The following is a 72,089-nucleotide window of genomic DNA, read 5'->3' as shown; positions in this document are numbered from 1 at the left end:
GTGCAAACCTAGCACTAATGGCATCACACCACTCCGACGATGAAGAAGGCGAGGTTAGTTATGATAATTCTCTTTTTGATAATGGTGCGCAAGGTGCAATAGAAGAATTATTAAAAGAATGCAAAATTCTCTATAAAACTATCTCATCTCAAAAGAAAATAATATCATCGTTAGAAGAGAAGGTTAAGATAATTGAAGTAGAACATAAAGATGACAAAGAAAAAATGATTAGTGTTCAAGAAGATAATGTTGTATGCAAGAATTGTGAATCACTTTCCTTCCAAATTGTCCAATTAAAACGTGTTTTAGAAAGATATGAAAAAGGGCAAATTGGATTGGAAAATGTTCTTAGCACACAAAGATACTCCAATGATAAGAGCGGACTTGGTTTCTCTAAATTTGATAAACCAACATCCAACAAGACTATCTTTGTCAAGGCTAGTAACCAACCAATTCAAGAGAAAGTGATTAAGCCTAAAGTAATGCAACATTATCCTAAAAGGAAGAACTTTGTTAAGAAGAAATCTTATCCTCCTAGATATAGAAGTAACTTTGAACCTACCTGTTTTTATTGTGGTATTATTGGTCACACACCCAATGCTTGTTATGTAAGGAACTTCAGTGTTCCTAGTGGACATTATGTATGGGTGAAGAAAGGAACTAACTATGATGGACCCAAAGCCATTTGGGTACCTAACAAAACTTAATTTGTTTTGTAGGTTTGCTTGAAGACCACTTCAAACCTATGGTATCTAGATAGTGGTTGTTCAAAGCATATGACGGGTGACCTAAACCAATTTTCAGATCTAAGGTTAAAGGCCAAGGGTTTTGTCACTTATGGAGACAACAATAAGGGAAGAATTCTTGGCAAAGGCAAAGTTGGTGCACCACCTTTCACATCCATTGAAGATGTTCTTTATGTTGAAGGACTAAAGCATAATCTTCTAAGCATTAGCCAACTTTGTGACAAAGGCTTCAAGATCAAATTCACTAAGGAAGAATGCTTGATCATCGATGAAGTCACCAATGAGGTAAAACTCAAAGGTACAAGAATTAATAACATTTTTATGATTTCTTTAAATGATTTATCTTTGAAAGTAAAATGTCTTTTGGTAAACAATAATGAATCATGGTTATGGCATAAAAGAGCTGCCCATATTCATATGGATCATTTAAATAAGTTAACCAAACATGATCTTGTCATTAGCTTACCTAAGATAAAGTTTGTCAAAGATAAACTATGTGATGCTTGTCAAAAGGGAAAGCAAACCAAATCGTCTTTCAAGCCAAAGAATGTGGTGACTACAACAAGACCACTTCAATTGTTGCATATGGATTTATTCGGTCCATCAAGGACAAGAAGCTTCGGAGGTAATGTATACGCTTTAGTTATTGTTGATGATTATTCTAGATATTCTTGGACTTTGTTTCTTGTGCAGAAAAGTGATGCTTTTAAAGCCTTTAAGAAGTATGCAAAACAAATCCAAAATGAAAAATCATTAAAGATTGTATCCATAAGAAGTGATCATGGTGGAGAGTTTCAAAATGCATCGTTTGAAGAATTTTGTGAAGAACATGGTATCTCTCATAATTTTTCAGCACCAAGAACTCCACAACAAAATGGAGTAGTTGAAAGGAAAAATAGGTTTCTAGTGGAACTTGCAAGAACAATGCTTAGTGATGCAAATCTTCCTAAATATTTTTGGGCGGATGCGGTTAGTACGGCATGTTATGTTGGAAATCGAGTAATCATTAGACCTATCTTAAAGAAAACTCCATATGAACTCTTCAAAGGAAGAAAGCCAAACATTGCTCACTTTCACATTTTTGGATGCAAGTGCTTTGTTCTTAACAATGACAAAGACAATCTTGGTAAGTTTGATGAGAAATCCGACGAAGGTATATTTCTTGGTTATTCTCTTTCTAGTAAAGCATATAGAATTTATAATAAAAGAACTTTAACTATTGAAGAATCTATGCATGTATCTTTTGATGAGACTAACACTTCCAAAGAGGAAATAGTTGTTTGTGATGATGATGATCCTTTAGATTTACCCCCGGAAGAACCTTCAAAAGATACAATTGTGAAGGCACCGGAAGAACCTTCAAATGATATAATTGTGAAGGCACCGGAAGTACAACAAGAAAGTGTTCAACAAGAAAGTGTACAACAAGAATCAAACACCAATGATCTACCAAAAGAATGGAGAACTCATAGAGATCATCCTATTGATAAAGTTATTGGTGATATTAGTCAAGGAGTTGCAACAAGATTAAATCTCAAAGATGCTTGCTTACACATGGCTTTTGTTTCTCAAATTGAACCTTCCAAAGTTGATGAAGCCTTAGGGGACGATCAATGGATAAATGCAATGCAAGAAGAATTAAATCAATTCGAGAGAAATCAAGTTTGGGAACTTGTTCCTAGACCAAATAACAAACACATCATAGGTACTCGATGGGTGTTTAAGAACAAACTTGATGAGAATGGTATAATTGTTCGAAACAAAGCAAGATTGGTGGCCCAAGGTTACAATCAAGAAGAAGGAATCGACTTTGAAGAAACATTTGCTCCGGTTGCAAGGTTAGAAGCTATTCGTCTTTTACTTGCTTATGCATGTTCATTAAATTTTCAGCTTTATCAAATGGACGTCAAGAGCGCATTCTTGAATGGCTACATCAATGAAGAAGTCTATGTCAAACAACCCCCGGGATTTGAAGACTTCAAGAATCCTTCACATGTCTTTAAGTTGAGAAAGGCTCTTTATGGATTAAAGCAAGCACCTAGAGCATGGTATGATAGACTTAGCAATTTTTTGTGTGAAAAAGGTTTCGAAAAGGGTAAGGTTGATAAAACTTTGTTCATTAAGAAAATCAAGAGTAACACTTTATTGGTTCAAGTCTATGTTGATGATATCATTTTTGGATCGACTAACAAAGAAATGTGTGAGGAATTCTCATTGATGATGCAAGGAGAATTCGAGATGTCTATGATGGGAAAGATGAATTACTTTCTTGGACTACAAATTAAGCAACTCAAAGATGGAATCTTTATCAATCAATCCAAATATTGTAAAGAACTATTAAAGAAGTTTGATATGGACAATTGTAAAGCAATGAATACTCCAATGGGCTCCGGTACATATGTTGATCAAGATAAATCCGGTACTCCAATTGATATTACCAAGTATCGAGGTATGATTGGTTCTTTATTGTATTTGACGGCAAGCCGTCCTGACATAATGTTTAGTGTTTGTCTTTGTGCTCGCTTCCAAGCAAATCCAAAGGAATCACATCTTATGGCAGTTAAAAGGATCATGAAGTATCTCAAAGGAACAACCAACGTTGGCTTATGGTATCCTAAAGGTAGTGTTTGCAATTTAATTGGTTATTCTGACACGGATTATGCAGGATGTAAAACTGATCGTAAAAGCACAAGTGGTACTTGTCACATTCTTGGAAATGCATTAGTATCATGGGCTTGTAAAAAGCAAGCATGTGTTGCTCTTAGTACGGCCGAAGCAGAATACATAGCAGCGGGTAGTTGTTGTGCACAAATTCTTTGGCTTAAGCAACAACTTCGTGACTACGGACTTGATCTCGGATGTATTCCTCTTCGATGCGACAATACAAGTGCTATAAATATTACAAAGAATCCGGTCATGCATTCAAGAACCAAACACATAGACATTCGACATCATTTTCTTCGCGATCATGTGCTTAAAGGAGATGTTGAAGTCACTTTTGTAGATACTCATAATCAACTTGCGGATATCTTCACCAAGCCTCTCCCAAAAGAATCGTTTTACAAAATTCGACGAGAGCTTGGAATTTTAGACGAAGGTGATGTTTAAAATTTATTCGTCATTCTCAAACATAAAAGGTACACGTTTATAAAATTTTTTAAGTTAAAAAGTACCTTATAAATGTTCATTCATTATGTCTTGGTAAATATGTATGATATGTATGCTTTATATTTCATAAAATAAAAGATTTTGGAAATTTTCAGTCCAGGAACCGGTTCCCATGTAGGGACGAACCGGTTCCCCATACTAATTTCCAGAGGCGTGTTTTCTTTGTGTCTCAGGAACCGGTTCCCATATAGGGACGAACCGGTTCCCACGTACATTTTCCAGATTTTTGCTTATCTTGTTTGGCTGTACATGAAGGTATGTGTGGTCATTATTGTTTTGCCTTATTTTTTCTATTTATTTATTTTAGTTCACACCACACATTTATTCTCTTTTACTCTCATTCACACACATTTACTTTCATTATTCACATACATTCATCTTCTTCAAACACCCTTCCACCTCCATAGTCAAACCCCATTCAAAGCTCTATTATCTCACCATAACTCTCCAAATTAAATTACCCACTACCTCTAAACACTATATAATCCTCCACTCTTTCACACAATTCACTCAAATCCTTCTCCACTCACCAAATCCTAAAACCTCAACTTAAACCCTAACTTTCAACTCCTTTCAACAATGGCACCCAAAATTTCAAGAAGTGCAAAGGGAAAGAACAAAATGGGAGAGACAAGTGAAGATCCTCAAGAGATCCAACCAACGGTCAAGAGTCGGAGACTCACATTCAACATCCGGAGTCGAAAACTCCTTGCGGCAAAATACGGTAAACTACCCGATTTCCCTAATCACAGCTTCAATTTTCCGGGTAGACTAGCTAATGCAGGGGTAGCTAATTTTGTGCTTGACCATGGTGATTATTATCCGGATTTGGTTAGAGAGTTTTACCACAATCTTAGGATAGTAACCGATGAATTTGATGATTTCACATTATTGTCAAAAGTTTCAAATAAGGATATATGCTTAGATGTTGAGGAATTTGGAAGAGTGTTAGGAATTCCATCTCAAGGCTTAGTGCTCCTTCAAGGTAACATACCGGAGGATTGGCAACCGTATAGTAAGATTGATGTTTTTGTGGATATGTGCCGACCAACTCAACGCGAGTCAGTTCGCCAACAGCTTGCTATCAAGTTTAACATGTTCGGTTCAAGCTTATCGGTGAGTGATAGGATGCTCCATCTTATCATTGCTTATGTTTTATTTCCAAAGAATTCTAACCATTCCAGGGTCAATGAGTTCGAGTTGATGGTTTTGCTTGCTCTAAGGCGTGGTATTGAAGTCAATTGGGCGCTTTCAATTATGCGCCACATGCAGCTTATGGCTTCCCTTAAAGGAGGCTTACCTTATGCAAGGGCCATCTATCATATTGTTCGGAATGCTGGTGTTCTCCTCCAACGGGAACCAAAGAAAAATATGGATGAACAAGAGTGTGCTATCACCACCGCTACCGCTCTTAAAAATACAGGAATAGTTACGGATCGTGAAGGTAGATTCGTTTACAAAGTTGATTTTGAGCCAGCCGTGCCACAAGATCCTCAACGTCCCGAAGGTGGATACACAATGGATATGATGTTTGCCAAGCTTTGTTCTATTCAAACATCCATTGATAACAACAAGAGGGAGAATAACTATGAGCATAACCTTATGAGAAGACAAATGCGGGAAATTCAACGGACTCAAAGGCGTATCTTAGCTCATTATGAGGGAGAGGAAGGAAGTGATGAAGAAGAAGAAGAACAAGAGGATGATGATGAAGAACACATGGATGAAAGTGACTAAATTATGTGCTTTAATTTCTATGTAATGTTTTCTTTCTATTATTCGTATTTTTATGCTTTCTAGACAATGTTCCATTTATGTTCGTGATGTTTAGGACTATTTATGTTTTATGTTGTAATCGTAAAAAACTACGTTTCGTATCGTTTGTAGTATTTCATTTTTGTGTTATCTTTGTGGTATTTTCCATTGTGTTATATTTCATATACTTTTTATCTTTTTCCCCATCCTTTTTGATAATAACAAAGGGGGAGAAGAATATGCATGTGTTTTTGTTGTTGTTTTGTTTCAAAGATAAATGCAGGCCATTGTTAAAATTATCAAATAAAACTCATCACCATAAATCAAGGAATCATGGATTTAGGGGGAGTCTCTAACAAAGGGGGAGCCTTGCATTGTTCAACATAATTTCAAAAGCAAAACAACTTTTTCAAAACATTTTCAAGACTTGGTTGTCATCATCAAAAAGGGGGAGAATGTAAATGCAAGCTTCTCAAGCATAGTGTGTTTTGATGAAGACAATATGGACATCAAGCTTCTATAAAGGATGTGCAAAAAGAATTTCAAGTATCAAGCAAAAATACATCATTTCAAAGTCTTGAAGAATTTGTGAAGATTCAAGGATCAAGCTAAAATGTCAAAGGTATAAACAATACTCACTTTGACATATAATTGTTCACAAATATATTTTCATGCATATCATAATCATACTACAAAGTGTCATCCCTCAAAAGTTCATTTAAAACCTTTTTCATAGTTAAAATTCAAAATAAAGGTTTTAGGAACCGGGTTGTCCCTATGGGGGAACCGGTTCCCAGCATTCTCAATTTTCAGCATTCTGTGGTTTACTATGGGGAACCGGGTTGTCCCTATGCAGGAACCGGTTCCCACGTTCAAAATTCAAATTTTCTGCTGTAACGTTCAGCAGGAACCGGGTTGTCCCAGGCAGGAACCGGTTCCTACTGAACCAGTGTGTTTTTTCATTGCATGATCTTATTCAAACGAATTCTTTTTCATACCACTTGATCATTGCATTGTTTCATGGAAAAATAACCATTCAAAGAGGTGTTTAACACACTATAAATTCTACATATTTCAAAATCATTATTCACCTTCTTCATTAACAATTCATAAACCATATATTCTTCATCTTTCAATATTTCCAAGTGTTCATCAAATCTTACTTTCAAGTGAAACTTTCTATACACATTTTCATTGAGAAATCCATTTAAAGTTTCATGCATACATTGTGAACACTTATATTCATTTTGAGAATTGTTTATTTGAAGAAGAAGATCAATCCAAGATTGATAGTGCTATACAAACTTCATCTAAATCTCTTGTAAAAGTTCAAAGAAAATTATCTCCTTACTATCCAGGATTGTTGGAAGTAAGTGGTGTGTTTGAAGAGGATTGTTCTTCATTCACATTAGTGTTGATTGATCTTAAAGGTGTTAAGAACCTTTGATCACCCTATAGGTTAGATAGTAGGCATAGGCTTGTACAATAATTCTAACTATAGTGAAATCTCTTTCGTGTTTGAAAGGGGACTGGAGTACTCTCGGATTGTGAGGGGAACCAGTATATATCGTTGCGTTCTTTATTTTTCCCGCACTTTATTGCATTCATCACCATTACCAAAGTAAAGAAAAGAACCTTACAAAACCTTCAAACACTTAACCAAAAATTATTAGAAGTATTCTCATAAAACCAATTAAATTTTTGAAAACCTAATTCACCCCCCCTCTTAGGCGCACTCTTATACTTACATATATGTGAAAGCTTACTTATGGTATTCTTGATGAGATTAGAAAAGGTCAGGAATCGGAATTGAATGGGTTGACAAGATGACATTTATTAGTCAAAGATAAAGATGGTGATCTTCAGATTAATAAGAACAATGTCATGGGATGTCATGATCAAGTTTGTATTCCTAATGTTCGGATTTGAAAAGAGGACTTTGGATGAGGTGCGTCGTAGTGATTTGAGTATTCATCCTGATGCTACTAAGATGTATCAAGATTTGAGAAGGTCATTTTTAGTGGCAAGGTAATGAAGAAGGATATGAAGGGATTTGTTTATTTGTGTTTGACTTGTCAGGAGTCGTCTGGTTTCATGTAACTGTTATCCATTCCTGAGTAGAAGTGGAATAGAATTTCTATGGATTTTGTTTCTGGTTTGCCGAGGACGTCGAGTAATTGTGAGGCAATTTGGGTCATTGTGGATATATTGACGAAATCTGCTCACGTTGTTTCGATAAGAATGGATTAACCGATGGAAGTACTGGCGAGTGGTATGTTGATAAAATTGTTCGTTGGTTTGTTTGTTTGCATGGTGTTTTGAAAGGTATTGTTCAGATTGAGATCCGAGGTTTATTTCTGAAATTTTGAGAAGGTTCGCAAAGTACTTTGGGTACGAAGTTGCGTTTGAGTTTGGCGTATCATCCTCAAACGGATGGTCAGACTGAGAGGGCGATTTGGTCACTTAAGGATCTATGAGGGCTTGTGTTGTGAAACAAGGATGTGTTTGGATTAGCTTTTTGCCTTTGATTGGATAATACAAAGACTTTTGTCTGGTGTGCAAGCTGACACAGCAGATTAAGAGGTTGAGTATGCTAAAAGAGAACAATGAGTTTCTGGTGAATGCTAGAAAGAGCTGGAAGATGGTTATGAAATTGGTAAATCTGTTTGTTGTGGGAAATCAGAGTGTGCATCGGAAGCGTGAAATGACGCGGTTCGTATGTGTATGAATTGTTAGAGTTCAATTGTGGACAGTGGATGTGGTAGGAATTATAAGACCACCAGATGTTTTGGTTACATGTTTGACTGCTATGTCTTGACATGGTTATTTGGATGTTGTGCGACCGGGTTGTTGTCTGTGTCTTGATTATTTCTTGTGTTTTGGTGTTAGTCGATGAGTGCATTATATGGGCATTGCATCTCGTCGTCGTTGTTGTGTTTTGGTTGTTTGGCTTTTAGCTAGAGTGATTCTTTGTTGGTGCTGATTGTGTCGTTGCTTCCGTGGCTTGATAGTTGGTTAGTCGGATGCGAGAGCGTATCCAGGTTTGTTTGTGTTTGGGATATTTCCGAGGACGGAAATGTTCTAAGTGGGGGAGAGTTGTAACGCCCGGAAAAATAAGTATATGCTTAATTTGGATGTTTGTGACGTTTATTGGAATTTTACCGTTTTTGGAGTTGTTTCAGTCGGTATTAGTTCGGGATGGCGGACTAATATTTAATTGAAGGTTTTCATATTTTTGGTACTAGAAATATTATTAAGGTAATATTCGGCGTTTTGGGGTTTTTCTGAGCAATTGAGTTTAGACCGTAAAATAGATATTTTCTTTATAAGAAAAGAGAATAGAAAGAAAGAAAAAGAAAAACAGAAGAAAGAAGAAAAGGAAAAGGAAGAGAGAAAGAGAAGAAGAAGAGGAAAAGAGATTTTGTGGAGATCAAAACAAACCTTGATCCAAGAACAAATCCAAGGTAAGGGGGTGAATCTAATTTATCTTGAATGTATGATTCTTATAGTCTTGTTCTTGTTCTTGTTCTTGTTCATTTTCCATGCTTTGGCCAACAATGGTAGATTATGAGTTTTGTGAGCTTTGAAGTTATGAACATGATTTTGTGGTGTGTATGTGTAGTATGATGATAGATATCTTCATTGATGATGTTTGTTTTCCATTTCCATGGCTTGTTTGAGTTTGGAGATAAAGTTAGGGTTTGAGAAATATTGATGAATCAACCATGAAAAGTTTGATGTTAGGTTGTTTCTATGGTATGTATGTGTTGTATTGTTGTTATAATGATGTTTTGGAGTGGTTTTGGTGGGTATAAGGGGCTTGAGATAGTTCTGTTCGTGCTGGGTTTTTTCTGGTTTTTCTCAGGTCCGCTAAGCGGCCTCAGGCCCGCTGAGCGGAGTTTTCGTTGGTCTGTTTCTGGAATTTCCGCTTAGCGGCCCGCTGAGCGGCCAACAGCATTTTCTGTTTTTCCAAAACTTTGAAACTTCGTAACTCTTGAACCGTAACTCCGATTTTGTCGCCGTTCGAAGTGTTGGAAAGCTAATGCAATGAACTATACTATTATCTAATTAAATGATTCATAGGATGTAGTCTCCTATTATTTTTATTAGGATCAAGTGATGAATTGTGTAGTATGTTCCATTATCCAAACTTTGAAACCTTGTAACTTTTGATCCGTAGCTCCGTTTCGTACGCCGTTCGAAGTGTTAGGAAGCTAGTTGGATGTTCTATATGATAGTATAGGCTTGGTTAGTTTGTGATTAATTGGTTATGAGGTGTTGTTGATGAAAACACATAATTGTTTATATGCGCAATATGATTGATGAATAATCATAGTGCTTGGTTGCAATTGTTGTTAGGGTGTGGATTAACATGAAATCATGTTCATATGTGTTATGTATTAATGAATGTTCATTCTTAATATGTGACAATGTTTGGTTGTTTGTTATTAACATGATGTGTGGCCTTATGGCAAGTAATTGTTGTGATGAGAATGATGTATTATCATTGTTGAATTGTTGTTATTACAACTTGTTGATGTGATGCAATTATGCGATCGTTTATGCCGATGTGGCTAGTATGTTTTGACGGTGAATGTGTGTTGTGTGCTTATTAATGCCCGTGCGGTAATTATGGTGTGATGTAATTGATAACGATGTTATTAATTGGTGATGTATCCTTTTGGATAGAATATAAACGGTGTAACGTGGGTATGTGACCGTGTTATATTGTTGATGATGTTGTTGTCGTGTAATAGAGTCATATATTTGCACAGCATAACATTTCATTACGTTAATGGCGGAATGCTATTAACAGGTGGCCTGAATTGGCAATTATTACCAGTGGGGGCTTAATGCTCGGTAAAAAGGTGTATTTGCCCGAGTGGCAAGAGGTCATCAGTGGGGGCTAAATGCTCGATGACATTTAGTCGTAGCTTATTGCTCGACAAAGGTGTATTTTCCTGAGGGAAAGAAGTCCCAGCATAATGCTCGGCAAAGGTGTATTTGTCATAATGACAAGGAGGAGTTTTACTCCGGATTTGGTACCACATGCATATGCATAGTTGAGTCTCATTCATCATTGTCTGTCTTTATATTTATGTTATCATTCATGTGTCACATTACTTATATATTGATTGTGGTTGAATGAGTGGATTACTTTGTTGTATGATTATTGATGATACTTGTTGGCATTACTATAATTGTCATGCTTTCATTATGAATTATATTCTCACCCTTCTGCTGATTTGATGCTTGAGTGGCATCCTGCAGATTAGCCGCTTTGGGAGTCTTTTGGAAGAGGTAGTTCTCCAGTTGGTCTTGTCGGTCGCTCTGATACGTAACACCGGGTAGTCGGGAGTCTGTTGTTATTTATTTGTATATGACTCCTTTGAACATGTATATGTGTTAACGTGCCATTGTGTATTGTAAACACTTTATTTTGGAAAACTCCTCTTTGAGAGTGAGAGCTATATGTATATATATATATATATATATATATATATATATATATATATATATATATGTTCACATCTTCCGTGTGTTATGTATCGTTTTATTGGCAGGTGTGTATGCTTTTGGCATCGCTGATGTCTGTTTGTTTTCTAGGTGTTTGTTTGGTTACTTAGTGTAACATCCTTAATGTGTTGTATGAAATTTTAATACTCTGATATTTTCTTGCATGAATGCTTTGGGTAGAATTGGGGTGTTATAATCAGCACATCTGATTTTTGTCCTCCTTTTAGAGTCAAAATCTATCAGCCATTGTTTGTTTTCAGTCAAGTGATTTGAACACCCAGTGTCCATATACCACCACTCTGACAAACATTTTTCGTCAGACTCTGAAGCCATCAATAGCACAGGTTCATCATCTGAACCTCCTCTCGCTATATTTGCTTCTTCTGATCTCCTTCCTTTGTTTGCCAAACAGTCTTTAGCAAAATGGTCAAACTGTTTGCAACAGTAACATTGAACTTTCTTCTTATCCTTTCCCTTCTGATATCTCTTCTCATCAGAAGTTGAGGCTTCCTTCTGGAATCTATCACCACGTCTATGCTTCTGGTCCTTCTTGACAAAAGAAGCTTTCAGAGCTTGCTCAACTTCTCTCTCAGAAGTTCTCTCAGTCAGACGCAACTCTTGTGCTTCTAAACTGCTTTGCAACTCTTCTATTCTCATGGTTTCCAGGTCTTTAGAATGTTCAATAGATACAACAACAACAACAATATAATCAAATTGAGGAGTAAGTGACCTCAATATCTTCTCTATGATTACTTGTTCATAAAGAGTTTCTCCACAAGCTTTCATCTCATTAGTGATCAAAATCACTCTACAGATATACTCAGAGATTTTCTCATTGTTCTTCATGTTGAGATTCTCATATTGCTTTCTCAGGGATTGAAGCTTCACTTTCTTCACTGATACGTCACCACCGTAACACCTGACCAGTATATCCCACGCCTCCTTTGACGTCATAGAATCAGCAATCTTCTAAAACACATTCACATCCACACACTGATGGATGAAGAACAACGCCTTTTGATCTCTCTTCTTCGTCTCTCTCTGCGCTTCTCTTTGTTCTTCTGTTGCATCCGCTGCAACCGGAACATATCCTCCAGTGACAAGATCTAGAACATCTTGAGCACCAAATAATACACGCAATTGAATCATCCATCTATTCCAGTTTTTACCATCAAGAACTGGAAGTTTGGTATTCAAATTGCTTCCACTCATCTTTAAACTTGTGCAGACAAAAACAAATTTCACTCACACTCACACAGTGTTTCCCAACCCACAAACAACCAAGAAAAATGTGATTCAACACAACTTTATTTCCCTTAAACAAAATCAATCACACAGTCACACAAACTCACGTTCACTCGTGTTTCCCTGTGTTTGGAACCGGAGCTCTAGATACCAATTGTTGGTGCACAATGAATAAAGATGATGACAAAGAGAATGAACAAAAGGAATAACAGCGCAAAGATTAATGAGAGAATAAAGTTGTATATTCTACTTGCGTTGTTAATAAATGATAGCTACTACAAGGCTATTTATACAAAAGAAAAATTGCCACATAAGCTCTAACAGACTAAACTTAGTGAACAAGTTTAGGGTACGAACCGTACAGTACTACAAAATACTAAAGTACCCTTACTACTAAACAGCTAAGCTAATGGGACCCATAAGGTAACATCTTCTGGTCAACACTATCTTCTGAGTAACCATCAGAAGATCAGCCCACATCAGAACTTCTGATACTCATCTTCTGAATATTGAATTACTCTTCAATACATAAGTTGATAGTCACTATTCAAATAAATCAGTTATAACATATCTCCTGAAAATCAACTCATAAGCTAAGAAATACCTCAATTTTTATAAATATGTTGAGGCCATATATCTCCTCAAAGAAGTGAGCAACTATCAACATTTTTGGACTTTAGATTTTATAGATACTTGTGTCAAATATATGTTGGGTACGTAAAAATTGCAATTCTCATTAACTTTTGCATAGAAAGAAGAGCATGCACACACATAGCAGCAGCATCCACTAAGTGCTCCTCTCCCATCTATCTATCTAGATGTTCACAAAAAAGAAATCAGAATATTTTCAAACACAGATACCTCCCTTTCACTCCTCAATCACTTTTACTTGTTTTGTGCAATGACCCATGACGTATCATTAATATATGAATCAATCCATGCATATATATCATGAGTTTAATGAAAACATGTTGAGTAACATCATTAAAAAAAAAAGAAAGCACAAATAATGATATAACAATCATAGATAGTTGATGATATAATGGATGGCACTAGTTGATGTAAGCACTTAATGATAGTAAATAGTGAAAACACACTTAAGCAACATGTTGTGAAATATCTATGTTTAGATATGTCTTCAATTCACTTCAATGTAGCTCAAACAATGAAACACTATAATTGTAATTTTAAACCATTAATTTGTACTTTGCAATAGGATTAAGATTGTACATTTTAACATTGTGAAATGAAATTCCATAATAAGTTATGTCAAGAAATAAGAATATGTGAATGTTTGGATCCACTTTTGTAAAAGACAATTTTATTTTTTAAATGTAGAGTTGTTTTAAAATGTTTAGAATTTTTTTATAATTAATTTTTATTATGGATCACTTATTTCATTTTTTTAAAATAATTTTTATATTGTTACGAATTTAAAAATATATATAATGAATTATTTTTAAAAGGTTTAAACTAAAAACCGATTTAAATTTTATTTTAAGTATTTCATCATTTGACTATAAACTTTTTAATAACAAAATTTCAAGAAAAAATTATTTAAATGTAAAACTATTTTGAATAACTTTTCATAAAAATATTTTTGAAATATACCTTATAGGCAAAGGAAACGGTTTTTAATGATTTTGCAACGGTTTTCCTGTGTTGCTGTATAGTCAAAATGTTGTAGTGTGTATATATATATATATATATATATATATATATATATATATATATATATATATATATATATATATATATATATATATATATATATATATATATATATATATATATATATATATATATATATATATATATATATATAAGGTTGCTTGATGTTATTAAAATTAGTCTTTTAATTTATAATAATAAATTTTTAAAAAGTGTTTTTATAAACGTTATTTGTAAAAATTTAAAAATATTTTTTTTAAGATAAAACAAATAGACCTTAATTTTGTCTTCTTAAATGCTTTGTTAAGTTCTTTTAAGCATGACTATTGCTTTGCAATTCACCTTACTAAAGCAGCTACAAAAGATAATTAAGCATATGCTTGAGAATTACAACCAAAAATGAATCCATTAACAAGTAATCCAAATCTTGAAACTATTTATAAAGTATCATATGCTTTTGGTTAGGATGTGAAGCATTTACTGTGGCTAACTGACTATATAACTAGCAATAGAGCATTTTTCAAGTCAAAAAGTGTCTTCTATCTTTGTTAGCCTAAAAAGACATGCAAAGATGCACCAAATAATTTGAACACATAGCACTCTTTTATGCTAGCTAGAAAAGAAGTGTTTGAACAAAAAGATACAAGAATATATACTCTTCCAATACTTCTCTCTTTACCCCACAAATACTAACGGTTTAACTTTTTTTTTTAATTAATTTTTTAAATAAAGGGTTGTTGTTATAATATGAAAAAAAGTTATCCTAAGTGTTGATCTAAATTATTTGGACACCAAAAGATTTGAGGAAAAGTGTATGATAGGTCAGGATGGCAAACAGATATATTAGTTCCGTTTGGTTTTGTCTGGCAAAAATTCATAAAATAAATTGGACGGAATGGGTCGACAATAGTTGAAAATGTAAATTTAAAATTTTGATTTGCCCTAAAAAAATGAAGGTGATGCGGACTCGCTGATACTGCACCTCCTATGTCTAACATTATAAAAAAAATATGTTAATATACGCACAGAAAAATCCTGGAAAAAAAAACGTGCATGTTAGAGAATGACGACCTAAAATATTGATTTACCATACAAAAATATATGAAAAAAAAAAGAGTATATTCGGCTGGTCATCCCCATTTTGCCATCCCTAAAACAATGTAGTATAGTAAGTTTTAAATTTTTAAGAAACATGTATAAATTTCTCACAATTTAAATGTGAAAAAAATAAGTATGACTATAGTTTCTCCCTGACAAATATTTTATAAAATTTTACTTAAATTATGATTTAACGTATCAAATTAGAAGACATATATCTAATAGTTCACTTTGCACACCCTCAATTTTGTTAACCTCTGGTAAAAGGTGCATGATTATCTTTTCTTTTCTTATTCAAAACACTAGTATTGATTTCAATCCAAACACATTTTATTAGAGATGAAATATTAATATGCATTCATCTTTTGGTTAAAGTAAAGTAGTCTCTCATAAAGCAATATTAAAAGTAAAATATGGCATTATCTACTCAAAAGGGACGCTCATTTTTATGCTTTTTGAACTTCAAATGAGCATCTTCGACCTCTACGTGGCCATGTGGCAGAAAGCAAATATGTAAGCATCTCCAACGAGGTTTCAAAGTAGGTTTTTCATAGTCTTGTGGAAATGGAATGCTTCTTTAACTCTTTTTAATTCATTTAAGCAATCTCCTACTCAAGTTGGGTCTATAATATTTTTGACACAAAAGTTTTAGTTTGTTTAAAATGTTTCTCATCATAATCAATCTTATAGATAAAGAGAATTTCTTTAGCCACCTCCTAACCTTCTTGCTCACCCCTAGTGAATTTACCAGACTACCCCTTGTTTCGGAAGTTCATTTCCGAAACGGTATTTTTTTTGTAAAAAAGGTGTTTTCGGAAATGAACTTCCGAAAAAGTGTTTTTTTTAATATAAAATATTGATTTCGGAGATGCATCTCCGAAATAAAGTTAAATTTTCAGAAAATGTGGTGTTTCGGAAGTTCATCTCCGAGCGCACCCCCCATGATGGAATTCGGAAATGCACTTCCGAAGTTATGTCTGGACAGAAGCAAAATGAAAAATAACAACGATTCGCTTTATTTAATCGGGTGAAGATTACAACGATAATATTACTGAAAATCAAAGTTACATATTGTTGAACACGGGTAGGTGGGGATGAGTCAACATTTTGATAACGTCGTCCGCCGATCTTTGAAGTTTGGCGTCCAACTCGATCGGGCCTTTCGAAGAAAATCGGTCGAACGTTGTCCACATAACCGCTAAGTCTTCGTCGTTCTTGATCTCAAAAGGTGTGAACTTAATGTCTCCCTCGTCGTTAAGCGATGGAGAGCGGTACTCGAGCTTGACAACCTTTCGATTCTCGGGATAGCGCAAAAGCGTGTTGAGCGACGGTATCAATTCCGCAAACGGCGTGTCGCGCGAGAAGCGAAATTGGAACGGCATCGGGTAGCCGGTTTCAAAGTAGACGAATGCTAGGTGAGGGTAGGTTTGTGTCATTTGTGTTTTGTGGTGTGAAGAGGATGAAGAAGAGTGTGTGGTATTTATAGACTTATTGGAGCATTGATGGCCCAACAAACCTTATCCTGCCTCAGGGGACATTTCGGAAATGAACTTCCGAAAATAGGCTCCAGACATGTATATTTCGGAAGTTCATTTCCGAATTATGCAGAAAACAGACTTAAATTTTGCATTTTGTTGATTGCTTAGTGTTTTGTGTAAACAATACCAAAGGAATTCAAAATAGACATAAATTAGACATTGATGACATAAAACATACTTATAATATATATGTATTGAATCGGTCCGATTTTACATGATAAACAACAATACATACAAAAAATGATCGTTACAAATACAAAAACGATCCGGAACAAACTAAAATTCACCGAACCAATCGGTGGATCCTAAGTCCAAAATAGGCTCATTCTTCGACCGCTCTCTATTTTGCTCGCGCTCTTGGCTCATCATTTCTTCAAACTCCGCCATTCTTGAAACAAAAGGATCCGGCCAAGTCTCCGCCTCATTTGAACGATGTGCGGTCCATTGACAACAAGTAGCCGGTATAGGACACCCCGGTTTCAAAAACACTTGGACGAAGTGCCGCGATCGTAGATACCCGATGCATATGATTCGGCCCGACGCGTCCAACGGCGGTCGACTATGAAGTGGAAAGAAAGTCTCACTTAGTCCAAACCTCGTCAAATCGACGCATACAATATCATATGCACTTGCTATGAGATGACCCATATCGGGGAATGACATCCACTTCGAGACCGGAGCGATACCGGTAAGTGGTGGAACAAGTGCATCATGAATTTTTGCAAACTTTTCTTGATTTTCATATAGTCGGCCGTAGATGTCCCGATACGAAGTCAACTCCGCAAGAAGTTCCCGTCGGACTAAAGTGTGATTATTTTCCCCTTTACCGAGCAAACCCGCAACGGCCCGATATCCACAATTGTCGTCTCCGCCAACATCAACGATGTTATCGATATATTTGTGCATAAAAAGTGGCATCTCATCAATGTAGACAATGGGTGATTTTTTTATCGGCGGTGTGCGAGGTGGCTTCGAAATACGGGCACCTTTGTTACCAGTACTCTTGGACTTAGGTGTCTCATGAATTTCCGGTAACGATGCATCAACATGTTCAAAGTAGGAAGGAGATCGTTTTGTTGATGTGTCATCTTGTGTAATTTTGGACTTTTTCGGTGCACCTTTAGTCTTAACCGGTTGAGATGGCGGTTTCAAATCGGTGGTCTCCGGAAATGCGATCTTTCGCAATTGTTCTTTTATATGCATTTTTGTTGTGTCGTCCGCTTTAGCAAACTTCTCCAATATCACTTCCAACTCGTCGGAGATGGTGATTTTGGAGTCATTTTCTTTCGGCGGGTCAAAATCATCAAAACGAAGTTTCTTCCAATGGTCGGCTACCTCATCCATGCGTATTGGTGAATTCAACTCCTTCTTTTTTGAAATTATACAAGCACACGGAAGGCCGTATGTAGTTCTAATGGTGCACCCACATAAAGAACTATCCGCCCCCGTGGTCTCCGACCGCTTAGCTTCATGAAACAAAAAATTCAAACCCGTTCGAGATATGTTGTAAATCAATTGGGAGAATAGAATTTGGCCCTTATACCGGTGTTCCATGACCGTCTTGCTCCGACCGAACGATGTTTGAATTTCATTGTGTTGATTATCAAGCATTTGATTCACGGTGTCCCACCCGCGACACAAATCTCCCTTACTATCACCCAACCACCTCTTGAAGACCGCATGTGCGGATTCAACTCGGTTAGTCGTGGTGCAACCAAGATGTCTAACCCGATTTGTCCAAGCGCACACGACTTTTTCTCTAACTTTGTCAAGAATGGTGGATTCGACGTAATGACAAAATGTCCGAATGGAACCACACAAAGACCTAAAGTGTACCAATTTCTCGGTATAATCCTCTTCGGAGTATGCATCCAAAATTCCCCTCCATGCCGCCATTATCCTATCAACCACAACACCGGCTTTGACAAATTTACCATTTTCATCCAACCTATCTTTTGTCCCAACCGCGGGTTTCAACTTGCTTCTCACGTTGCAAGTTATGTGATACCGGCAAAGTAAAGCGGTAGATGTCGGGAAGACGGTATCGACCGCATTCATCAAAGCATTATCCCGGTCGGTGACAATGACGTTTGGCATAACCGCTTGATCAACTAACAAAGACTTGCAAATTCCCAAGGCCCACGTAAAGTTGTCTTCTTTTTCACACTCCAAAAAAGCAAACCCCACCGAATAAGTCTTGTCCGTCGAGGTAACACCGACTATCTCTAGAAGCGGAAGCCTATACTTGTTGGTCTTGTACGTCGAATCCATCACAAGAACGGTTGGAAATGTGTTGAATAATTTGATACTTTCGGGATGAGTCCAAAAAATATCACGCACGGTAACTTTGTCCTCGGAGGTTCGGAAGCTTGAAACATAATTGTTATCGCCTAAAAGTTTCAAAAGTTGTTGCATTTCCGACCGAGGGCCCATATTTAAAACCTTGAGATTGTGTCGTTCATTGTAAACTTGCTTGATATTTGAAACGCTATCCGGTTTCTTACGCTTCAAATCGGCAAGTATGTTGCGAGGCGCCACTTTGACTATCGTTAGGTCCGATATCACATTCCTCTCTTCGCGGGACAAACGACACGCCATTGGATGCCCGTGTAACTTGACATCCAAGGCATGATTATGCATTCCACAAATTACGGTTAACCGCCACAAATCATCAACCCTCCGAGTGGCACGCAACTTAAACGGACACCCGCACTTTCTCGATCCCGTGTCCTCGTGTTTTAGCACACGGTTTGATTGCACATAACTACCACCACGTTCGCAATTCAAAACAACGAAAGCTTTCCGCCTACTATTTCCGTTGTCCGACCTTAAAATGACAATTCCAAATCCAAGTTTACTAGCTTCGTTTCGAACCCAATCAATCAATTGTTCTCGACTAACGAAGCTCTGATCATTTGTAAAATGTTGCCTAACATCGACCGCATTGATCATAGGAGTAGCGTCAATAACCGGATCGTTATTAACGTTGACAATTTCCGGATTTAATACTCCATCGTCTTGCACAATGTTGTCCGGATGCACCATACCTAGCAAATGCAAAAATTAGCAAAATTGGCCAAAACTGTTTTTTTTAAACTGCCAAGGAATATTTCGGAAGTTCATTTCCGAAATTTGTTAGGTAATATATTTCGGAAATGAACTTCCGAACCATATCAGTTTTCAGCATAAATTTGTTGAATCAATGTAGTGAAATAGGGGATGAAATGAGAGATGTTTACCTGAAATTGTAGCTTTCTATGCCCCCTTTAACGTGATCAACGGTTTGAAACTTGCTTTTAGGGCGAAAAATTGATGGAGATTGATAGGGTTTAGAGAGGGTTTTGATAAGTTTTTGGAGAAAAATGATGAAAAAGTGAAGGAGGGAAATTTGTATATGCAGCAACGGTTTCGGAAATGAACTTCCGAAAATATTCACGGTTTTGAATTTTTTTGACTTCGGAAATGTATCTCCGAAAACACCACTTTTTTGGTGTTTTCGGAGATTCATTTCCGAACTAAAAAAAAAACAAAAAAAAAATAACTTCGGAGATGCATCTCCGAAGCAGGGGCAGTTTTGGGATTTCGCTGGGGGTTTCCCCCATAGGGAGGTGGGTAAAGAAAAATTCTAGATAAATGATATTTTAATATAAGGTTAATGATATATTTCTATCAATAATATAATCATTATTAAACTATCTAAATTTGAATATGAGATATTTTATTTTATGGGTGAGTTTATAATAATTATTATGGATCGATCACTAGCTCAAAAGGAGAAGGTTCAATCATCTCTACTAAAATATCTAGGGAACATTTCAACTCTATTCTAAAGCTCCACACTAAATCCACACCAGCAGGTAAATTTGTCTTTGAAGACGTGCAAAACGTATTACCGTACAAAATCTAAAATTTTACATGTTCAAAATGTAGTTAAAAAGGGTCTCACATAAAATATTTTTCACATATAAACTATGAAAAATATGGTTTTTTATGACTCACCACACTTTAATTATGGTTAACTTACGTAGTATCTCAAAAAATATAAGACAATCATGAAACTAAAAATTAATAAAGAAATAGTAAAAATTGTTCATAGTTGTCGTCCATAAATAAGACATCTCACATGAAATTTAAGGTATTTTTTCTCTAATTCATAATTCACGTTACTCTTTATTATTTTACTGACTTAAATATTAGAATATTAATCTTGCTTATTCAATTTCGTGCTGTCATATTGAAAATCAACTCCGCAACATCAAAACTTTACTCCATCATTTCGCCAAATATTTCTGATTCTCTAACTAAATTCCCACACAAAAGTATATGTGTATGATTACAAGACTTTGCTCAAGATATTAGTTGGGAAGAGACTGAAGAAAAGATTAGTTAATAGTATTGGGCAGGATGGGCAGCTTTAAAGGCTAGAATGGGGAGGAAAAAGTTGTTCCAATTTTGACATGACAGCTTTGTTAATGTAAAGGTGATGGAATTACGTACCACACACACTTTTGTGTCCAAAAGTTTCTCATATTATTTTAAGCCTTAATATCTGATACGCACTTGTGATATTTTTTTTATTAGGAATACAAATGATTACTCTACCTCGTGTTATCTGTGCAGAACAAGAATCGAATCTAGGCACTTCATGTTGTATGCACAAAATGGTGTTTGTGGTGGTTTGTAATAAAGGAAATTCTAAATACGAATCTTGAAAAGTTAACATTCATTTCTTACATTTGTCACCATTTATTGCTATTAAAAGGAAATAATGTGGATGCTAGTGGACTTAGGTTGGAGACATGTAAAGTTTTTTCAAATTATGATGCATAGGTGAATTCATATTAGGGGAAGAGAAATTGTGTAGGAATTATATATATTGGATTTGGAGTCTCTACCACAACTAATCTAGACACATGCATGTGAGAACTTATTGATATAATATAATTCTAGTGAACAAAGTTCATGCCACCAAAATATACAGGACCTTTTAATTGAAGTAGGATTATTGTGCGATTTTTTTACTTACATGCCACAAAAACAAACAAAAATACCAATATGTCACCATTTAAAAAAAATTCTCAATGTGCCACATTTTGTAGTCGGGGATCAGCTATCTATTAGTTGAATTCATGAAGGAAATTTTTTGTAGTTGGGGTTCGGTCATCCATTGGCCGACTCTGTGAAGGACTTTTTTTTCATTTTTTATTTATTTTGAATTAATATATAATAATTTTAATGTATTAATAATATTGATTGAATATTTAAATTATTAATTAAATTTAATATAATATTTAATTATTATTTTAACAATATAATAAAAATTTAATTAATTTTTTTTAAATGGCGCATTGGAAAAAAAATTCAAATGGTGGCATATTTAAATAAGATGACAGAAATTTCTTCCATTTTAATCATTTTAATCAGAGATAATAGATTCGCATAAGAATAAAACAATGTTAAGTTTTTTTTTTAAAATTGTTGTCCCCTATTAAAATTGTCATAATCATCTGTGCGTAAGGACGATAGACCTATAATTAAAATTGTGTTTATGTGAAGTGTGTTATTATAAAATAAAATTCAACATTAACATTATTTATTGTAATGATGGCCACATAGCACATGTCTTACTTGTTCACTCAAACCAATCCATCATGTGTCTAATTTAGAGTTGCCATAGATATTTGGTCAATTGTTCCTTGTCTTGAAGATCAAAAATCCTACAGGAATCATTGACAAAAATAGACATAAAAGTGAGTTTAAAACTCATCTAAGTCAAAAATCCACAAAACGTGGAAGATATTGTTATAAGTGGCATGGTATAGGGTTGACTATCTTCATCAAGATTGAAGAGGACTTGAATGATTTGGTATAGTTTTGAATGAGTCTTTGGGACGATGTGGATTTTAATGTTGGATTTATTGAGTTTGACGACCTTAACACAACTTAGATATTCCTTTAAGAGAAGGTGGTGACTAAATTGCATTTCTTGTTACATAAGAGTTCATCATACATAATCTCCTTCCGCTCCAAGTTGACCTCACAACAACACTAAAAAATGTGATGTCTCATAAAGGACATGGGTCTTTTCTCCCTTCTTGTTGTTCGTAAGAACAAAATCCCAATTCACTAAGCCCAAATTAGATCAAGTTTTTGTTTTGTTCTTCAAATCAAAATTTAAACGGTGGAAATTTGTCAATTTAGTTCATATTTGTGAGATATTGGATCGAATTCTAGTATGGTCGATAGGAGTGCGCATGGTTGGTTATTTTCAAAAATCAAACCATAACCATTTTAAAATCATTTAAATGGTTTGAATTTATAACCATAACCACATTTTAATCAAAACTGGTTATATAACCGGTTATAAATTTGGTTATAATTATATAACCGGTTTTTAAAAAATATCCAGTTTCTAAAATTATTTTTTTCGAAATTTTTTTTTTCAAAAAAAATAATTTATTTTGACAATTAAAATATTTGGATTTGGATTATAACCGAATCCAAAATAATTTAACTGGTTAATAACCATTTAGTTATATCCAGATTATATGAATGGATAACCAAATCATTAATAACTAAACCGGTTAATAACCATTCAATTATATCCGGATATTTAAAAGTGGTTTAAATTTAGTTATGGATTTGGGCATCACAACTGGATATTTTGCACCCCTAATGGTCGAAGGGTAGCTTTTTGGTTCGACGGTTCGATAGGGTTAAGCATGAAGTCGAAGGTTGTTCACATGCTGGTGTCCAAGTGTGCATGATGTAGTCGAAGATGGGTCGAGCATGCAGGTGTCGAAGATGCTAGGGTTGTTAGCATGTTAAATTAGGTTTTAGTGTTTAAACCCTAATTTGTTAAATTAGCTTGTTTATTAAGTTAGCTTGTGTTATGGGCCTTGTGGAAAAAGCCCATTAGTTAGTATGTTAGGTTTTATTATAAATAGCATACTAGTCTCTCATCATTGCATACTGCAAATCTTAATTTAGGGTGAGAGAGGTTATTTGTTATTCTTGCAAACTTGTAATCTTGTTTTCTAAGAGAAAGTAAAAGAATAACAGTTATAACCAATTCTTGTGTTATTTTTCTTCATTGTTCTTTATTCATCCTTTGTTTTATACTTTGTTATTGGCATTGAATTCACAACAAATTGGTGTAGTGAGCATGAAGAATATGCCTTCAACAAAGTATGAGATTGAAAAGTTCACCGGAGTGAATGATTTCGGTCTGTGACGCTTGAAGATGAAAGCCCTACTGGTTCAGCAGGGTTGTTTGGAAGTGTTGAAGGGAGCGGTGGTTATGGACGTTGCGTTAACGGAAAGAGAGAAGACGGTCATGATCGAGAAAGCACACAGCGCAATTTTTTTTAGCCTTGATGATAAGGTTCTTCGGCAGGTATCAAAGGAGATGACGACATAAGGGTTATGGGTGAAACTTGAAATTTTGTACATGACCAAATCTCTGGTAAATCGACTCTACCTGAAGCAAGCTTTGTATTCATTCAAGATGATTGAAGATAAAGTGTTGGCTGAGCAGTTGGATATATTCAACAAGCTGATTCTTGATCTTGAAAATATTGATGTGAAGATCGATGATGAAGATCAAGCATTGTTGCTATTGTGCGCTTTGCCTCGATCACATGCTCACTTCAAAGAAACTCTCTTGTATGGAAGGGAGTCCCTGACCTTTGAAGAAGTTCAATCAACCCTGTATTCTAAGGACTTGAACGAACGAAAGGAGTATAAACCTTCGACTGTTGGTGAAGGTTTGGCCGTTAAAGGAAAATTCATGCGAAAGGATGGTAAGTCCGACAAAAAGAAAGGCAAAAGTCAGCAGAAGTCTTATAGTGGAGAAGCATCTAGTATTCAATGTTATCATTGTAAGAAGGAGGGTCAAACAAGAAAGGTGTACCCTGAACGCCTGAAAGATCATGGAGGTAAGGATAATGGCAATGTTGCTATTGTTCAAGATGATTTCGAATCATTTGATGTCCTTTTGGTTTCGAGCAGTGACTCTAGGAAGGAGTGGATTATGGATTCAGGTTGCACTTGGCACATAACTCCAAACAATGACTTGTTTGAAGATTTGTGTGATCAAGATAGTGGATCAGTACTGCTGGGAAACAACAAAGCTTGCAAGATTGCAGGTGTTGGGTCTGTGAGATTCAAGCTCCATGATGAGTCAATAAGGTTGTTGACTGAAGTCAGGTATGTTCCTGATTTGAAGAGAAATTTGCTTTCTCTTGGTGAATTCGACAAGAAAGGATATATGTTCCAAGGAGAGAAAAGTATCCTAAGAGTCATGAAGGGTTCGAAGGAAGTCTTGAGAGGCGTGAAGAAACAAGGCTTCTATACCCTTGAGGCTGAAGTTGTACGTGGTTCGACAAATGTTGCATCCACAAAACCTTTGTCGAAGACAGAAATTTGGCACAAGAAATTGGGCCATGTCAGTGAAAGGGGTCTGGTTGAATTAGGGAAATAAAATATGCTTGGTGGAGACAACGTCGAAAAGCTAAAGTTTTGTGAACCATGTGTACTTGAAAAATATTGCAGAGTGAAGTTCAACAAAGGCAAACAAAGAACACATGGATCCCTTGATTACATCCATGCTGATCTTTGGAGGCCTGCAAGGAGTCCATCACATTCAAAAGCAAGGTATTTTCTATCCATAGTAGATGATTATTCCAGGAAGTTATGGGCATTCATCCAGAAGACTAAGGATGAAAATTTTGAGAATTTCAAAGTTGGAAGACTCTGGTCGAAAATCAGACTGGCAGGAAGGTCAAGAGATTGAGAATCGATAATGGCCTTGAATTTTGCAATGAGGCGTTCGATAGTTTTTGTGTTGCTTCTGGTATTGCAAGGCACATAACTATTGCAGGTACTCTGTAACACCCTATTTTTATTAGATTTTAATTAATTAAGATTATTTGATAATTGGTATTGTTTGTGTGTTTATTTAATTATTGTTTGAGTAATAATTATTTGATTTTGTGGTAATATATTACTAAGCTAATTAATAAATGGTAGAGTTTTATTAGAATTAGCTATTGGGCTTAATGGGAATTAGAAATGAGAATAGTGGATGGGTTAAGCCCAATGAGATAATGAGAGTTAGAAGAGAATTTATGAGTTAACCTAAATTAGATAGAAAGATAGAAAGAAAAGTAGAGAAGAGAAAAGAGGCAAAAGAATAGAAGAGAGAAGAGAAGAGGATTGTAGATTTCTTGAAGTTAGAAGGAGAAATTCAAGAGGTAAGGGTTTGAATCCAAGTTCTTATAGTTACATGATTGGGTAATGTGTCTTTGTGTAATCTTTCATCTCTTAATTTCATAGTTTTGGAAAAATGTTAGGGTTATGATAAAACAATGAGATTTTATGATTTGTTCATGTTTAATGTGTTGTATGAATGACCCATGGTTAGAAACATGATTAGGAACATCATATGTGTGCCAATTTTGCTTTCAATTGATGCATGGATTGTGTTTGGGTTAATGGGTGTTGTATGAGGGGAATGGGGAAGAAAAATGGTGATTTTCTGAGTTTTACGCAGCATAGGTCGACCTACACAGAGGCATGAGTCGACCTGAGCATCTTAAAACAGCAGAAAATCCATTTTCTTCCTTCAGCATGCGTCGACCTATAGGTTCTGTGAGTCGACCTATAGCATCCTTGCGTCGACACATGAGTCGACGAGCGCATACCCGAGAGAGATGGAAACCAGCAATGCGTCGACCTATGCTTTTCCTTGCGTCGACCTACAGATTCCATTTTTGGCAGATTTTGTAAAGGCCATAACTTTTGATCCGTAGCTCCGTTTTATGCGCCGTTCGAAGCGTTAGAAAGCTATCGTGATATTCTATATGATAGTATAGGATTAGTTTGCACTTGATTGATTAATTGTGACGTTATTATATGGAATGACATGTAATTGTCTTATGTGTATTATGTTTGTATGTGATGTATAACAATTGTTGGAACACTTTGTGTAGATGTATTCATGATGTATGTGATTGGATATATGATGGTTGTTATGCCTTGTTGCAATTGTTAATTGTGTTTGTGAATGTTGTGTACAATTGGCGGATAATTCATAGAGTTGGATTATGGTGATATGCTGTAAGTTAAGATTGATGAGATAATCTTAATTGCATAAATTGTTGGTATTTGTACATACATTCATAGCATGGTCGGATTTATGGTGGAAGCGGTGAAACTTGGGTTCACATGGTAAGAGACGTTAATCCTTGAATGGAAATAGGCGTAGAAGACGTGATCCTTAATTGGAGATAGGCGTATTGGCTTTGATCTTGTCCGGATCGGGAGCGTGGCTTTGATTCTAAACATTGAATCGGAAAGCGGTGAAACATTGGATTCACATTGGGTACCACACGCATTGAGTCACATTTGTTGCATTTCGAGTCACATTGTGTGTTATGTGATTGTCTTGTATACATGTGATTTGTTTTGGAGTGATGATTGGTATATGATATGTGAATTGCTTAATTGAGAAGTGTGATGAATAGTAAAATGTATGCTTGTTTATGTTTACATTTCCCATTATTATGTTTTCTATAAGAAGTTGAATTCTCACCCTTCTGTTTGAATGTTATCCTTCGTTGATAACGTGCAGGTTCCGACGAGTAGTAGCTTGTCTGAGGATTTAGCCGAGGAGCTCCTGAGTTTGTTATTGGATTAGGTAGTGAGTCATATGCTCTGATCATGTAACACTTGGGGGGAATTTTCTTTAGACTTATGCTTATGTTTGGATATTGTTATTCCCTATGTTTTGTTGGATATTCGGATGTATTTGTTTGAGATCTCGGATATGTTGTTTGAGGCTATGTGGCCAAGATTGTCGATTTAAATGTTAATTTGAATTTGGTAGATGAATATAGTATGGGATATATTCATTGAATCTTTTAATAGCAATTCAATTGTTTTTCTGCAAGCGTTTATGCATAATGTATGAAAGCATGAGATTTACATTGTGTTACAAATATGATCTTTGCATATTAAGAATGTTGGATGTTTTGTTTTAGGTTTTCATTGTGATGAAAATAACATGTGACGCCCTTTTTCATTTATGCATGCTTACTCTGTTTGATTGTATGATATATTTGGGGTTAGAAAAGGGGTGTTACATACTCCACAGCAAAATGGTTTGGCTGAAAGGTTTAATCTAACTATCTTGGAGAGAATTAGATGCATGTTGACTAGTGCTGGATTAAAGAAGGTGTTCTGGACTGAGGCTGTTGTGACAGCAACATATCTAATAAACAGGTGTCCTTCGACAGCGTTAGATATGAAGACACCTTAAGAAGTTTGGTCGGGACATCCACCAGATCTCGACAAACTGAGAGTATTTGGCTGCGTAGCCTATGCTCACATTAGCCAAGACAAGGTTGAACCTAGAGCTCTGAAATGCATATTCATGGGATATCCTAAGGAGTCAAAGCTTATAGGCTATGGTGCCTAGAGCCAGGTCACATGAGGTGTATCACCAGTCGAGATGTAGTTTTTAATGAAGCTGAGTTGGCTTTCAAGAAAACTAATGATGATGATGGTCGACGTGCATAACAGTTGGAACAGGTAGAGATTCCTGTTGAGGTGGAGCATGTTGATGCTGAATTGTATATCCCTGATGAAGTCGAAGAAGAAAATGAAGATGCTCAGGAAGTTGAGGAAACTGTCGATGACTACCTATTGTCAAGAGATAGGTCGAGAAGAGTCATCAAGCCACCTCAGAGACTTGGGTATGCGGATCTTATAGCTTATGCATTAATCTCTGTAACACCCTTCTAAACCCCGCAGAAATTAAATAAATAATCAGAGTAAAAAATATAATTACAAGGGTGCCACAATTATTTAAAAACAAATAAACTAATTATGGTCAAAGTCATGCTTCATTAGGAAACGGTTCACCAAAACATAATCATGTTTATCACAGCGGAATACTAAACATCATCAAATACAACCAAATGGAATCATATTTCAACATCAAATAAAATGGATAAGTTCATAAAAACTTCTACAACTATCGTTCCCCAGTGTTACAGATCAGAGCATGACCGACACGACCCAACATAAACGGATAAACTCTATGAGTCATCCTCACCAAGCACTAATGCCGCTACTCCTCAATCTGAAAATGACAACATGTAAGGGTGAGTCTCATTCTCAATTAGTAAATATCATGCAATTCATAAGCAACAAGCATCATAATATACCGTTCACCCAATTATACATATTCAGATTCACATCCATTATTAATTCACACAATAATAGATTACAACACTTACTACAGAAATCCATACAATCATATTATGACAAAATGCATATGACACAACTGACACTATGCATGTGGTACCAATAAACCGTGGAATCAATCCACCTAACCGATCTACGCCTCATCGAGATACGACCCACCGACACAATTTCCACACAATGGGAAATATGTCCACCAACGATCCAAACCTCACCGGGATCCAACAACAATGCACATGAATGAATGAAACACATATAACATACTTAAAACACACTAAATCACGATGAGCAACTCATCTCAACACCACATCACCGAATAAGTATGTACATGTTTTCAACATCATTCAAATAGTCATGCATCCATCACAATCATAATAACAAATCACACCAATTCATCATCACGTCAAACACATTGTCACACCTATCTCATATGAACACAATGTTCAATTCTTATCAAGTAATTAAATCGAGTTTTAAAGAAATAAGGTCAGATAATACCAATATTCATCGTTCATCATATAAAACATTTAATTACTTGCACAGCGCCCAAAACGGCACTAAGAAATGATACACGGATCAAAAGATACGTTATTTTGAAGTTTGGAAAAATTCACACACAGCAAGGTTCGCTCAGCGGAGCAAGGCAGAAGTGAAACCCTTCCAACCCCCGCTCAGCGGACCTCAAACGACGTCAAACAGAAGCGAACTACGTTGGGACCTCCGCTCAGCGGACCCCCCTCCGCTCAGCGGACCTGCGATTTCAGCAAACCCCAAGTCTGCGACAGACCCTGCGATTTCACTCCCCTTTCACCCAAAAACGATTCCAGACATCACATACAGGCATACAATCATCATATATTCAATTACACACCACAAAAACATCATTTAACGCATTATTAACCAAATAGTTCACACAATCATCATCAATTCAATCCAAATTAGAACACCCTAACCTAACAATCCCAATGTCTAATTGAACCAAACCATACATCAATCTACCTATCACCTAAGATCACATAAGAGATACTAAAAGGAAGAGTCCCCCCTTACCTTAGCCAAGAGTTCTTGATTGGTCTCTCCCTCCATTGCTCCTCTTTTACGTTCTTCGTGTTCCAAACTCTTTTCACATTCCTTTCTCTTATTCCCAATTCCTTATTATTTTATAAAATAACCTTTTAATTAGAATAGGGCCTTTACTAACATAACACCCCCTCATCCCTTAACATCACACATGGCCCAACACCATAACCATCCTTTCCCAATTAAATTCTACAAATCACCAATAATTCTAATTATTAATTAAATTTTCCATTTAAATTAAAAATTAAAATATACGGGTGTTACAACTCTCCCCCACTAAAAGAGTTTTCGTCCTCGAAAACATACCTCAAGTAACCAGCTCGTATAAGAGTCCCTCACCTGATTCTCCAGCTCCCAATTAACATTACCATCAGTCAATCCTCAAAATCCATCTGACATAACCAACAGGAAACATGTCTCATACATTCAAATTCCAGTTCTTACGCCGCATTTGACTATCCAAAAGTATACTACTCGCTATAGCTCCAAAAAGGTTAACAACAACAGAACATTGAGGTAAAACCTATACAATACGCTCAACAGCCGAGTAATACAATTACACGATCTATAGTATGATCACACGGATCAACACTGCAGTAATGCATACCATCTACCAACATACCAACCTTAGACATACTCTTCCATCTGAGCGATAAAATAATACTTACACTTTTCACCAACCGCTTCCTTCAAGAAACTCAATACTCATATTCCTATACCATTGAATTCCAATTATCTGACTCCCCTCAAGTCACACCATCAATTATCCAGCACGTTACATTCTGCTTTTCTGCACTACTCTGATTACTCATCACAATCATCTATACCAATTAGATTTCTGAGTTTCACCCGATTCCGACTCTCTTTACTCATTCGTCCAAGAATCATTCCTCACCATTCATGGTACCACTTAGCAATACTTACTCGCACTCCAAAAATGAATTCCTGAGTTACTACATCTATTAAAACATCTTAACCATCGGAATAAGTACACATAAGTAGTTATAATCACACTCATCAGCCTCGATATACCATTGCTTACATAATAGCTCAAACTGAATCCCACTCTTCTTTAAGAATTAAATCCACTTCGTCCTTCATAGAGTGTAATTACTCATTATATCTGGAATTTACAATATCACCTTAATAACAACACAAAATCATTACAACATCATATAGTAACAACTCTTCGTTTTAATTTCGCCGAATACATACTCGTTAACTACGTATAACCGTAATAACATATTCATCATCTCGGCAATTATTCAAAAGAGTTATAATTCTTCGACACGACATCCTTACATCAACTGGATTCTAAATCCAACATATAGATCAATACATATTCTCTATGTAGGCTTCCGACATATTAATTCCTCACTTGCCACAAGTAGTACTCGTAACACTACTCTACATCATACTTTCGCTGCGCGACTCTGATTACCCATCTTAAGTCATCATCCACCATGTTGCACTCTTTCATATTCTCTTCTTCATAAGTCCACACAACATAGTGAGTGATTATTCTTCACGGCTTAGTATTCATCACATCTTAAACCATTAAGGTAACAAAACAAGCTTATCTCTTCTATATGATTCCATCTACTACCAACAAGAGATTTAGGGTGATCAAGTCCTAAATTAGTCAATATTAGTTGAAAATCATATTTAAGCATAAACCGTCGTTACTACATAATAGTGTCCATTTCCGAGTTTGCACTCAAACTTATTAGCATCGTCATAGTTCAATAATTCACTATGGTGTCCTTCTTCTAGAATATTCTTCCGAAGCTCAAAACATCAGGAACACAAATCCAATCACTCAACCTCATTATACTATTCTCGTTGATTCTGAATCCGCCGCCTTTACCTGGTAATTCAAAGTCAACCTATCGATCAACTCAACATCAGCTTTCTGACCTTCTCTAATCTCGTCAAGAGTACCACTAGTCATCTTTTAGCATACCCAATCTAACACTATTACGAGTTCCTTCACATACCAACTCAAGTCTCTAAATTGTCCGATTAAATCCAACTCATTCATCATTAGCACCGACATTTTAAAGACTTCTTACGCGACACAATAGCACAACATTCATAACTCGTGGTTTTAATCCAACTTCTATTACATCCTTCACGTCCAAATATCATCCCACTCGGAATCTCAACAAAGTCTTCCTCACGTCAACAAATGTTAGAAATTCCCTACAATTCTTCTTTTATACTTATCGTTACTTTGCCATCACAAATACGATTCCAAGGGTTCTAAAGTTTACTTCACCTTTACTACTAATTTACTCATTCACTAAAATTTATCGGTACTCAAATCATCTTTATGACCGAACATCTCATCAACTTATTCATCAACAACATGTTCTACTCAACTTCGTTTCAAACAATCGCAATAGTAGGCATTCTTATTCAACAAGTTTCACGCTTCCATAACCGACTTCAGAACCTCTCCTCATAGGGTCACTCTACTGTATTTATAACTCTTCCATAAATTAGAACACAATCCCTCCTCCTCGTGGGTTCAAACGGCACATTAATCCGACACTCGGAACTCAAGATATGAATTTTCCAATCATTGCCCGGAAAATGCAACACTGACATCATGCAGCGACACTCTATACGATATATCCAAAACTCCTCAAATGGGTAAATTCAATTCTTAAAATTAATTCTCAACAAATCTTCTAATTATTCCTTCGATCCATTCGACACTGACACTGACATCCCGTGCAGTATCAATAAACAAGTCTAGTTATAAGAACAAGAGCAACCGTAACTTCACATCTTTCCAACGTCATCCTGTCACAATTAAATATGTTACAGCTGCTGCAACTATTTTTATAACAAAGTTCATCTCGTTAGCTTTCCGACGCTTCAAACGGAACTCAATTCGGATGTCCAGAACTCCAGTTATGAATTTTCGAAGTTCCGCAGCTATTCAGCAATTTTCCTGCGTTTTTCTTACGAAAATCTCACTCCAAAACTCATTCTCCTCAATCCTATCACATTCCAAACAGCCCCTTATCGTACCTCTTCACTTCCAAACATTCTTATGACTTGAGCAACACATCCTATCGCCGAAGTGCGATTTCTGGAACATTACGACAGCAATCCTCTTTGCAAACTTGCAGCTGAATCTCTTCCGAGACGTAAAGCTACTCAACTGACATCTTCGCAGTACACCAGTAGAGCTGACACATCGCAACTTTCCAATTTCCTTCTCTTACAATAACTGTCAATTACCTCTAATCATCTTCCTTCAAGATGTTCCAACTCAATTCCCAGTGAAGTCTTAATTCCATGTCACCTTCAACTCGGGAAACAACAAACTCCAACAACGCTCGCACTGTTGCCAACAACAGCCTACTGAATCAATCTTCTTACAACTGAAACATAACCGAGAAGCGAAGCTTCTCCCCCACTTGTTTCAATCCAACACCTGCAACAAACAACCAAGTACCGACAGTGATTCACGCTCATGTTGCGTACCAAGGAATAAAATGCCGACAATATACAACTGTCGCGCAACTCAACTGACTCAACAATTGGCCGGACGGACCGACCTGCTCTGATACCACTATTGTAACACCCTTCTAAACCCCGCAGAAATTAAATAAATAATCAGAGTACAAGGGTGCCACAATTATTTAAAAACAAATAAACTAATTATGGTCAAAGTCATGCTTCATTAGGAAACGGTTCACCAAAACATAATCATGTTTATCACAGCGGAATACTAAACATCATCAAATACAACCAAATGGAATCATATTTCAACATCAAATAAAATGGATAAGTTCATAAAAACTTCTACAACTATCGTTCCCCAGTGTTACAGATCAGAGCATGACCGACACGACCCAACATAAACGGATAAACTCTATGAGTCATCCTCACCAAGCACTAATGCCGCTACTCCTCAATCTGAAAATGACAACATGTAAGGGTGAGTCTCATTCTCAATTAGTAAATATCATGCAATTCATAAGCAACAAGCATCATAATATACCGTTCACCCAATTATACATATTCAGATTCACATCCATTATTAATTCACACAATAATAGATTACAACACTTACTACAGAAATCCATACAATCATATTATGACAAAATGCATATGACACAACTGACACTATGCATGTGGTACCAATAAACCGTGGAATCAATCCACCTAACCGATCTACGCCTCATCGAGATACGACCCACCGACACAATTTCCACACAATGGGAAATATGTCCACCAACGATCCAAACCTCACCGGGATCCAACATCAATGCACATGAATGAATGAAACACATATAACATACTTAAAACACACTAAATCACGATGAGCAACTCATCTCAACACCACATCACCGAATAAGTATGTACATGTTTTCAACATCATTCAAATAGTCATGCATCCATCACAATCATAATAACAAATCACACCAATTCATCATCACGTCAAACACATTGTCACACCTATCTCATATGCACACAATGTTCAATTCTTATCAAGTAATTAAATCGAGTTTTAAAGAAATAAGGTCGGATAATACCAATATTCATCGTTCATCATATAAAACATTTAATTACTTGCACAGCGCCCAAAACGGCACTAAGAAATGATACACGGATCAAAAGATACGTTATTTTGAAGTTTGGAAAAATTCACACACAGCAAGGTTCGCTCAGCGGAGCAAGGCAGAAGTGAAACCCTTCCAACCCCCGCTCAGCGGACCTCAAGCGACGTCAAACAGAAGCGAACTACGTTGGGACCTCCGCTCAGCGGACCCCCCTCCGCTCAGCGGACCTGCGATTTCAGCAAACCCCAAATCTGCGACAGACCCTGCGATTTCACTCCCCTTTCACCCAAAAACGATTCCAGACATCACATACAGGCATACAATCATCATATATTCAATTACACACCACAAAAACATCATTTAACGCATTATTAACCAAATAGTTCACACAATCATCATCAATTCAATCCAAATTAGAACACCCTAACCTAACAATCCCAATGTCTAATTGAACCAAACCATACATCAATCTACCTATCACCTAAGATCACATAAGAGATACTAAAAGGAAGAGTCCCCCCTTACCTTAGCCAAGAGTTCTTGATTGGTCTCTCCCTCCATTGCTCCTCTTTTACGTTCTTCGTGTTCCAAACTCTTTTCACATTCCTTTCTCTTATTCCCAATTCCTTATTATTTTATAAAATAACCTTTTAATTAGAATAGGGCCTTTACTAACATAACACCCCCTCATCCCTTAACATCACACATGGCCCAACACCATAACCATCCTTTCCCAATTAAATTCTACAAATCACCAATAATTCTAATTATTAATTAAATTTTCCATTTAAATTAAAATTTAAAATATACGGGTGTTACAATCTCTGCCAGTGAGGTTCTTGATGATGAACCTAGAGATTATAAGGATGTTATGAGGAGTCAAAATAAGACTGAATGGTTGAAGGCCATGAATGATGATATGAAATCTCTTTATGATAATCATACTTGGGAACTGATGAAGAAACCTGTTGGGAAAAGGTTAGTCAGCTGTAAATGGATTTTCAAAGTTAAGGAAGGAATTGAAGGAGTGACGTCGAAAAGATACAAGGCAAGGTTGGTCGCAAGGGGTTTCACTCAGAAAGAAGGTGTCGACTTGAATGATGTGTTTTCTCTTGCTGTGAAGCATAGGTCCATTGGAATGTTGCTTGCCATGGTGGCACAGTTTGACCTTGAACTGGGACAGATGGATGTGAAGACTGCGTTCTTGTATGGTGATATAGATGAAACGATCCTGATGAGGCAACCTGAAGGGTATGTCGAAAAGGGGAAGGAAGATTATGTGTGCCAGCTAAAGAGATCTTTATATGGGATGAAACAATATCCTCGACAGTGGAATAGGAGATTTGACAAGTTCATGGCACGCATAAGTTTCGTTAGAAGTCAGTTCGACCACTGTGTTTACTTTAGATTTCGACTTGGTAATTCATTTGTTATTTTGTTGCTTTATGTGGATGATATTCTCATAGCAAGCAACAATGTCGAAGATGTGATAAGGGTGAAGGCTGAACTCAATAAGAAGTTCGATATGAAGGATCTGGGAGATGGTTCCAAGATTCTTGGAATTTACATTCGAAGTGATAGAAAGAAGTCGAAGTTATGCTTATCTCAAGAGGCATATCTACGAAAGATTCTCGAAAAGTTTGGTATGTCGAATTCGAAGCCAATTGTGACTCCGACAAACCCTTAATTCAAGCTGAGTATTGATTAGTGTCCCAGTACTGATATCGAAAGAGCCTATATGAATAGCATCCCATATGCTAATATAGTTGGTTCTTTGATGTATGCTATGGTCTATACTAGACCCGACATAACATATGTAGTAAGTCTTGTAAGCAGGTACATGGCAAATGCTAGAAAGGCTCACTAGCAAGCATTGAAGTGGATTTTAAGGTACATAAATGGGTCTCTGAACAGGGTCCTAATTTATGGTGGAGCCCTGGGTGAAGATAGTAAAGCAGTAATTGAAGGATATGTCGACTCTGATTATGCAGGTTGTATGAATTCCATAAAATCTATTTTTGATATGTTTTCACCATGTTTGGCACTACAATTAGTTGGAAAGCAAAACTTCAGAAGTTTGTTGCTCTATCAACCACTGAAGCGGAGTATATTGCCCTAACTGAAGTTGTGAAAGAAGCATTGTGGCTAGACGATTTTGCAAAGGAGCTGAAACTTCAAGGTCGAGGTATCACTGTTAAATGTGATAGTCAAAGTGCAATACACCTGTCGAAGAACTCAGCATATCATGAGTGAACTAAGCACATTGATGTGAGGCTACATTTCTTCAGAGAAGTAATAAAGCATGGAGAAGTCCAAGTGCTGAAGGTTTCGACTGAGGACAATGTTGCTGATATGATCACCAAGATATTGCCAAGTTGCAAGTTTTTCCATTGTATGCAGTTGATAAAGCTGCATGAAGAAAGCTAGTTTGTTCCCTTGATATTGTAGAGTTAGGTCCAAGGTGGAGATTTGTGAGATATTGGATCGAAGGGTGGCTTATTGGATCGACAGTTCGACAGGGTTAAGCATGAAGCCGAAGGTTGTTCACATGTTGGTATCCAAGTGTGCATGTTGTAGTCAAAGATGGGTCGAGCATGCAGGTGTCGAAAATGCTAGGGTTGTTAGCATGTTAAATTAGGTTTTAGTGTTTAAACCCTAATTTCTAAAGTTAGCTTGTTTATTAAGTTAGCTTGTGTAATGGGCCTTGTGGAAAAAGCCCATTAGCTAGTATGTTAGGTTTTATTATAAATAGCATACTAGGCTCTCATCATTGCATACTGCAAATCCTAATTTAGGGTGAGAGAGGTTATTTATTAATCTTGTAAACTTGTAATCTTGTTTTCTAAGAGAAAGTAAAAGAATAGCAATTATAATCAATTCTTCTGTTCTTCTTCTTCATTGTTCTTTATTCATCCCTTGTTTCATACTTTGTTCTTGACATTGAATTCACAAAAATATTCGAAAAGGGTTTTTTTATACATATTGTGGATGTGAAATAAATCCCTAAAAACCCCAAAATACTCTTCGAAGATGCATATCCGAACGCACTACAAAAGTGGTTGTTTCGGAGATGCATCTCCGAAAGTACCCTTAATGCGTGAGAAAGGTATTTCGGATATGCATCCCTCAAACCCTGGACAGTGATTATTTTAAAAATCACCAAAGTTTTGATTCATAATTAGATTAAAATGATAATAAAAACGCAAATGAAAAATGATAAGAAATAAAAAACGATAATAGAAACAATATATTGTTCTAAGATAATAAAAAATATATATAAATTATTCTGGAAAAAAAGCATAACCTACTACATATGTCTAATCCTCACCTCTGACCCCTTCTTTGCCTTCTGTATCCCACCGCACTCGCTGCCTCCCTGACCATCCTCTCTATGATGGTCACCGCCTCAGGATCGCCCCTCTCAATGATCCTTAAGTTTAAAGCCTCATGCCTTATCAATTGTATCCGCTGACAAACCGGCAAGAGATCAGTGGCTTGGTCATCCTAGGCCTGCTGGTTCTCCAAGATCTCCTCATGAGCTGGCCTAGGTGGACGTCCAAGATCATCTGGTGTCATGATAGGGTGTGACATTGTGTATAACCATGTCATGTATCCCTCTATACAATGTCAACTGTTGGATGCCTGCATCATCCGATACTCCTCTGGCACCATATGATGCTCCCGATCCTCAAAGATCTCATTGAGATCCCGGTGGGCAATGGGGTTGGTAGCAGCTTGAAATGGAGATCTAGGTATGGTCTGCACATTGTCAAACTTCCGCATGCATCGCTCTGACAGATACCTGATCATAGTGTCGGTCCCACATGCTAGACACCTGAAGTATAAGATGGAATCGAATGGGATAATCTCCATGCGATCCTAGAATGGCATCTATAAGATGTCATCATGAACAGTCCGGTCAAGATAAACCCGGAACAGCAGCACAACATGATTCCCTTTGTATGGGGTATACATGGCAGCCCTCGGCATCTCCTCCCTATACTGTTGATCAAGATTAAAATCATGAATGCGGTGGAAGTGAGGAATGGTTCATCCTTGAAAAACGAATAAGAGTCATGTAAGAACAAATTATTAATAGTAAATTAAATTTAATAGTTGGAATGAAAGGTACCGTCACCAATGTAACAGAGCATGTCAATTGTCTGGTCCTCTAGTTAGAAGCTTCATTCAACTTTTGGTATAGGTATACCAAACATCCGGGCCCCCAGTTCCACTCCCTCATTGTATTCAAATCCATGAAGTACCAGAGGTATGTTACATCCACGTACTTTTCACTTTTGTCCACAAAAAGGGACGTGCCAACCAAGAACATGAAGTAACACCTTAAAGCACACTAACGGTGATACTGAGCAAAGAAGTCATCGCCCTCAATCTCGTAATCAGTTTCCGCAACAAGGTGATTGTGATAAAGGTCCTTTAGGAATGAGAACTTGACATGAGCACGGGTAGTCGAGGAACACTTCTCAGATGCATTTTTTGGTTTAGCTCCCAAATAGTCAACCATTCATTCAGTGGCAACATCACGAGTGATCCATAAGTGGTTATGTAATCTACCACTGATAGGAAGGTGTAGCAAGCAGACGACGTCATCAAGTGTGATCGTCATCTCCCCAACAGAAAAGTGGAAAGATGACATCTCCTTGTGCTATCTCTCAACAAATGCTTCGTGCATGCCGTGGTTAATAGTGTTGTAACCGGAACAACAGAGTCCAGCTAGTCCGGAGCAACAAAATGGCCTCCCTAAACCAATCCGCATCAGGATGATACAGATCAAATATTTTTCGCGCGTGGTTCATGGACTTTAGTGGCAGCCGTTTCTGTAAAGATAAATATTAATATCAATTTTAACATATTTGTGCGTAAATCATTTAAATGAAAAAGTGTAATAAAAAATATACATGTCTAGTGGAAACATGTCGAGCGACATAATTAGAGTGTGGTGTCGTTTTTTTTACCTCCCCGTTTCACTTGGGAGGACGGCACGCTAGACCCTTCACGCGAAATTTGGAAGGAGAATGCGCCCGGGGCGGGATGAATTTTGTTTCAGTTCTTCCTACGATATCACACGAACTTTTTAATTATCCTACGAGTAGGAAAGGGGAAAAAGATCTCAAATAAACCCTAGGAGTTTGCTAAGTGTGGGGATTCACCTAAACTAGAAATTCTGGAGTCCGGGAGGTCGGTTATACATAGGGAAGAGTTTAAGCACCCTACATATCCGTAGTACTCTACGGGAACCTTCTATGTGTCTATGTATTTATGTTTGTTGCTTATTATTGGGAAAGTTTCTCCTTTGTGTTAGGAGAAGGAATTGAATTGAATGAAAAGAAAGACAGACAGACTGACTATTTTTGGTATTTTGTTAGCTCGCTGAGATTCCTTGTGAACCTCATGCCTACATATCCCTAATGGAAGTTAGAGCTTTTTGTAGTTCGGAGAACTAATTAGGGAAATTAATGATTTTTGGTGCCTTGCTTGAAGCTCAAGGTTGAAGCTTGAATTAAATCTCTGTTTACAGTAAAGAGACATGAAATCATCTTTACAGAGAGGTATTTCTACTATTCCACCACAAACATTTTTAAAGTGACAAAAAAGCTAAAATTGTTTCATTAAGAGAGGGAGCCTACTTGGTTGATCAAGTATGACAGCCACATGCCTCTTGAATGAAAGATTCTCAACCAAATTAGGGAAAGTTGTACAAGTCTGGGATGTAGCCAGAGCAATGCCTTTCACGAGTCCTAAATGGGAGAATGTTTGAAATGATTGTTTGTTTGAAATGATTGTTTGTTTGTGGTGAGATAGGCGAAATACCTACCTATGAAGATGAGCTATGTCTATCTATTGTTTGAAAGATTTGATTTTTAGCTGGCTTGTATGAGGCCCAAGCTTGAGGATTTTGATTGATTTATTGACCCTGAGAGATAACTCTACTGGGGATGGACTTAAACTAAAGAGTTTTTGTGTTCTGTATAAAGCCCGGAATTGAGGCTGACTCTAGCTGGAGAGCATTTATTTGATGGATTTTATTTGGTGTTCTGCACAAAGCCCAGAATTGTGGCTGACTCTTAACTGGGGAAGTCATTATTTCATGCCTTGTATGAGGCCCAAGGTTGAGGCTGACTTTGACCAAGGATAAACAAATATGGATCCCAGATTCTGCTAAGGAAGATTAATGAAGATAAGGGTGACAGAGACTGTCCATGTCTCTCATTCCAAAAGGTGTACTCAATATGAGATTGAGACAAATCTTAGCTTGTTTAAAGTCTGGTTTAAAGAATGTAAGAAACTCACCAGGATAGGCTAAAAGGTAACTAAAGACCTGTCCCTATGTTTATAAGAAACCTCATTGGTCCTTGTATACAAGCTCACGAGGAAGCTAGGAATGCTTTTAAGAAGCCTGTGGGTCCTTGTACAAAGCCCAAGAGGAGGCTAATCGAGGGTCATCGAGGGTCCTTGTTATAGCACAAGAGAAAGCTATGTGGTTTTGAACTTATTTTGGCTTTAAGCAAATGGGTAAGAGGTTTCACCGGGAATAATTCCTCTTGGGTGGATGTATCCTAGTTTTGGTTCTAAGGCTTTTTTTTTTCAAGATGTTTCACCGGGAATAATTCATCTTGAGGGTTTGAACTACAGATCTCTAATTAGGAAAGAGCCTTCACCGGGAAGACATTCTCAATCCTAGGCCATATTCCTATAATATATATATATAGTTTAACTGTCCTAAGGTTTACACTCAGACGTAGTTCTAAACAATATATAAACAGTTTATATTTGACAGTAATTTAAATAAAGACTGTAAATTGAAAGCTATAAAGCCTAACCTGGATGGAGTGGAGGCCTTTGAAGATGTATGAACAAAGCCTCACCAGCAATTTTATTGATAACAGTTGAATATTTATTATAAACAGTTAAGGTTTTTTGAAAACAGAAGAAGTGAAGATGGACATAGGTCACATAGGTATCTGAAGAGTTTCACCGGGAATAATGCCCTTCAAATACCAGAAGAATGTTTTAAAAACAGAAAGAAGATTTTGTAAATAAAGTTTTTGAAAACAAACTATAAAAAGAAAAATGTGTTGGGTCTTACACTCTATTAGATGCCCAAATGATTTATTTACAGTTTGTGAGAAACAGTTGAGGAGATACAAGGTTTTGTTGTTTGAAAACCTGGATCGTCTGTTTGATCGGAGATTGAAAATAGTTTTGAAAATTGACAAAAAGTCAACTTAATTAAAGTAAAGATGAAATCTATACCTAATTAAGACCTAAATGACTTAGGTTTTTATCACAAAATTATTCATACAATAATTAGGTAAGAAAACAAATGAAAACATATATTTGAAGTATTAAGAAAACACTTAAAATACACCATTTTAAACCTAATAAAAATATATGAAATAAATAATATTTTTGTGATTTTTTTGATTGTTCATAAAATAGATATATTTATTAACAAGTGTGTGAAAAATGAAGTTAAAATGAATTAATTTGATAAGTGAATTAAATAGTTTAAGTTATGAAGAAATTAGAAAAGAAAAGTGGTAAAAAAAAATGATTTTGGTCCTAGCAAGGCTTGAACCCACGCCCTTGACAACTACTTCTCAAAACCTAACCAACTGAGCTACGCGCTCAGTTTGTAATATCACCACCACGAATTTTTTTATTTTAAAAACACCCAGGAGATTCAAATTTGCGCGCCACCATAGTCATCTTCTTCCTTGAGCTCGTGAGAATTTGAATTTCTAACTATCTGGTTTCTCAACCAAATGGTATGATGTAAACATCAATTTTGCTCGTTTTTGGACGAGGAACATGATCATGGGTTCAGAATTCATTTATTCTAAGTGTAACTAACTAATTTCAGTATGAACACGAAGAACACATAAACCCTAATTTTAAAATTAAATGATGAACAAGATGAATAAATGAATGATGATAGAGGATTTTTAATCCTCTGATGATGCTGAACAAACTGGTATCGAGATATATCAAAAAGAGTACACGAATTAAAGAGATGGAGTTGAGAATCTTACCTCTGAAAATGAAGGTCGCGAGGGTGATGAGGAACACCTGGGCTTGTGTGAGTGATCCTAAAAGCTTCCTGGGGACTCAGTGGTGCTAACTGAATACTTATTATGACTTGAACACCTCAGAATCGTCCAACCCGATTCCTTCAAATTGAGCTTCAAGTGAACATGGAGGTTGGTGAATCTGCAGTTACAGATGAGCTGCAGGCATCTGAATAGCTTCACTACACCTCTAGGAACATGTTGATGTGCTTAGATTTGTTTGACACCTTCTGAATTCTTCTATAGACCTCCAACTGCTTAAGCTCCAAAGTGAGAGTGGCTATGGTGTTTCTCCACTTACAGAAGTGATCCAGGTGCTTGGATCACCTCTAATGAACCTCCTTGAGATGTTAGAATGCTTACTTTCAAAAGAAGAGCTCTGGTTTGAAGAACTCGATTCTTCTTGCCAAAGAACTTTTGAAAACCATAAGCATGAGGGAGAAAGGGAGAAAGCAAGAATTGGAGTTGCTTTGGTGTGATTAATATGAAGGAGAGCACTTGTATTTATAGGCAAAGAGTTCAGTGCAATTGCAGAGGAGTGAGCTTGCTTAGTGAAGTCATTTTGGTTTCTTGGCCATGAAGAAATTCAAGGAATCTTGCAAATGTGATCATTGCATTTTCGAGCTAGCTCCCTATCCATTGATCTCTTCTGATCTTAGGGGACAAATCTGATGCAGAGGAGAGTTCCAATTGGTTGGGAAAAGATTCCATTTGGTGATTCATCCATTTGCCATAAATTCCCAAATGTAATCATTACATAATCACATGCCTTTGTTTTTGGGAATATTCCTCAATCCTTATGCAATGATGAAAATGGATGTATGGTATGCTTGCAGATGTATTATGGGTCGTGTAACATCATTTAGTGAAGCCATTTGCACAAAATTGCAAAGTTTCAAATTGTACATGACCTATAATTTTACTCCATGAGGCCAACTTTGAACAAGCATAACTCCTAGCTCAAAATGAATATGGAGGAGGTTGAACACAATTTGGAAATACCTAAACATCTACTTCAATTCATTAGTTTGGGGTTTCTTCATAATCATTTGGGAAAATTGTGAAAAATGAGCCCAAAGTTGAAAGAAAACTAGGTCAAAAACACTTAGAAAAATTTCTAAGTTTTTAAGGCCTATAACTTCCAAATCTCAAATCTCTTCAATGATTGATTTCTTGAAAAAAGTTGCATTGTAAGATGTTTTATTTTGCAAGATCTACAACTTTCATGTTGGAAGTTTTTTGAGTTGTGTAGGTGAAATTTTGAGTTCCCATAATGCCCTCAAAAACCCTAATTCCTGACTTTTTGATCCATGATGAATTTTCTTGAATTTCTCTTGCCAAATAACTTTAATAATCATATATTGATGATATTGATCTTAAAAAGTCATGGTTTGACTAAAAATCCCAAAAGTCAAAGGTAATCTTGTATAGTTGACTTTTTCCAGATGAAATGAAATCTTGGATTTTTGTGATGAATCAAGTTCTCCTCCTTAAATGAGTGATGTGAATGGATTATATTGAGGTGATAGAAGTTCTTGAGCCATGTTTTGAGTTTTGGATCCATGTCCTGATTAAAAGTCAACTATCTTGGTGAATTAGGTCAAAAACCCTAATTATCGACCAGATGAAATTGATGACTGTAGACCTTGAATTGAAGTGTAATGCCTTATGGATATTGTCACATGGATCATTTGAAGATGATTGAAGCCTTTGAGTGATGTCCTAGAGTTCTCCAGGGTTTCCCAAATGTGGTCCCTAATTATGGTCCCTGATAGGCTTAAAACCCTAAATTGGTGATCTGAGTAAACTTGAGCCCTGATGACTAGTGTCTATTCAATCATAGGTGAATAAAAATAAAACTTTTGAGTCCTATGATTGTATTAGAGACTAATCCTTCTGTTGATTGATCCTTTGCCTGAGCTCTTTTGTCCTTGAACACCCCCGATTAAGTGTCAGATGAATAAGTGACTGCTCTGAGCATTTGTTTTAATCTGATGAAAAGTTTTGGAGGTATGACATCTCAGGGGGGGTCAAAATTAGGGTATGACACAGAGTAATAGATCAAGAGTGATGTGTTAGGGGGGGTCCTCCTGGATACGTCGGTTGAACCTCCCCAGAATCCAGAACATGAACATCCTCGGGTTCCAGAACATGAACATCCTCGGGTTCCTCCTCATTATCCCTAGATGAGGACGCACGTGACAGACGACTCCTCAAAGCAAAAGTGGATGTTCCCTCTACTTCCTCCTGCAGTATCCAACCGCGACCTCGAACCCTTGTAGATTGTTCAGCTCTCTTACGCCGAGCGGAAGTAGCTTGGCTTGGCCTGCCAAGTCTCATTATGTTCGGGATCTCCGCCATTTTTTCTAGAAAAAATAATTGATACTCGATTTGGGAAAAAAAAAACTCATGCATAATTTCGGACGTTCATATCCGAAACTCCTTATAGGTATTTTCGAATATGCACTTTTGAAAACACCTGCGATTGTCATTTTTTAAGCTTCAATCTAAATCACCAAAACATGTAATTTTTACACCAAACAACCACATTTTACAAATTATATTTAGAGAATAAAACAGAATGAGGAGTTTCTGTCGTGGATTTAATTTATAATTCTTATTTCATAGATGTATCTTCAAAAAAGTCAAAAAAACTAAAAAACGTGGGTTTATTCGGAAATGCATCTCCGAAACAACTTTGATCTTAACAAAAAAGGTTTTTCGAATATGCATCTCCAAAAACACCCTTAAAAAATTATAATTGGTGCGTTCGAAGATGTATCTCTAAATTCAAAAGGTAAATTTGGAATTTCCCCAAATACCTCTAAAAAAGTTAAGGGATGTACAAAGAAATCTCATATTCAAAATGTACTATTTTTATTAAAAAAATTTAGTTGGTGTTGATGTAACTGCTCTTAGACTTGGTTAAATTACTTATAAATGTTGTAGTATGTATAATCGTATATATAACTTTTCTATAGAGGATCCCTATAGTTTGTAATAATGTAAAGTGATAATTTTTTTCGACGACTTCTACAAAATAAGAACTTATTTAAATGTAGCATTTTAATATATCCAGTTAAGATTAGCTAAGATTTATTGTGTCATGTGTTGGGTGTAGTCGACTTCTCGTTGGTTCTTACCTGGAGGTGGCTTCAGTTGTATGGTACAAGATTATCAAGTAGTTATTGGTTCTTCCTAGAGACATTAAGTCTCTTTTTAAGTCATTTATCTCTTAGGATGGTAGGTCTTATTTAACTCTCTGGGTTGTAGGTCTAGAGTTAGGAATGAGCTTCCCATGATCTGATATGTAGTTGTTTGGTATATTTGAAAATCCAAAGATTGATATCGTTTTTCCTAGTTCCTCAAATAGGCACTAAGCATGTGGAAGAAAATAGCATTTTTCTAACTTGGAAATATTCATGGACAACTCGTGGTTTCTCTTCTTAACTTGAGAACTCTATCCTTTGTATGAATCAATAGTGATTAAAGAGTCTTTGACCTTGTTCTTGATTAGGAGTGGTCTTGGTGCTTATCTTGTGTAGGACTTTAATTCAGTTGATGGTGGTTCCATACAGGGTGAGATCTAGCATATGGTATCCTAATAGGTGGTGCCTGGTTGGATCCCAAGAGGATACAATGAACATCATAATCAGATAGTACAAGTATAATCCATTAGTACAAAACGTGTTGATAATGAAGCAACAAACAAAAGTGGAAACCCCAAATATATCGGATAGTCCGGCCAATAATCAAGCAACAAACAAGAGAAAATTAAAGCAACAGAAGTGTGTGTGTACATTTAAGAGGAAGTGGCTGTGTAAAATATCAATAATACTGGAGATCACAACACAGGACTGAATCAAAACCTATTCTAACATTAAAATATAATACTAAACAGTGAAAATGATAGCAGCAATTTTTTTAAGGGAATTAAGATAATAAGCAAAGTTCAGGAATTACAGAAACTTTGTACATGAAATCAGTTAATCATCCTGCTAGAGACATACACTATTAGTACATATATGTCTGAGAAATACTGTACATTTTAATATCAGTTATATTACATGCAGCTTAAACCGTATCATGATTACAAAAAATCCAACGATGAAGAACCGTAAAAGTGAGAGACAATAATTCTAAGGGAGGAAAATTGTAAACTTTACGGTAACTCATTACCACAACTTAAACTACCTTTGTCTACAGCTATAATGCAAGATCATTCTGAAGTAATGGAGCAAGCATGTACTCCACGGCTGATCTCTGCTTGGTAACTTCGTTTAGAATTGCAAATTGAGCTTCCTTGCATGCTTTTTCATTTGGGAAGCCTAGGGTCCATCTCCCATCAGCCAAATGATCAGCCATGCTTAGGTTGTTGTCTCTGGCTTTAATTGTATAAAACTGTGGGTCAAAATTTCTTATTCGAAGAAGCAACCACGACGGGTGGTTTTCATCAATTTTAGGCTGTATCAAACAGAAAGAAATTCAGAACCTAGGCTCCGGCCAGCAAAAAGTTAAGACAATATTGACTTACACATAACCCTGCCAGTGGAGCAATTGCAATGACAACACCATGTCGACTACGGAATGGGTGTTTCTCTGCTAGAAGCAACTTTCCAACAATTCCAGATGCTACTGGTATTACATATACATCCCTAATTTCAGAATTTGAAAATGCAATCTGGCATGGAATTCCAGATACTGCAGAAGTTACAGAGAATTAGAAATTAAACAAAAATAATAATTGATGCCAAAGGTACAACCAAGTTTAAATTTATGATGCCCACCCAAAGAAACATTGGACCCAAAGCTAGTAGATGAAACATCTGAAGTTTGGTTTGCCTCAGAATCATTGGTACAAGTGGCAATAGTGTTCAACAATGGCTTCTCAGCCAACACACTTTTGAAAATGAATGTGTTCAGCTGGAAGTGGAGAATAAATGCCTGAATAAATAACTAGCATCAGAGGTTTTCTTCAATAACTGTAGAGATGAGACACCTAAAATGAATGACGAAATTAACACCAGCTATTAAATTCGGGAAAATACATGCACAGATCAGGGTGAACTCATGGTACTTTCTGATTATAAATTACACAGCAAGCATTTGTCCATTTTATCTGATCATATTTTATTGCTTGAATCCTATGTCCAACTACATGTGATCCATATGTCACTTGAAATCTCATGTCAGTAATCAACTAGGACAATAGATCACGAATGTACCTAGTCAATATGACTAATAATACGGACCTGGATTCCCACATTAAAATTTACACACATTCCGGCATTCAAGCTGTTAAATATGCTTAGATCTCAACCCCAAAAGCTAGCTCAAAGGGTGAGGTTCCCCTCACATATTTATACACTTCAAACAAACAACTCCAACAACACCGCTATCAACTTCAACCTAGCCTCACGCCTAGCGTGGACCTGGGTCAAATGCCCATATTGCAGTCCTTAACCCGACTCAATGCTCTATCTCCAACCAATGTGAGACTTTTTCCCATTATACCCCTTCACGCCCAGCACTCTTTTGAGTTTGGTGCGTGGATATAAACGGTGGCCGGCCCATGGTCCCGATAGACTCTGATACCATGTTAAATATGCTTGGATCTCAACCCCAAAAGTCAGCTCAAAGGGTGAGGTTGCCCTCACATATTTATACATTCAACAACCCGGGAACCTAAACAATGTGGGACTTCAAACAAACAACTCCAACAATGCAACTATCAACTTCAACACAGGCAAATCTGAACCAGTAGTAAAATTCAATGGTTCAAAACACATCATTAAAAAACCATTTAGTTTTTTCAATGGCTCAAATTAACTCTGCAATCAGTTTGACAGCAGAGAATTCAAATCCTAATAATACTAAGTTGAAAAGTATTAAGTCATTTTAAGTTTTGTATCCTCATTGAAAACAAACACCCATCTGGGTGTATAATAGAAAGTAACAAGAGATCATTAAATTGTAAAACTAATAATATGAAAGTCAATTGGACAGAATAAATAACAACACCTTCATCGCATCATCCATCCTTTGCCACGCAAAATATGAAGATGTCTCTCCTGTTATAGACATCAACTTACTCTTAATGAAATTGTAATCAATACCTGATACTGTTTAATATCGACATGAAAATACCAATTCATTAAACGACTAATAGTTCACGCAAAGATAACAATACCATACCGTTGATCGATTGTTGGTGAAGAGCAAACTCCAAAATAAATAATGGACTCTTATAGTGAGAAGACTGTTCAAGAGCTGTATGCAAAATGAGGAATGTGTATTAGAGGAAAATATGTACAATGTGTCAAAGATAATTTCTTTTTTGTTTGCACAACAACAACCAGTAAGCCTAATCCAGACAGACAGGCTTAGCTACCTAAATTAAGGGATGCTACTGGACTCGATCCAAAAAAAAAGTCAATGATTCAACAATTTTTCCTTCCTTTTTCTTGTTACAAAATCTATGCAATTTGTTCAGCCATATTAAGCATATAACGACTTATAACTGATCAAAAAACAAGCTATTAACAAATATATATTCAATCTAAAAGTGAACCAAGTAATAAATACCTCTTACACAGCTTTCCCATTCAGTTCTTAGAGCATCTGGAATATGATCAAACCAAATTCCATCAAGTTCTTTCAGAAAGTGGGCACGAGACTGATCATATAAAGTCTGCCAATGGAAACTAGAAACTATAAAACTTTAGAAACTTTGGGTTCATAAATATAACTCGATATTTGGAAGAAATAATGGCATGGATAAATCACATATTTAATTCCTATAGCATGTATATCAATATATCATATCAAAAACTATAAATCAACCACCTAAAGCTATAATCCACATGCAGATTAAAACAATCATGTACTGCCACAAAACTATGGCTTTTAGAATATATCTTCCCAAAACAAAATAGTAGAAAAATCATGATGTTTTCTGTAATTAACTTTCATTGTTTTCATTTATACCATGATGATCCGTTTCCTAGTCTCGTTAGAAAGATTATGCAGTTTTTTGTTTCAAATTTCAATCCCTAAACTGAAAGGACTGTTGATTCTTTTTTCAATATATATTAATACCCTGGGGTGGGTGGGGTAGCTCAGCTGGCAATTGCAAGTTGCATTAAGGGGTGCAAGCTGTTGGTCCAGGGTTCAACTCCTGACAACGGCATTTATTTACCTGTAAACAGGTTGTTGATATTTATAAATCGACTTAAAAAAAATACCCTAAGAAGCACGGATACCTCTAGGAGGAGGTGTGTCGCCGTGGCCGACACGTGTCGGTGTATAACACCAATACGACACGGGTCGAAAAAGTCAAACAAGTGTCTCCTAAAAATTGTGTTTTGTTTTTTGCTTTGACACTCTAAATTGGTATGCAACACCCTTATGACACTCATACAGCATGTGTTAAACAATTGAGACAGTAAGACACTCATACAGCATGTGTTAAACAATTGAGACATATTTTTTAAAAATTGTTTTTTCTTTGCTTCAAACCCACATTATACTTTTTTTTTTGACAAATCTCACACATCCAAAAGGATTAAACATGTATTGAAGCAATATTATAAAGACATAAATTTTGATTAGAATACTTAGATTCCGTTCCACTTTACTTGGATTCTCCTTTACTCAGAGTCACTATGACTCCTCTCTATTTATTCATAGCATGACAGAGGATATTGTTCTACTTATGTATGTTGATGATATGGTTCTCACTGGTTCTGATCATGCATCCATTTAGCGACTTAAACAACAGTTATGGGCCTCGTTTCATATGAAAGATTTTGATAGCCTACATTATTTTATTGAAGTTTCCCACTCTAGAAAGGAATCTTCATACCTTTACAGAAATACATTAATGATCTTCTGCAAGAGACTGGAAAGACAATATGCAAGCTTGCAAGTACACCAATTGATCCAAGCATAAAGGTGGGGAACGCATAAGAAAATATTGTTGTTGATAATGAAATGAATCAAAGGTTAGTCGGAAAACTTATATACCTAACGCATACTAGACCATATATTGCTTTTGCAGTAAGCATAGTCAGCCAATTCATGCCCCAACCAAAGTAGATTCATTTTCATGTTGTGCTCCAAATTGTGCAATATTTGGAAGGAGATCAACTACATGATATTGCGCTTGATATTGCACTTTCCCAGGTGGGAATCTTCTGACTTGTAAGAGTAAAAAATTGCACTTTTGACCAATGGGTCTTAGGGCTCTAATATCATGTTCAAAACCAACTATTCCAATTGCTTAAGCCTTCAGGTGAGAGTATATGAATGGTTTTATTTTATATTGATACTTCTCTCCAACAGTTATGGAAACAAATTTTCCAGAATTTGAAGACATAGCCTATCAATTAGCAAGAGTTTCAGGTCACTGAAAACTTAATAACTTATATGTTAGTATTGAAGTCCAGATTTCACTCCAATCTGTCATCTATGTTCTTTGAAAATCAGCCATACATATTCTACAATAAATCCGCTTAATCAGTTATATGCTCATTTATATGCTTAACTCATCAACTTCAAATCAGAAGACAAGTGTGTGAGCAGAGCATCTACTCCTGGCACATTAGGAGATGCCAGTTTGTGAGCTTGCAATTTAATCATAATTTTTTTTCAAACTTTAGCTTAATCATTTTTATAATCTGATTGTGAGATTGATCTTACTTTTTTTGCATAATAAGTGACATACTACCTTAATTAATATCCACGCAATATTTGAGGCTTTAACAAACAAATTGTAATAGTGATGAATTATACCCAGTGAAACTAGGATTAATTTTGCTTGCCATAATTTGATTAGAAAACTACAATTAGAACTCTGGGCAAGCAGATATCCACTTGCAATAGTGTGTTAAGGAAATTAGCTGAAGTTGTCGAATACTTACGGTGAATAGGAGGAGATTATCACTATTAAGTCCCTCTCTATTGAAGCTAAGTAGCTTTAGTAAGCACCATCCAACATGCCATAGCATCATTGCAGAGAGGGATTGCTGGAAGGCCATGACCTTCAGGAGGGCGTTTACAATCTGTTAAATTTAATATGACATGGTTATTTCGTTACCATGGTGTGTGCTATATGGAACAAAATTTGAGAAAATTAAAACAACATAACAAAAATAATAACCAAGAATAAATTGATCAAAGAGATTTAAAATAACATTGTTATATATACCTCAGGCATAAATCTAGTGAAGATACTACCATCTGCAGGCTTAGAAGTTGACGAACTATTAGTTTTCATCTGAAACAGACAGAAGAAAGAAAAAGAAATCACATTTAATAACATGGTCCATCTAACACCAACAGCTTTTAGTTCAATAATCAGGGGAAAGTATTTTAAATATAATTTGGTATAAATGAATTGTGAGCGGGAATAATCAAACACTAACTCAGTAAATTTGTAACTTGCAAGCTGGCAATGGTAGATGTCTATTCCCAAACTTGAAGGGAAGTGTTGTGTAATATAATTAGTAGAGATTTGATTACATAATTAAGACATATTTGATTAAAAATGATTTGTACAATTGTCATTCTATTTTAATTCCTTAATCAGGATTGATGTAGCCAATATATAATTTGAAATCATTCCCTGTATACACAATAAGAAATGAAATTCATACTACTTTTACCAAGATTCCTCTTTTTTGTAATTTCTCCAACAATAGGAGTATGTAACTATGGGGAAAAAACTAACTTTAAAAGAAGAATTGAGTAGAAGCATGTTAACCTCAAATATGAGAGTGAGGAAGAACAGAAGTCATAAGTAAATATTTGTGGAGGCAATATTGTACTTGGATACAGATATTTCAGCATGGTTAAAAAAAATACTCAATTTCTAGTATACATGATCCTTAACATGGCATAGTATAAATTCTAAAGATTATGTTAGAAATTAAAATAATTAATTCTGCATTTTCCATTAATTCTGCATTTTCCAAGTAGTTAATACATTGTTTGGTTCTATGTATCTTGGTAAACTGTATTAGTTTAATTCCTTGTAAATTGCACATAATTATGTATTACCCTAATAAGTTGTAACAAATGATTATAAATAAAGCTTTATGCTGAGAGCAGTGTATCTCAAGCACATTCATAACATTTTCTCTCTGTTTTTCTCTCATGGTATCAGAGCTCCTAATCTAGGAGACTCTGCTTCCGCTGATCATTCTTTAGGAAATCTGACAGGGCATTTTTATGCTGTCAAACCCTTAAATCTTGACTGGGCAACTCTTGCTGTCAAGTTCTTTCAATTAAACATTATTTCTTCTTTCCGGTAGCTGTCTGTCCAGCCGCTGTTTATACATTTTATTGCACTAAAATACTATGGAGGAGGAGATTGTAAATCCATTTGCTCAAGGAGGAAGTTCTCAAGTCCAGAATAACCAAGAATTACAGAACATCCAGCCTGCTTATAGACTAAATGGGAAAAATTATTTGAAGTGGGCCCAACTTATCCGTACTGTGTTAAAAGGAAAAGGTAAAATCAGTCACTTAATTGGTACTGGTCCTGCAGAGGGAGATCCAACTTTTACTGCATGGGATGAGAAAGACTCGATGATTATGGCATGGCTATGGAACTCAATGATTCCGGAGATTAGTGATACTTGCATGTGTCTTAGCACTGCAAAAGATATTTGGGATGCAATAGAGCAAACTTATTCGAAGGCCAAAGATGCTGCCCAAGTTTATGATGTGAAGGTGAAAACAGTTGCTGCTAAGCAAGGAAATAAATCGGTCACAGAATATGCCAACCAATTGAAGTCTCTTTGGATGGAATTGGATCACTATAGAGTGATAAAAACTCACTGTGCAGCAAACTCAGCAGTTCTTAAGGAGTTTATTGAACAGGATAGAGTCTATGACTTTCTTGTGGGATTAAATTCTGAATTTGATCAGGTAAGAATTCAGATTCTAGGAAAGCCTCAAGTTCCTTCCTTAAATGAGGTTGTTGCAATCGTAAGAAGTGAGGAGAGTAGAAGAAATTTAATGCTAGATACTCCATCTATTGAAAGTTCAGCCATGATAGTTGAAAATCCTAAAGGTGGTGGACAAGCAAAGGTGGAAAAGAAGGGCGAATTATGGTGTACTTACTGTAATAAGCCGCGGCATACTCGTGAGAAGTGTGGGAAGTTGCATGGAAAGCCTTCTAGTCGTGAAGAAGGACAAAGAGGAGGCGTTCCCGGAGGTGTATCTCGCAAAAATAATAGGGCTTATGTTGCTGAAAAAGTTGAAGAAAACAAGGCAGAATCTTCAAATAATTCTGGATTAAACAGCCTTAACCAAGAAGAGATTGAAAAAATGAAGGCTTTCCTTAATAGCTTGGAGAAACCAAAAGGTACTTGTACTCTGGCGTATTCAGGTATGCTTCCAATTTCATTCGGGTTTAATGCCTCAAATATACTTTCTACTTCCCTTTGGATCTTAGATTCAGGAGCCACAGACCATATGACACCTTCATCCAAGTACTTCTCGACATATCACCCTAGTCCTAGTAATAAGAAAATTTCCACTGCTGATGGTACTCTAGTAACAGTGGCTGGTATTGGAGACATCCAAATAACTCCTTCCATTGTCTTAAAAAATGTCCTTCATGTTCCAAAATTGTGCACAAATCTAGTCTCTATACAAAAACTTACTAAAGATTTATCTTGTGTTGTAATTTTTCACAACCACCATTGTGTATTCCAGGACAAGGATTCGGGGAGGACGATTGGACATGCTAGAGAAGGGAATGGCCTTTACTATCTTGAAGAACCAAATCAGCTTGTTACCACAAAGAATCACTTGTCTTGCTCACTAATGTCAGAGTCACATCTCACAAGCAAAGAGAAAATAATGCTTTTCCATTGTCGATTAGGACATCCCTCTTTTGGAGCTATCAAATTTATGTTTCCTTCTTTGTTTTCTAAAGTGAAAAATGAGACTTTTCATTGTGAAGTATGTGAAATTGCAAAACATAAGCGTGTACCTTTTCCTTTGAATAATAAAAGATGCACAATTCCTTTTCATCTTGTCCATACTGATGTTTGGGGGCCATCCGCTACTCCAAGTGTGTCTGGGGCTAGATGGTTCGTTACTTTCATAGATGATTGTACCCGAGTAACTTGGTTGTTCCTTCTTAAGAATAAATCTGAAGTAAGTACCGCTCTTCCACTTTTTCTCTCAATGATTAAAAATCAATTCGGTACAAATATCAAAAGAATCAGATCTGATAATGGGAAAGAGTTCTTCAATCATGTCATTACTCTTTTTTGTGAAAAAGAAGGAATAATTCATGAATCCTCTTGTGTAAAAACCCCACAACAAAACGGAATTGCTGAAAGAAAAAATGGTCATCTTCTTGACCAAACTCGGGCATTGTTGTTCCAAAATAATGTTCCAAAGTATCTTTGGGGAGAAGTTGTTCTTACAGCAACATACCTCATTAATCGGCTACCTTCTAGAGTGTTGGAATTAAGGAGTCCTATGGATATTCTTTCGTCCTTTTATCCAAACATTTCAACCACTAATAATCTTGTCCCACGAGTCTTTGGGTGTGTCTCGTTTGTTCATATCCATAGTCAAGGTAGGGGAAAGCTTGATCCAAGAGCTCTCAAATGTGTCTTTGTTGGATACTCTACTACTCAAAAAGGATATAAGTGTTACCACCCTCCATCAAAAAAATTATTTGTGTCTAGAGATGTTACCTTTCATGAAGGAGAAGCCTACTTCACTCAACCTTATCTTCAAGGCCTCTTAATGAAGATAAGGGTAATTCTGTTGAAACTCTTATTCTTAATGAAGATAAGGGTAATTCTGTTGAAACTCTTATTCTTCCTAATCTTGAAATGAATTCTCATGAAGCAGTGAATTCTCATGAAGCAGTGAATGAAAACAAATTTGAGAAAGAAGCACTGGCAGAAAACAGAGCTGAAACTGACATGCTGGCAGAAAACAGATCAAAAATTGACAAGTTTGGAAAGAATTTAGTGTATACAAGAAGATTAAAGGCCATTCCCGAATCAACAAATGTCCAAGAGACCGATCCAAGTCCTTTAACACAGGTAACAGATTCTGATTTTTCTATTTTACATGATATTCCAGCCCCACATATTGAAATAGGAAGCTCAGAAATTAAAGATAACCATGACCTCCCAATTGCCATTAGAAAGGGCGTTAGAGAATGTACAAAAAAGCCACTCTATCCTATCTCAAATTATATTTCATTTCAAAAATTTTCTCAGACCCATAAAACCTTTCTTGCAAACCTAAATACCATCCAAATTCCCAAAAATATTTTTGAGGCATTATCTGATGAAAATTGGAAATATGCTATGGATATAGAAATGGAGGCATTAGAGAAGAATAAGACATGGCAGTTGGTTACTTTGCCGGAAGGCAAGAAACCGGTTGGATGCAAGTGGGTGTATACAGTAAAATATAGGGCTGATGGGACAATTGAGAGGTTCAAAGCAAGGCTGGTTGCTAAAGGTTTCACACAAACCTATGGCATTGATTATTCAGAAACTTTTGCCCCGGTGGCAAAGATGAATACGGTTCGAGTTATATTATCCCTTGCTGCCAATTACGGGTGGGAATTGCAACAATTCGATGTGAAAAACGCATTCTTACATGGAGAGCTTGAGGAAGAAATTTATATGGAGGTCCCACCAGGATATACAAAAAAGGTTGCTGCCAATTCTGTTTGTAAGTTGCAAAAGGCATTATATGGATTGAAACAGTCACCTCGGGCTTGGTTTGGAAGATTTACTAAGGCTATGACAACATTAGGCTACAAACAAAGTAATGGAGATCATACACTGTTTATTAAACACTCTACTTCCGGGGGAGTAACAGTGTTGTTGGTATATGTTGATGACATCATTGTGACTGGAAATGATTGGAAAGAACAACAACTCTTAACTCAACATTTAGCAAAAGAGTTTGAAATTAAAACCCTTGGAAGGCTGAAGTATTTTTTAGGAATAGAGGTGGCTCACTCAAAAAGGGGTATTTTCATATCTCAACAAAAGTATATCATAGATCTGCTCAAGGAAACAGGTAAGCTTGCTTGCAAACCCGTGGGCAGTCCTATCGATCCAAGCCATAAGTTGGGTAATGTGGAAGAAGGTGCGGTAGTGGATAAAGAAATGTATCAAAGATTGGTTGGAAGATTAATTTACCTTTCCCACACTAGGCCAGATATCGCATTTGCTGTAAGTGTAGTTAGTCAATTTATGCACAATCCAAAGGAAGTTCATTTACTTGCAGCTCATAGAATTTTACAATATCTCAAGGGAACTCCTGGAAAAGGGATTTTGTTTAAAAGGAATGGGAGTGCTACCTTTGAGGCATATACGGATGCTGATTACGCGGGTTCAGCTACTGATCGGAGGTCCACTACAGGGTATTGTACATTTCTCGGAGGAAATCTTGTAACTTGGAGAAGTAAAAAGCAAAATGTTGTGGCTCGATCCAGTGCTGAAGCTGAGTTTCGAGCTATGGCACAAGGTATTTGTGAATTACTTTGGTTGAAGATTATTTTAGAGGATTTGAAGATTAAATGGGATGGACCTATGAAGCTCTTTTGTGATAATAAGTCAGCAATTAGTATAGCTCACAATCCAGTTCAACATGACCAAACAAAACACATTGAAGTGGATAGACATTTTATCAAAGAGAAGCTCGATTGCGGTTTGATTTGCACTCCTTATGTTCCTTCACAAGGTCAACTTACGGATGTCTTCACCAAAGGATTGAGCTGCCCTAATTTTGAAAAAATTGTGTCCAAGCTGGGAATGGAGAATACCTATTCACCAGCTTGAGGGGGAGTGTTGGAAATTAAAATAATTAATTCTGCATTTTCCATTAATTCTGCATTTTCCAAGTAGTTAATACATTGTTTACTAGGTTTTATGTATCTTGGTCAACTGTATTAGTTTAATTCCTTGTAAATTGCACATAATTATGTATTACCCTAGTAAGTTGTAACAAATGATTATAAATAAAGCTTTATGCTGAGAGCAGTGTATCTCAAGCACATTCATAACATTTTCTCTCTGTTTTTCTCTCTGATTATCTTGCTCAATTCAAATTAATGGATGCTTACCATAACATCCCCAGTCCCATATAGCCCTATTATTGGAGATAAGAAACAATCAAGATCTGCAAAACTTGCATGAAAAAGCAACAAACAATTAATTTAATGCATACAAAAAGACAATTGTTAGGATACATAAGGGACGGAAATAACGATACCTTTACTTTCTGCCAAAATGAGCAACAGAAATATAGATGCTAACAATTGTCTGCAATCCTCAGAGAAAACAAATTCAAGTATTCCTCTCCTGCAACACAACGATAGCAATTTCATTATATGTACATTTAGATACACGGGATCATAATACATAAATGGTCAGCCTCCTTAGATGCTTTCTCCAGATGTCTACTACTTCTATAGCATTACTATTAATCTGGGAATTTCATTTATCCATATTCATTATTCTTCCAGTAACCTGGTCCTTTCTATATGAAATAAGGTTCTTTTCTCATCTCTCAAACTTCCATCTGGGTCTTCTTTCAAGCATATATATGCAAACAAATGGAAAATAATGGATGATCAAGAGCAAAGGCAGGACAAAACAATCTCAACACTATAAAGTCTATAATGGAATTTACACATAAGAAACAATGACAAAATATGAAGAACAAAAATACTGACACATACTCCCTCCATTCCTATTTATAAGCAAATTTTGAATTTTTAGATTCATTGAATAAATGTTGTATTTGGATGATATAAAGATTAGATACATTCATTATCCAATGCATGTAAAAAGTTAAAATTTGCTTATAAATAAGAAAGGAGGGAGTAAGAAACAATGACAAAATATGAATAACAAAAATACCAACCTTTTGGAACAAATCTCATCAGTTCTAAAACCAGACATGAAATCTTCCCAATGAGCACCTAAATAGTTCCCAGTGATGCTCTCAGCTCCATCTAACTCTGGAGCATAACATATAGTTCTTTCAATTTCACTCAGGCACTTCGCAAAAGGTTTAACACCGTCATGGCCGTCAGTAGCATTCCCTTCACTCCGAACTCTCCCGTTTAAGTTCAAAAAATGACACAAGATAACACATGCCACATTGTTAACAATGCTTCTTCCACCTACAATTTGAAGAAGGCGGGATACAATATATAGTGAAGAGACAGCAGATAAACTTGACTCCTGGGGCAAAGAAAATGTTTCAATGAGCACATCATGTAGTAAAAGTTTAAATAGAAGTCATCTATGACAAGCGCAACTGGAATGTAAGAGTTTCACCAGCAAGATTTGTTTAAATTTATTTCCTTTTATAACTATTTTGTCCATTTAACTAGTTAGAAAACCATAAGAATCAGCTAAAACATAAGCACAAGGGGAAAAAATTTATTGAAGTGTGATGATTTGACAGTTCTCTCTTCCTAAATATAAAACTAAAATGACATTAAATACAAGTCAAAAGTAAGAAATGCTTAAAAATAAGAAGTGGGATTTTGTGAAGGATTTTTTCCTCTCTTTCCAATTACAAGAAAACAGAACTATGGGATTTTGGAAAAGCAAGGACCCGTTTAATTTTTGAAAATATTTTCTATGTTCATTTCCTAAAACATGTATTAGTTTTAGTTGTCAGCAATGAGAAAACAATCTTTTAAAGTGAGTCATTATGATGGAAAGAAGATAAAACACTGCAGAAAATAATGAAAATAGCTCTTTCAATATTTTCATTGCTTCCAGAAATGCAAGATAATTTTTCACTTCAAGAGTGTCTTTTCTTCTAGTTAACAAGACTAACAAAATTTAGAAAATTAAAATAGAAGGAGCATAAAGTTTTGAATATCAAATGAAGGCATTCACAGAATCACAGTCAATCATAATATTTATTATAGTTTAAATATTCAGGATTTAGCGGGAACAACCCAATCATGATTAACATACTTGAACATTAAAGTCAATCTAGAGATGGTATAAAACTAACATAAACTAAAATTCAAGGTTGACAAGTTTACATGAAGTTTTCTCATCAGCTTACATCATTATCTTTTGAAACTAGTAATGAGAATAGTGCAGGAAACACGAGCCCATTCAGCAGATTTTCAGTAACCAGTTTGGTCAAACGTGGCTTGCCAACACTAAGAATGTCTTTGAAGTAGTACAGTTCATCCACAATTTTATCAGATTGAAGAATCAGCTCATTTTTTCTTTTTTGAGTTTCCATCTCCCTGCTTCAATGTGGGGAAGTTAGCTCTTCAGAAGTTAGAAGTATCCAAGCATATGTAAAGCAGCAGGAATTATCTCTTCAAGAGTTAAAGTGAAAATACCCTTTATCATAAAGAATAACGTCTAAGTTGAAGCATAGATCTCTTAATTTATGAACTAGGTCGGAGAAATATTCAGAAACCGGAGGAGTCAATATAAATTGATACACCATGTCATCACTAACTGTAAAACCAAGACAAAAGCTTGTAAAATTTAGAAACGCATACTGCACCGGAGCATGCTTATAGGAAGTTGAAAGCAAAATAGCAGCAGTATACCATTGTATATATTTAGAACTAATGAACGTATTGCTGTCTGAATCATCTTTTCCTCATGATGAGCAAATCTTAAAGCCTCGGTGTACAAAGGAAAGGAGACTACAGCATCCTGCAGTTGAATTTTGAAACAAAGAATCTTTAAATACTTGTTGCCAAACTCTGCTGGACAAAAAGGCATCTCCATCACAAGTTAACTGACAATAATTTTGATGATAGCCCTGGTATTTAATTAGAGAGAAGATGGATAATCTCCGTCATAATAGAACAACATTGTATAACTATAAAGGTCTACACCGCCGAAGACCAAAGATCTCAACAATTTCTCAATAAGAAATATCTCCATCTCAGCCTCTCATCTTATTCATGGAACCCTAGTGTTTTTTTGTTTCATAATTCTAGCCTCAGCATTCTCTTTTATCACTGCAATCCTGGTTCTTGGCGTACAATCCTTCACTTTTTCCTTCATTTCTAGCTCCCAAGATTCTCATTCCATTTCTTAGAACAACAACATTCTTCTGTCAGTTTTCTCCTAAATTTGCAATCTCTTTCTTTAGTTATCCAATTATCCAAGTATATGCTTCTTCATTTTTGCTTACCCTAACCACTATTTGTATCCGTCAATGTGCACTTCCCACAGGCCATAGTTAATAGTTGATAGAAGCTTGGTAAGTTGGTATGTTATTAGAAAGAACATGGATAATCTCCACGGTTAAAACAATAATGTTGAACTTCGAGGGTTTGCACCTCTCTAGCCTAAAGGCCTCAATATTTTCTCAAATGACATTGACAAGCCAGATGTCCCTCTCAAGCAACATGCCGCCTTCTAAATATGTCGACCCAACTAACCTAGCAAACCAACTAACTCTCTCACCAAAAAATAATTAATGCTGGTAGAGACCTAAAAGGAATGGTTTCTACCTTGCATCATATTCACAAATGGTATGTAAAAGGTTTCCCATACTACTAAACAAGGCAGGGAGCACATGTGTAATTTTAACTGATATATTTCTCAACTAGAACATTAAAGATTAAACACAGCAACAAACCATTATATTTATGAGTTTTAGCTTACCCCTTGAACCTTCACGAGGAGGCAAAGTGTGTCTCCGTTTATTTTACCACTAATAGCCCTGAATGAAGAAATCAACCAAGAAAAAATTATTTATGTTCAGATTAAATTATGATAACAAGACAGGAATGGTGAAAACAATACTACTCGGCAACCAAGTAAAAACCTAAAAAGAGGAGACTTGGAGGAAAAAGCTAAGACATATAGCTGTGCCTGCATGTCCCTATCTATAAGCAGAGATGACTTCCAAAAAATGCAGATGAAAGGCAAAAAGGATCACAACCTTAGAAAAGACACATAGTATGAAGCTAAGTCTCCCCCGTCAAATTTGTAGGGATGCGAAATAATGTTGTTAATATAACCATTGCTGAAGCAATAGTCTGCAACATGCAAATATGAAACAGCAAATCATAATAAGTACTAGTACATAAACAGTTCAGGCTTAGAAGAATACGAGCTTAGCCATAGATACAAAAAATATTAACTATCTTACAAATTGCTTGTTCGCTCTCCATATTTTGAATCATTATGCTCAGATACTGAAGCAGCGGTGCCTCAATCTTTGAATTTTCACTAGTCTTAAGTATTCGAACAAAATCCGCAAGCACTTGGTTTTCCATGAAACATCTAAATATTTACTATCATCAGTCACAAATTATCATCACCAAAATAATATCAAAAATGAAATTTCAACAACAAATTCATACTCAAAAATTAAAGGATCTTGTCTATCACCATAGGTTACTATCTCCACAATACACTGCAATAAATCCTCTACATATTCCTGCAGCAAACAACAAGCATAATTACATTATACTTTTCTTTCTAAAAAAAGACGATGCACGCAAATTTTGCACAAATTCACTGGTGTTACCCTATTATGCTCGTTAACGACTTTGATTTTCTGCAGTTCAGTAATTACACATCTGAAAAACAACATCAAGATCGAAGATCCATTAGCACCAAAAAAATTCATAACAAACACTAATCAAAAGAAACAAGTGCATGCATGCTCAAGAAAAACCTAAAAAATGTGCTATAGAAACTAAATTTGATTAAACAGAGGATCAAGATCTGAAATGAAACCCTAACGAGTGAACTTACTTGAAGTGTTGAACGGAGAAGCGATCGATGGATCGCCAGAAGGAGCTGAACATGGCGATGGTGAGAATGAGAATGAAGGGAACCGCGACGATGAAAGTTCGGTGTGGAATTTGAAGGTTGGGGTGCGAATAGAAGAAACAGTGTTGGTGTTTTGCATTGTAGAATGGGAACAAAAAGGGTTGAATTGAGAGTGGTTTTGGTTTAGTTTTTGTTTGGTTGTTTGGTGAGAAAGTGGTAACAACCATTCAACGTTTGAAACTTGGAAGTGTGATTAACAGCCATGCAGAGATACGTGCTGCAGATTGGAGCCCGGAACGTGCCGGTAGTGGAAGGAGAATTCCGTTTAGCCTTGTCATCACTTGTGTTATAGGTGGATATTGCAAATATATATTTTATCCAATCACTAATAAAAAGAAGAAGAAAATAATTTCAAACTTCATTAATTTTCAAAATCTACTATTTTATCTATTAAAGTTCAATTTTTTTTAATGAAGCCTTATATATTAAAAAGGAAACATTACAAAAATCCATAATGAAATTCCTACAAGGGATAATCTAGTTAAAAGAGGAGTTATGGGACTTGGGAATGATAGGTGTATTGGAGAGTGTGGGAATGAAGAATCGATTCCTCACCTTTTTTTTTAGTGTCTTATTTTTACAGGTGTTTAGAGCTCTATTTGCAAATGGATTGAAGTGAATGCAGTGTTGCCTAATGTCGGATGGCAGCATATAGAACAATTTGAGGCACTGCTTGGAGAAGAGAGATCGTCTTCTAAAAAGTTGGTTGTGATCTGGTTCGCATGTGTGTGGTGCATTTGGAAGGCAAGGAACGATAAAAAATTTCGAATTGATGAAATCAATCTGGAAAAAATCATTGAAGAGGTCAAGTTGACATCTTGGGAATGGTTGAAGTTAAAAGCAAATTTGATAGAGGACGGCATTAGCCAATGGTTCACGACACCAAAATCTTGCCTCGGTATTAGTACAGATTGAAGCAACACATCTCTGTCATCGAGTTCAGGTTGGTGGTGATGTTTCGCAGGTGGTAGCCTATTTTTTCTTTCGGCGAAATCAGACTGTGTTACTGGTGTCTAATGCTTGAGTGCAAATGGAGTTTTGTTGGGTGTTGTAGCAGTGTAATTCGGAGTTGTTGCGGGAGTTTATGTTTGTATGTCGTTGTTCTTGGAGGAGAGTGTAGGGTGTCTCTCTTTGGATTGGATCTGTATTGGGTAGGTGTTGGATGTTGTGATAGATTTAATGGTTAGATATCTTTGGTTTTTTATTGATATGTATGTGTAATAATTCTGGATGGTGTCTGTTGGGCATGTATTAGTCCGGCTGATGGTATGTAATTGGTTTCTTGCGCTAGCATCCCTTATGCTAGCTATCTTATTGGCTTAATAATATTACTCTTTTTGCCTTCTTCAAAAAAATGATGGAATAGACAAAAAAAACCATCAAGAGAGAACTTAAAGTTAGGCATACCTAGCCTATTACGAACAAATTCCTTCCTCATACTCAAAGGAAAAGGAATAAAAAAAGGTGAGGGAACTATAATTAAGGCCTAAATTTGCTAAAAAAAAATCAGCACAAGAGTTCCACTCTCTATAGATGTGGGATATAAAAATCTGCCTAGAAACAAAAAAAATTATACAAGAGAACCAATCGACTTTTGATTTCCATTTTATCTAGCAATGGAATCAACCAATTCAACAAGAATAAATATGCAATCATCCCCATGGATGAAAACTCAAAATGTTCGGATTTCTTTAGTTTTCTCAACACAACTCAAGTCACAAGCTTTATCATCACCATCAACCTTAGGCTTTAGAACAGTCAATTTCAAGGTTTCTTATGTGATACATTTGAAAATGTATACTGGTTTTACATGAAACTTGTTTTAGAATAAAAACATTCAAACATTAATAATCACTTCACTTCAAACACAAATACCAACATCTATAAATTCAAACCGCTCAGTATTCATCTTTCAACTCACCCTATGGTTAGTTTTCAAGTTGTCCGTCTGCTTCTTAAATACCTCATACCAAAAATCATTACAAATAAACTTGATTTCTTCCAATTGATCACTAAACTGAGGCCGTTCCATGGTATATCTAAATCACACATCAAATTCTAATCATAGTTAATTCATTATAATTTCATAATAATGCACTTCATAGATCCATAATAACATACAAAGAGACAAAAATATCTCAATTCAAAAACATCCCTAAAAGAGATTAAACAATAAACCTCAGAATGTTCAAGGTTAAATTGATTATGAAGCTGCCTAGCAAGCAAGATACTCATAACGACTAATATCTAGAGCCTTGTCATTATAAGAAGATTTACTTGGCGCTTTCTTTTTGCATATTCTTCAAGAGTAAATACAATTGCATCTTCTTCATGAACCTTTCCCTTATGTTTTCGCTGACACTGCTGCACAAACACGATGGAATGTCCAAAATGAATTTGCATGGCAAAAATCTATATCTGGTTTTCAAACATTTTGAGCAGAAATGATTTATCTTTGTATCTTTGATTTATTTCTTCATTTTCTTCTTGACCATTTCTCCTATGTCTCTAACTCCTAGGATGTCAATCGCGCTAATTCGATTAATTCAGAATGTGAATAATTTTTAGGAAGTTGCTTGATTTTGCACAAGAACAAATTCCACAACTAGGACGTAGAACAAAAAAGTATTAACAAAATTGATTTCAGCATTTAAAGTATCATTAAGAGATATTATAAATTAATTTGTCTACTTTTATATATATATATATATATATATATATATATATATATACAACAATATTTTATGATCATTTGATGCATGCAGCCAATTCTACTTGGTGGAAAAAGGCATAATAGTTGTTGTTTTCCGTCTATTATATCTATTGTTTCTATATTTTGATAAATCCATGAATTCTCCATGAATTCACATTTGTATAAAGAGTTTTGAATAAGCTATGTCAATTTTGACTTGTTAGCTCTCTATCACATGGAAAGTTGATACCATTCCAAGCAACAAAAATTGATAGAAGAGACAAATCAATCTAATACAAGTGAAACTTGTTCTTTCTGGATTTTATTTTAGATGCACCTCAAGATTACTGTATCATTTTATTTGAGAATGATCCAATTTCAGTTTATTTCTCTGAAGCACTCTGCAACCACCAACCAACCAACCATGACAGTTAATTCCATACAATTTAGGCATTTTTCTTTCATGTTTTGAAAATAAATAGAGAACTTTTGGAAGTGTGAGAAAAAAACGAAACAAAAAACCAAAGAGAGATAATCAAAATAGAAACATAAAACATCAACCATCACAAACATTCACTAATTCATTATTTTCACAAAACTCCACTCATTCAAAATCCATCATATAAAGAAAAAGAAAAAAGAGAACTTGAAAATAAAATCAAACAAAAATAGAACCATAATTCACTGAAACGCAATTGGTACAAATATTGGCATCACACGTCAAATCATATTACACAATTGGCATCATACATCAAAGCATTTTGTATTTCTTTTTTAAGCTTCTGGCTTATACGTCATGGCCTTACTTCATGAAGTAGTTTCGCCACGATGATATCCGTTAGGGGTGTTTTCTTAAAAGTCTTCAGTGCAATGGTATTACCACATGCTAGTACTAGTCCAACTTTCCAAGCAAACATAAGTAGAAGGAAATTCCAAGGTATAATTTGTCCTGTTACACCAATTGGTCCATGCAATGTTTGGACATGGTAATTTCCATCAACAAGGACTGTCATCCTGTGAATCTTATCAGGCCACCCTGTAAGAACTGAGGTATTAACAAAAATATTATTAAAACAATTAAAAAAGGATTATTGACATTAGAAAGATGTTATTGTTGTTACTTATAGTGCCAACATAATAGCGAAATAAACACACAAACATAGGTGATTCAGTCTTGGCAGCCTGATCATAAAGCTTTCCAATGTTCCATGTTTGCAGAGCTGCATTCTCATCATTATGCTTCTCAACCAAATCATAAAAGCGTAACAATATAGGACTTTTTTTCTTATAGATTTATCAAAAATCATCATCATTATCAAATTTAAAAATAATAGAAGGTAATGTAAGAAAGGGACACTCAGAAAATGCTTAAATAAGCAGTCTGTTAGACGACGAGACCTTATTTAGAGGGGGGATGAATAGATCCCCTAATTCAAAATTACAATTTTTGAGGTATTCTAAAAAAGTTTAAATTTTGGCCAGGGAATATTTTGCATTTAGATCGAAAGTCGTATAAACCAACAAGTTATTGGAACTAGGATATGCGCAACCGTAGATGGTATGATAATGAGATAATCGAAGCTAATAATTAAATTATCAAATTAAGTTCAAGTATTCACAAACTAATCAATTTCCAACCAATGACTTTCCTGTATACGGTAATTTGTCTGGGTACAACGTTAAGGGTCATAAAGCATGTTCTATATGTGAAGTTGAAACATGTCACCACCAATTATAAAAAGTAAAAAAGACAGTTTATCTTTGGCATCAAAATTTCTAAGACCTAATCATCTGTATCATAGATTGTGCAAGGCTTTTAATGGTGAGTAGGAATTTGGTATCGCTCCAAAGCACTTAACCGGGAAGGAAATTTATAGAAGACAACAACATATTAATGTTGTCTTTGGAAAGAAACAAAGAAAAAAAGCCCATGGAGAAAAATTCTTGGAAAAAGAGGTCAGTATTCTTTAATCTTCCATACTAGTCTAGTCTTGATGTAAGACATTGTATTAATGTGATGCATGTGGAGAAAAATTTATATGATAGTTTGATTGGAACACTTCTCAACATTAAAGGTAAAAGAACATATACTAAGAATTCCTGCAAATATATGGTTGTGATAGGTATACAATAAGAATTAGCCCCAAAAGAAGTAGAAAATAGAACAGATTTTCCCCGAGCATGTCACACTCTGTCTAAAAAATAAAATAAAATATGCGTTTGTTTGCAGGGTATCAAATTTCCCCAATGGTACTCATCAAATGTGAAGAAACTTGTGTAGGAGAATGATCACAAATTAGTTGGCTTAAAATCTCATGATTGTCATGTCCTGATGCAACAACTTCTACCAGTGGCTATCTGTGGCATCTTACCAAGAAATGTAAGGGTAATTATAACCTGGTTGTGCTTATTCTTCAATACTATATGTAGTAAAGTTATAGATCCTGGAAATTTAGATGAATTGGAACATAAAGCTGCAGTTATCTTGTGCCAATTAGGGATGTTTTTCGCTCCATCATATTTGACATTATAGTTCACTTAGTTGTTCATCTAGTAAGGGAGATTATAATTTGTGGTCCAATTTATTTACGATGGATGTATCTGGTAAAGCGTTACGTAAAGATTTTTAAAGGGTATACAAAGAATCATCACTGTCCAAAAGCTTCGATCGTAGAAAGGTATATCACAGAAGAAGTTATTGAGTTTTGTACAAACAATTTGTCAGATGCCAACTTTATAGGAGTTCCTGAGTCTCATCATAATGGATTTTATGATGGTAGAGGTATTCAAGGTTTGTATTTTAAGACATTTAGTCGAGAAGTAGTTCTTCAAGCACGTGTGTATATATTGAATAACCTTAGTGAAGTTGATCCTTACTTGACCGATCACAAAAGTCTTATAAAGGAAAAATTTCCCTGGATAAATGAAAATGGTTGTTGACAGAGCTTAACAAAACTTTCATAGATTGGTTTAATGAAAGTATTTCATAGAGTGGTGCACTGGATGATTGCAAATGGTTGACACATATGCCTAAGTTTAATGTAATTACTTGGAGTGTATGCGACATTAGTAAATATTCATTATGTACAATCAATGGAAGATCGTAGAACAATGCAAAATAGTGGTGTTATGGTCAAGGCTGAATCCATGTACTTTTCTAGTTTCAAAGATAACAATCTTGTACTAGCATCTAGAGCTTACTTTTGGGTCATTTAGGAGATTTTGGAGATTGACTATGTTTCTTTTAAAATGCCTTGATTTAAGTGCAGGTAGATTGACAGTAAGACTAGTGTAGAAACCTATGAATTAGGATTCACAAGGGTTAATCTTTGAAAGGCAGCTTATAAGAATGAACCATTCATCATGGCAAACTAAGCAAAACAAGTTTCTTATGTCACTAATCCATCTAACACTATATGGTCAATTGTTCTTCAAGGAAAACATATTCCTAATAGTACTGATGGAAATCAAGATTTTAACTATGAGACGCCTTGTTTAGCAACACGTGTACGTCAATCATATGAAAAAATGATTCAGATGTTGTGCATGTTATTCGTCATGATCATGAAGAGGGGATATGGGAAAACTATTAAGTACATTGTTTATTGCTTTTGTTTCTTAATCATTTGTTTCAGTTTTGATGTAAAATTGTAAAGTGTGTTCCATTTTGGGTTTGCATTTGATGTAATCAATGAATATTTGTGTTTTAGATTGAGGAATTGGCAAAATATGCAATGTATTTGTTTCAGAATTCTGCAAATTATGGTTCTGTATTCTGCAGTATGGTTTTGTAATACAGGTGCAAAAGATAGTACAAAAAATAGTTTTAACCCCTCGGTTTCTCAATAAATCGAGGTAAGAACATTGATTTATTACATCGGTTCTTCAAAACATCGAGTGTTAATATTAGGTGTGTCATCCTGTTCTGAAAATAATAAAAATGTTGATGCTGGGAATCGAACTCAAGTGCATTTAACTTTACCCCTCGACGTTTTAATATCTGAGGTGATAAGGGGTAGTTTTTCATGACGCCCTTCGTTATCTTGCTTCCATAGCCGAGGTCAAACGCATTTCACGTTCGATGTTAGATTTGTTTTTCGTAATAGTGCAAGTTCCACTAAAGATTTGCAACCGGTTCCTATGATAGGGAGGATTAAGTCATAAATATAACACCATCCATTCTAATTATGCTCAACCGCTTTAAATTCTTCAAGTAGTTAATAAAAAGTGCTGAAAAATTTTGCAAAAAATGCTTGAGGTATTAATGTATATCATGCTTATCACACACACACAAATATATATATATATATATATATATATACACACACACACACACACACATACACACACACACACTAAAATTTAAAATACAAACTCACAGAAAGACAATGTCTTGCATCGATATGCCTAAGATCCTCATGTCCTCTAATTACGAATATTAAGCCAGACGGGCTGACACAGTTATACCTTGATACATCAATTACCTGTGACACATTAATAGAAAAACTTGTAAAATATGTGCGTTCATACTCCAACTCCACAAGTCCTACTTAGTCAAACTTTATTAATTTTGAAGTCGTTGTTGTCACAGTTTATAATATTATAATTAAAAATTACCTTAAGTAGTGCACATTCTTTTTCAAGAAACCTCTATCCCACATCATCCACTAAATCACATCATAATGAAAACCTCGGGCTTTAATAAAGAAGCTATTGGTCGTAGAGATTCACTTGTCACCTAATGATGTAAGATGTCAAGTAATTTTACTATTTCAAGAAACAATAACTCAAATCGAATAAAACCTGGTTATTAGTTGAGCAAAGTGATAATGTAAAATAGAAAATCATATTGTCCTTGAAAGTTGAAATAGATTATGTTTGGTAAATGATAAGAACAATATTTCATCACTAGCATTATTATTACATATAATTACAATTGTCAAGAAAAAGGGATCTTGTTTTGTATTCTCTCTATTGATTTTGCATTGTTATTATATTTTGGAAACCATTAGAAGATTTATTTCTTCTCTGATTACTCTAAGTATGAAAGAGCAATAGTGCCATTCTAAGGATAGTATTAGAGTGACCTTAGCCGAATGCCACAGTGATAATGAGTTTGAAATAAAGTGATGTATCTTTAGATGTCTTTACACCAAAAGTAGTTTGATGTAAAATTTATTTTAATCTACTATATAAGAAAATAAGTGGCTCTGGAAACACTATTTCTGCCCTCAATTTTTCTTCTGCCATGTGTTCATTTGAGTGGTATGTCAAGTTCAAAATTTACTTTTTCCAACTAATTTTGATTATGGTTTTGTTTTAACCTTTATTTATGTATGAATGTTCTAAAATACGCTCATTTTTTATGGTCCCATTGCTTCACATTTGACTTACCTTATGTACTTTCTTATAATTTCCTTTCTTAATCCAACTTGATGCTATAAAATTTTTCTTTTCTATATTATCCTTCCTTATTTTTAACCTTACATGTCAGAATAAAAACACCTTTTGAAAAACATACACATGTTTTCTCTATTTCCTTTCTCAGCCAATTGCACTCTTCATCTCTCTCTTCTCTCATCCTTTTTCAATTTTCAAATACACTTCCTACAAATCCTTCACATTCTTCATCTCTCTCTCTTTTAAAGTACAATTGATTTCTTCATTCATTATCTCTCTTTGGTTTCGTTTTTATCTCAGCTTTAATTTCTTATTTTTCGTTGTTGATTTGAATAATTTTTTGTATATGTAGAAAGCCAGCTTGAAACAAACAAGAAAGTCATGTCAACCCAATTATAAATCCGGTTTTTATTCAATATTTCTCAGATTTATTTCTTTTGAACATGACTACTCCATAGATCTTGACAAAAAATGATTCTGGTCAAAGAAGTTTGCTTGATTAATCTTCTATTTATGTGGTTTAAAGTACTCGGTATGTTTTTTGTCCAAAAAAAAGTACTTAGTATATTTATGGATTAATCTATTATTTATATGGTTAAAAGGGATGAGGATCTCACAGCCCTTCGTGTCAAACTTCATGTAGTTTTGAAAGAAACATGAATTTCTTTTCATTTTTTAGTTATACCGCATAACTCGTCTAACATAAAAGATAATGCAGCAATAGAGGAACAACGACAAAAAGCCAAAGCCGAAGTAAAGGCTCTTCGAACAATGACAGAGAAAATGATTTTGACCTAAGAAGAAATGGTATGTATTTTTCATTAAAAAGGGAATTAAAAGTTATTTAACTTTTTCACCTGTCTCAGTTCATCGTTTTATATCTTTTAGGAGGAAGAGGTCCTAAAGAGATGTTGGTTTGCTCACTAATGGGTTTGAGGGAACTTGCTCCTTTGAAGGTTCTTAATGAATAATTACGTTAATGTTTAGTTTGTTGTGCTTATTGTGTTGTGTATAGAGGATAGTTTGTTTCGGGTCATTAGAAACCATCAACAATAAAATGTATACTACACAAAAAGAAGAAGAAAATTTCACTTTATTTGCTTACTGTCTTGAAAATGTTGTTTTGGTTATTATTATTATTTATGAGGTCTAAGAGTAAAAATAAATGAGATGGGACATTACAATGAAAGTAAGTATACAAGCTTTTTATAGTAGCTCTGCAAGAGTCTAAAATTAACACGTTGTCGCCAGAGGGTGGCGACAACACTAAGCCCATAACGTAGGCGCCATTGGGCATGGCGAACACAATCAAAAAACAGGTGTTGTCGCCACCCCCTGGCGACAACACCCCCCATTTATTTTATTTTTTTCATTTTTTTTATATTATTTTTT

General features: G+C 35.6%; 1 protein-coding gene across 5 annotated transcripts; it reads right to left on the bottom strand.

The window, feature by feature from the left end:
• Positions 1 to 46,694: 46,694 nt before the first annotated feature.
• On the bottom strand, positions 46,695 to 62,959 carry LOC131634720 (protein TRANSPARENT TESTA 9-like). Of its 5 annotated transcripts, none has more exons than XM_058905345.1 (20): positions 62,528 to 62,957; positions 62,298 to 62,349; positions 62,131 to 62,207; positions 61,917 to 62,050; positions 61,707 to 61,803; positions 61,427 to 61,484; positions 60,355 to 60,463; positions 60,139 to 60,259; positions 59,850 to 60,039; positions 58,683 to 59,005; positions 58,029 to 58,117; positions 57,880 to 57,935; positions 51,964 to 52,032; positions 51,677 to 51,817; positions 49,341 to 49,446; positions 48,951 to 49,025; positions 48,777 to 48,826; positions 47,543 to 47,678; positions 47,290 to 47,456; positions 46,695 to 47,219 (listed from the first exon to the last, which is right to left on the bottom strand). In XM_058905345.1, the coding sequence occupies exons 1-20, from the start codon at positions 62,770 to 62,772 to the stop codon at positions 46,962 to 46,964; spliced, it is 2,553 nt and encodes an 850-aa protein (XP_058761328.1). In that variant the 5' UTR covers positions 62,773 to 62,957; the 3' UTR covers positions 46,695 to 46,961. The 5 variants fall into 5 exon arrangements, 4 of the variants coding, with proteins under 4 accessions (XP_058761328.1, XP_058761329.1, XP_058761327.1 ...); XM_058905346.1 differs by having other exon boundaries at positions 47,543 to 47,699; positions 62,159 to 62,207; XM_058905344.1 differs by having other exon boundaries at positions 47,543 to 47,699; positions 62,528 to 62,956.
• Between the last annotated feature and the right edge of the window lie 9,130 nt (positions 62,960 to 72,089).

Source organism: Vicia villosa, unplaced genomic scaffold, assembly GCF_029867415.1.
Source record: "Vicia villosa cultivar HV-30 ecotype Madison, WI unplaced genomic scaffold, Vvil1.0 ctg.001340F_1_1, whole genome shotgun sequence".
NCBI classification, from domain to species: Eukaryota; Viridiplantae; Streptophyta; class Magnoliopsida; order Fabales; family Fabaceae; genus Vicia; species Vicia villosa.
The sequence above is the reverse complement of the archived record's forward strand: the minus strand, read 5'-3'. Positions and strand labels throughout refer to the sequence as shown.

Coding starts and splice junctions, on each gene's coding strand:
- LOC131634720 (XM_058905344.1), bottom strand. CDS start 62,772: ATGGTTGTTACCACTTTCTCACCAAACAACCAAACAAAAACTAAACCA. Junction 61,804..61,916: donor GGAGAGCGAACAAGCAATTT/GTAAGATAGTTA, acceptor TGCATGTTGCAG/ACTATTGCTTCAGCAATGGT. Junction 47,457..47,542: donor TGGGTCCAATGTTTCTTTGG/GTGGGCATCATA, acceptor TAACTTCTGCAG/TATCTGGAATTCCATGCCAG.